Source organism: Uranotaenia lowii, chromosome 2 (assembly GCF_029784155.1).
Source record: "Uranotaenia lowii strain MFRU-FL chromosome 2, ASM2978415v1, whole genome shotgun sequence".
Classification (NCBI taxonomy): domain Eukaryota; kingdom Metazoa; phylum Arthropoda; class Insecta; order Diptera; family Culicidae; genus Uranotaenia; species Uranotaenia lowii.
The window spans coordinates 321,198,199-321,270,287 of record NC_073692.1 but is presented as its reverse complement, the minus strand read 5'-3'; the positions used below and the strand labels follow the sequence as shown (position 1 = coordinate 321,270,287).

At 35.1% G+C, this 72,089-nt stretch overlaps 1 protein-coding gene across 3 annotated transcripts; it reads right to left on the bottom strand.

The window, feature by feature from the left end:
- Positions 1 to 27,926: 27,926 nt before the first annotated feature.
- Positions 27,927 to 71,782, bottom strand: LOC129747970 (glutamate--cysteine ligase regulatory subunit). 3 transcript variants are annotated; one of them, XM_055742416.1, is made up of 4 exons: positions 71,093 to 71,782; positions 70,823 to 71,021; positions 34,836 to 35,418; positions 27,927 to 29,309 (listed from the first exon to the last, which is right to left on the bottom strand). In XM_055742416.1, the coding sequence occupies exons 2-4, from the start codon at positions 70,928 to 70,930 to the stop codon at positions 29,167 to 29,169; spliced, it is 834 nt and encodes a 277-aa protein (XP_055598391.1). In that variant the 5' UTR covers positions 70,931 to 71,021; positions 71,093 to 71,782; the 3' UTR covers positions 27,927 to 29,166. The 3 variants fall into 3 exon arrangements, with proteins under 3 accessions (XP_055598391.1, XP_055598390.1, XP_055598389.1); XM_055742415.1 differs by having other exon boundaries at positions 70,823 to 71,138; positions 71,242 to 71,781; XM_055742414.1 differs by having other exon boundaries at positions 70,823 to 71,781.
- Between the last annotated feature and the right edge of the window lie 307 nt (positions 71,783 to 72,089).

Sequence of the window (72,089 nt, the reverse complement as noted above, 5' to 3'; positions counted from 1 at the left end):
TTCTGAAGCATCTCAACACTGCACTCTTCTTCTTGACTACTTAGTATTTATTTTTGTCAAGTACAGGATAAGGAACATAATTTTAAATAAATTATTGATTACTTTCCTGAAAAAGGAATGATTCAAAACCTTTAAAATTGGAATTCTGAATTTTGAATTTTGAAAACCCCCAACCCCCCCCCCCCCCCCCCCCCTCTAAAATCTCAACACTGTATTTTCATAGATATTAACGTTTACATCAATGTATTGTTTTGTAATGTTTTGTAATCAATGATCATAAATTTGCTTTGTTACTTTTTTATCAAACAAATATATCTTTTCAATTTTTCCTTATTTTTCAATATCTTTAGAATGGAAGAGTTCTGAAATACGAGCTTTTTTTAAACAAAGTGCCTTCTTCCTAATAAAAATTAAATTGAAATTTTTTTCCAATTTTTGTCCACGTGAGTCCTTATAGCAAGGCCGTGCGAACGGGGGAGGTTTTAGGGGTTTAACCCCCCCCCCCCGCCCCCCCCCCTTTTTTTAAGACATTTCATTTTACGACTGTATATTGAGTTCACTAATCTAATCAATTGTAGATTTCGTTTCTCAATTCAGTTACCCTTTTGTATTGAAACTCAAATCTTGACTCACAAAAACCTTAACTCGTATTTGGAACAAGTTTTTACTAAGAAGTGCAACAAACATTTGAAACCAACCATTTGAACTTCAAAATTCATTCAAAGAATACAAATTCTAAGTATCACAAGTTGGTAACCATGTGACAGCTGTTGAGCACTCACGATAGTCAACAGAATTAGTAAAATAAAAACAAAAACCCAGTATCGATGAGTTTATAACACATCACTTTGATTCTTAAAAAAGGGAAAAAGTCATCTCAAATTTTATGCTGGTATGAAATATTTCTCAAGAAACCAATTTCAGCCTCAATTGTATTTCGTGTTTCTCATTCTTCTGAATCCTTCAATCCAAATTCAAAATAGTTTTGATTTTTTTTTAAATATATCTTTATTTGTACCAATTCATCATTACATTTATATTACATTATTACATTAAATTAGGTGTTCAGTTCAATGATGAACTGTCCAGAGCCCTATAGTTTATTAATCACTATAATTTATTTATTTGAATTAGTTTTGCTGAGTGCAATCAAGTATTTTTATGTAGGAGAACATCCTGTAATGTCAAAAAATATTTTAAACTTACTACTTAAAACTAAAACTATCCTAAATTAAAACTAATTATAGAGAGAACGAATCTCTGCGATGGAAGACTGCATCGATTTGCCTCTGAAGTTGGAGATGATTTTGTTGGCCATCTCTTCGATCGATTCAATGCCCACAATCCGATGAAGATCTTCGGTGCTGTGCCAAGGTGGAAGCCGCAAAATCATTTTCAGAACCTTGTTCTGAATCCTCTGGATGGCTTTCTTCCTCGTTGCGCAGCAGCTAGACCAAATCGGAACTGCATACATTATCGCTGGTCGGAATACCTGTTTGTAGATTAACATCTTATTTCGCAGACACACCCTGGATTTCCTGTTGATGAGAGAATAAAGAGATTTAGTATATGTATTACACTTAGATTGAATATCTTCAATGTGATTTTTAAAAGTAAGATTCCGATCAAGTGTAAGTCCCAGGTACTTCACGTGATCAGACCATTCTCATGAAACCCCATTAAAAGTTATGGAATGATTTTCATTAGGTTTTAAAAATTGAGCTCTTGGCTTATAAGGAAATAAAATAAGTTGAGTTTTGGAAGCGTTAGGAGAAATTTTCCACATTTTCAAGTAATTCAAAAAGGAATTTAAATTTTGTTGCAATCTACTGCGTACCACCCGTAAATTCCGACCTTTGGCTGAAAGCAAAGTGTCATCAGCAAATAATCTTCTACCTTTTCCTTCTGGTACATCAGGAAGATCAGAAGTAAAAATATTGTATAAGATTGGCCCAAGTATACTGCCCTGAGGGACACCAGCTCTAATGGGTGTCCTTTCAGAGCATGAATTCTGATAGCTTACTTGTAATGTTCGGCTAGTCAAATAATTTTGAATAATTTTGTTATAATATTTTAATGGTATTTCCGCGAGATGAACTCTAGTAGAATGAAATCGAAAGATAGGAAATGATAGGTGGATAGTTAAAGCTAGGTCGCTTTTGGAGAAGAAACATTGAAAGGTGGTTTTGAAAATGTAAGTCTAGAGCATGTGGGAGAAAGCTCAAACTAATCGGTTGAATCTTTGCTCGGCAACGGTTAATTCTTTATGCCCTAGACTTACATTTTCAAAACCACCTTTCAATGTTTCTTCTCCAAAAGCGCCCTAGCTTTAACTATCCACCTATCATTTCCTAAGGACGGCTGTTGACGGCTCAACGGTACAGATGGAAGTGAGGAAAATAGTTTTGATAAATTACTCAAGGCCAAGGTTGCCAATATCACAGAATAACCTGTATTATCAAAGAATTTTGAACAAATTTCGTCACAGAATCTTTGACACAGATCAAATTTTAAATTTTAATTGAATTCACAGATTTTTAAAATATTGTAGAGATTTCCAAAATTATTAATTTTTAAGTCACTTTCGACTTTTTATTTCTGACTCCTATTGCTTTTTTTTTTTTTTTTTTTAAATATGTCTTTATTTGTATCAAATCATCATTACACTTATATTACATTATTGCATTAAACTAGGTGTTCAGCTCAATAATGAACTGTTCATAGCCCTATAAGTAACTAGATTATAAAAATTTATTTATAAGATTTTAATTTGCTGAGCGCAATCAAGTTTTTAATGTAGGAGAACATCCTGTAATAGCAAAAATATTTTATACTTAAAACTAAACACTATCTTAAAATTAAACTAAACATAAAGAGAACGAATCTCTGCGATGGAAGACTGCATCGATTTGCCTCTGAAGTTGGAGATGATTTTGTTGGCCATCTCTTCGATCGATTCAATGCCCGCAATCCGATGAAGATCTTCGGTGCTGTGCCAAGGTGGAAGCCGCAAAATCATTTTCAGAACTTTGTTCTGAATCCTCTGGATGGCTTTCTTCCTCGTCGCGCAGCAGCTAGACCAAATCGGAACTGCATACATGATCGCTGGTCGGAAAACTTGTTTGTAGATGAGCATCTTATTTCGCAGACACAACCGGGATTTCCTGTTGATGAGAGAATAAAGAGATTTAGTGTATTTATTACATTTAGATTGAATATCTTCAATGTGATTTTTAAAAGTAAGATTCCGATCAAGTGTAAGTCCCAAGTACTTAACGTGATCAGACCATTCTAATGAAACCCCATTAAAAGTTATGGAATGATTTTCATTAGGTTTTAAAAAATTTGCTCTTGGCTTATGGGGAAATAAAATAAGTTGAGTTTTGGAAGCGTTAGGAGAAATTTTCCACATTTTCAAGTAATTCAAAAAGGAATTTAAATTTTGTTGCAATCTACTGCGTACCACCCGTAAATTTCGACCTTTGGCTGAAAGCAAAGTGTCATCAGCAAATAATCTTCTACCTTTTCCTTCTGGTACATCAGGAAGATCAGAAGTAAAAATATTATATAAAATTGGCCCAAGTATACTACCCTGAGGGACACCAGCTCTAATGGGTGTCCTTTCAGAGCATGAATTTTGATAGCTTACTTGTAAGGTTCGGCTAGTCAAATAATTTTGAATAATTTTGGTGAGATATACAGGAAAATCAAATCGAGCTAATTTAGCTACTAAACCTTTGTGCCAAACACTGTCAAAAGCTTTTTCAATATCAAGAAGAGCAACACCAGTTGAATATCCTTCAGATTTGCTAGCGTTAATCATATTAGTTACACTCAAAAGTTGATGTGTAGTAGAATGTCCATGACGAAAACCAAATTGTTCATCAGGGAAAATAGAATTCTGATTAATGTGAATCATCATTCTATTCAAAATAACTCTCTCAAATAGTTTACTTAAAGAAGGAAGCAAACTAATTGGTCGATAACTTGAAGGCTCTGAAGCACTTTTTCCAGGTTTCAAAATTGGAGTTATTTTGGCATTTTTCCATTTATTGGGAAAATAAGCCAAATGAAAACATTTGTTGAAGATTTTAACTAAAAAATTTAAAGTGCTTTCAGGCAACTTTTTAATAAGAATATAGAAAATCCCATCTTCCCCTGGAGCTTTCATATTTTTAAATTTTTTGAAAATCAATTTAAGTTCATCAATATTTGTCTCACAAGAACTTTCAAACACATTTTGCTTGGAAAGAATATCATCAAATTCTAGGGAAATTTGAGCATCAATTGGACTTACAACGTTTAAATTAAAATCATGAGCAGACTCAAATTGTTGGGCTAATTTTTGAGCCTTTTCTGAATTAGTTAAAAGAAGTTTATCCCCATCTTTCAAAGTAGGAATTGGCTTCTGGGGCTTTTTCAAAATTTTAGTTAATTTCCAAAATGGCTTTGAGTAGGGTTTTATATCCTCTACTGCTTTAGCAAAATTTTCATTACGAATGAAATTTAAACGACGTTTGATCTCTTTTTGAAGGTCGCAATAAATTAATTTCAAATAAGGATCCCTAGTACGTTGATATTGGCGTCGACGAATGTTTTTCAGTCGTATCAAAAACTGAAGATCATCATCAATTAAAGGTTGATTAAATTTATGTTTAACTTTAGGTATTGAAGCGGCTTTAGCATTGACTATTGAAGTTGTCAAATTTTCTACAGCCAAATCAATATCTTCTATTGAATTTAGTGGAACGTTGACATCTAAAATACGTTCAATAAAATTCATATATCGCTCCCAGTTAGCCTTTTGAAAATTAAAAGTTGATTTTAAAGGGTTTTCAATGGGACTTTGAGATAAAGAAAATGTTACTGGAAGGTGGTCTGAATCGAGGTCCGCATGAGTAACTAATTGACTACAATGCTCGCCTAAATCCGTTAGAACCAAATCAATTGTGGAGGGATTTCTAATTGAAGAAAAACAAGTATGCCCATTAGGATATTCAACAGTATAATAACCTGCAGAGCAGTCATTAAACAAAATATTCCCATTTGAATTTGATGAAATATTATTCCAAGATCGGTGTTTTGCATTAAAGTCACCAATAATAAAAAATTTAGATTTATTTCTAGTGAGTTTTTGTAAATCTCCCTTCAAAAAATTTTTCTGTTCACCGCTACATTGGAAAGGCAAATATGCGGCAACAATTATAATTTTCCCCATAGAAGTTTCTAATTCAATTCCAATTGTTTCTAAGACTTTTGTATTGAAAGAAGGAAGAAGTCTAAATTTGAGACGACTATTGATGACAATAGCTACACCCCCACCTTGTCGATCAAGTCGATCATTTCGTAAAATTTTAAAGAAAGCATTGCTTTTCAAGTTATTGTCTGGCTTTAAAAAAGTTTCAGTGATGGCAGCAATATGTATGTTTTGAGTTTTCAAAAATAAAAAGAATTCATCTTGGTTAGCCAGCAAAGATCTAGCATTCCAATTCATAATATTTAAACATCTATTTGGATCCATGAGGGAATCGTAAAGTCATAATAATTTTGTTAGCATAATTAAAAGAAGTTTGGAAAGCTTCAAACATTGAATTTGCTTTCAACATAAGTTGCATCATTTCCATTAAATTTTGATGCAAAAATTTTAATTTTTCCTCAGTAATCTCACCCAAATCAACAAAATTGTTAGGATCAGAACATGAAGGAGAAGAAAAAGTATTTGAAATTCGGGGATTTTCCCAAGCCTTCGCATGAACGTTGAGACTTGGTTTTTTCCCATTTTTATTAGTTAAACCTGAAGAGGGAAACCCATTTTCAACCACCTCTGAGAACGATAAACAACGAGTCTGGGGCGCAGATTCAGCCCAGGTAACATTAAAATCACTTCGGGTATTACCCAGCCGTGATTCCAATGTAGGCCGAGGCTGACTGCGAACAGGCAGGTTGTTTGCCGGTCTGACGTGTGTAGACGAAAAAGAGGAAGGAGGAGAAGAAACTTTTCTGGAAACTTTGGGGTTTTTCCTAGAAGCAACAATTTTTGCCCTGATGGGACAATCTAGCGAATTCGAGGAGTGATTACCTGCGCAATTCGCACACTTAAAAAATTCTGTTTTTGGCTTATCACCACCAAAAAGGCATTTAGATTTTTCATGATCGAATGAGCCGCAAAACATGCATCTGGCATTCATTCTACAATTTTTAGTGCCATGACAAAAAGCTTGACAACGACGACATTGCGTAATGTTTTGTAAAAAATTGGTAGAAGATTTACGAAAAGGTTCGAATTTGACTCGACAATGAAACATAAGACGAGCCTTTTCAAGAATTTGCAAATTATTAACCTGATCCTTTTTAAAATGGATCAAATAAAGTTCAGGAGCAAAACCAACACTACTGGTATTATTCGTGTTGGTTCTTTTCCTCATTTGAATTACTTGAATTGGAGAAAAACCTAACAAAGAATTTAATTCAGCTGTGATCTCATCCGGTGTCTGATCACCAGTGAGACCACGAAGTACAACTTTAAAAGGACGATCACTTCTAGCGTCGTACGTAAAAAATTGGTGTTTTTTATTATTCAAATAATTTAAAACCTTTTGAAAATCATTAAAAGATTCCGCCAATATACGAGCAGTTCCCCTTCGACCGATCTGAAAAGAAATCTTCACATCCTTGACGGAAGTGACGATTTCTTTTCGAAAGGCATTGAAGTCAGGAATCGTGACCGTTATTGGTGGAATCTTTTCGTTTTTAAGAGTATAAGAAGAAGAAGGTTTCTTAGTACTCTTATCAGAATTAAATATGAATATTTCCTCATCACCGATGTTATGAAGGACATCGAATGAATTGGAAATTTCAACTTTTTTGGCAGATGGCCCTGGATTAGGTTCAGCAATCCGTTTTCTTCCGGCCCTTGAGCCGGCCGAAGACTTCCCCATGCTGGAAAGAAAAGAGAAAATATGAATAAAAGAAAATGAAAATAATTTTAGCACTGAAAAGTGCTGATTGAAATACAGGTAAGGAAAAAATAAATAATTTAAAATGTTCCTGCAGGTACACAGCAACGATACGATGCTCCGGCGTACGTGTTGACGGCTCAACGGTACAGATGAAAGTGGTGACTCCTATTGCTGAAAATATGAAAACAAGGTAATGTGAATTGTTTTTTTTTTCTATTGAACTGTTAGAAGTTTCCAATTTGATGATGTTTTACATGATTGCCCAAAGAATTTGAAAAATATAGCGTCACAGAAAACCGTCACAGAATTTCAGGTTCAAATCATTTATCCACTTCTTTTTTTTTCTAGGTGCAAAGAATTTATAAGCTTGTTTTGATTAATTTGAGTGCCTCGAGTCCAAATCAGCAATTAGGTTTTTGACTAACAGCTTGAGTTTTTGAAATCACTTTTGAAAGTAATTGAAAATTATTTAAGAAATTTCTTTTTCGACAAAACTTCAAAAATTTAAAAAATAAAGGCTTCCAATCAATTATCCAGTTTCTCCAAGATCGCAAGTAATTTTCTTTTCGGCGGAAAAAGTTTAAGCAGTATTCTACTTGTTCACTTTGCTCCATTTATACTGCTTATTATATACTATACTAGTTTTATCTTAAAACCTGGTAAAATCCGGGCATTTTATTTCAAAATTGTCGTCCAAAATCCAAGCAATATCCGAGCAAATTTTATCAAAACTTACTTATCAAAAATCAAGAAAAAAAACTTTGAACTTTTTTTGTCTAAACTTGTTAGCAGATTTTGATTCGCATTTTAGGTTTTCATAAAACCTTTCATGAGTATATATATAATTGCTCAATTTTCTTCTTCTACTTAGTATTTATTTTTAAGCAAATGTCAAGTACAGGATAAGGAACATCATTTTAAATAAATTATTGATTACTTCCCCACCCCCCCCCCCCCCCCCCCATGAGCGGGTCCTGCGCACGGGCCTGTCTTATAGTACAACACAGTGCCATGTTTTGTTGATTTTTCTGTGTTTTCTCTGCTACTTTGATCATGAGGTTTGACAGCTCTGAGCACTATAGTGGCGACTCCACTCGGAAAATTAGCTTTTTCCAGTGATCCATTGCAGTAATTTTTGGCTTTGTTCGTATTAAATTTTATATTTTTTTAAATCAAAAATGTTTTCAAAGAAAAAGTATGAGGGTGCTGCAAACATTTAGGGGTGAAAAATACTGCAACAAATTCTACTAGTTGAAATCATAAAAATTCATGATTGGATGGATGAAAGTTATGAAGTTATACTTTCATTAACTACAAATTTCAAAGAATGAAATGTTTGATAAAAAATTTGGAAAATGTTTAGCATCTTGTTCAAGTTTTCAAACAATCAAAAAACGCACGGGCTCACAGCCACACTGGCTCTCTAAAATGATGATTTTACTCAATTGTCGGCTGGGTGGGTGCTGTAGTTTTTATCACAAAACATGTTTCAAAATATAAAAAAATAGGGTGAATGTACCCGATCTTGGCCCCTAAGGCATGGTTGACTAGTTTTCCCAAGATTGTAGACTTCCTGTAATGTGCAGCTATGAATATCCTTTGACAAACATGTTTGCTTACTGGTTTGGAATGCAGTAAAAATATGACTTGGCTTTGAAACTGTGGGTAATTGGAAAACAATCCTTTCAAACTTTTGATTGAAATGCTCCATATTGTGGCCTCCGCTCCTTATTGTGGCCCTTTCTGAGTTCCTTAAATTGGCCGTCACGCGCCTCACTAACACATTAACGGGCCACATGAAGTCGTTGATAATATGGTGGAATGAAGAACAGCGATGTATTGTATTGTTTTCAAAAAGTCTGAAGTCGAAAATTTCACATTATATATTATTATATATTTTCGAAAATTACACATTATATATCACTAGCTGACCCGGTGTGCTTTGCTACACCTTCCAGTATCTGACAAATGTTACTTAGTAAAGTTACTGAAATTTGTGGTACTTAGTTATTAACTTTTCATTAATTTCCTCAAAACTTTAAAATTCAATTTTATCATCATTAAAATGGTTTTTAAAATTGCATTTTTTTTTATTTTGAAATGTGTATTAATATTATTTCAAAAACGTGTTTTAATCCTTTTTATGACTCTGGATTACTTTGCTTCATAAGTTTATAGCTTATGCCAAAATATGTTTGTTCTATATGAATTCTTCGTTGTCCTTTCTTAATGTGCAAAAGGTTTCAAACTATCATAGAAACCTTTTTTGTAACAAAACAACGTCAAGGGGCACTAATTTTACCTATTCGTTCTCGAATTATTAAACAAATTATGAGAGTGACCACCTCCCCCATTCCTTAATCCCTAATGGAATGAAGAAGGGTCTTATAAATCCGAAAAACACTTCTTGTATACAAATACAATCCCATGTCATATACGGCTTCATTTTCGATAAGTTCTCGAGCTATTCAAAAAATGGGTGACCCTCTTCCTACTTTATATCTTCCCTTTGGCAAGAGAAGGGTGTCTCAAACCATCGAAGAAACATTTCCCGTACACAAATATGCTCCCATACTAATTTGATTTCAATTTTTCGATTAGTTATCAAAATATTGAAAATAAAGTGTATGAGTGACCCTCTTCCTACTTTTAGTCGTTCCACTGAATGGAGGGAAGAGTTGCTAAACCACGGGAAAAAACATTTCTTGTGCTCGAATACTCTCTTATGCCAAATTTGGTTTCGTTTGCTTAATTAGTTGTCGAGTTTTCCTATACAATTTTTATCGGAGCCCCTCTTCCTACGTAACCCTACCTGGAAGGAGGGGGTCAAGATTTAACATTCCGTGTATTAAAATACACTCTCATGCCCAATTCTGTTCCATTTGCTCGATGGTATGATTGTTCCCATGTAAAATTTCGTTCCATTTGTCAGATAAGTTTTTGGTTTATGCAAAACAATCGTATATGAGCTCGCGTCTTTCAAAGCTGTATCCCCAATTGAAGGAGAAAGAAGTCTGAAATAAGCAAATAACCATTTTACGTATCCAAATGCTTTCCTATGCCAAAATTATTTCCATTTGCTCTATAAGTTTTCGAATAATGCGAAAATTTGTGAAGGAGCCCCCCTTTCTCCTTCTAAATTTCGTTCCATTTGCTGGGTTATTTCCCGAGTGATGTAAAAAATTGTAAGAAAGCACCCTCCTCCATTAAGATTTTCCGGCTGGAAGAACGGAGGGTTCTCAAAATATCATAGAATCATTTCTGGTAGTCAAATACCCTTCAATGCCAAGTTTGGTTTAATTTGCTTGATTAGTTTTCCAGTAATTCTGAAAATTGTAAAGGAGCCCCTTCCTCACTTTCTATCACCACAATGGAAGGAGGGAGGGGTACCAAATATTCATAAAACTATTTATCGTTCCCAAATATCCTTCGAAACCAAATATGGTTCCATTTGCTCGAATAGTTTTAAAGTTATGAAATAAAAAAAGGGGTTAAAGGCCCCTCCCCTCCTTCCTGAATCTCCATTGGAAGAAGGGAGGGGTCTGAAATAATCATAGAACCATTTCTCGTATTCCACTACCCTCCCATGCCAAATTTGTTTCCATTTGCTTTATTAGTTCTCCAGTTATGTAGAAAATTGTAAAGTAGACCCCCTCCCCCCTTCCTATTTCCTCACTGGAAGGAGGGAGGGGTACCATAGAAACGTTCTTCGTACAAGAATACACTCCCATGCCAAATTTGGTTCCATTTGCATGATTAGTTCTCGAGTTATGATGACTTATCACTTTTATTTAAATGACCCCTCCCCCCTTACAGAAAGAGGGAGGGATCCCAAACTATTATAGGAACCTTCCCCGACCTTCAATACTCCCATCTGCCAAGTTTCACGCAAATCGGTTCAGTAGTTTTCGAGTCTATAGGGAACAGACAGACAAACAGACAGACAGACAGACAGACAGACAGACAGAAATTCATTTTTATATATATAGATTAAATTCCCTGGATTCTGCAGATAACTCCCTGTCACCAATATCACCTACAAGTCAAACCCTTTCGCTAGTGGGATCGAAAGTTAAACACTAGTAGCTTGTCTCAGGTCTCATGTCTCAGCCCTAATGTTTCATGGCTCTTGTCTTATGCATCAGGTCTCATGTCTTATGTCTCAGGTGGCATGTCTTAAGTCTCAAATTTCAGGTCTCAGGTCTCATGTCCCATGTCTCAGGTCTCAGGTTACGCAGTACGTATATCAGTGTAAAAAAACCTTACTGTAATTCATTTACCAGTCTGGGCTAAAATGCATCAAAATACGAACCAAAGATTCACCATTTAAATCTCGTTTCCATATGCTGGAATATGATAGTTTTGCACGTTTGTTAATTACTTATTTTCATCCATCCAAACATTTATTTTCATGATTCCAACTAGAAGAATTTTGTTGTAGTATTTTTTACTCCTAAATGTATGTAGCACTCTTATGGTTTTTCTTAAAAGACATGTTTGACAGAAAAATGTAAAATTTATTACGAACAGAACCACTACTGCAATTGGTGCCTCATGCGTTATAACAGCACAAATATATCAAATCTATAAATTTTCAAACGTTTTTTTCATTAAAAACTAAGTTTTTTTCAACTTTACCCTTTTTTTAGTAAATCACATGTTTATTAGACTAGATTAAACACTGAATTCTTCGATTGTTCAGGATCAATTTAAGCCAACTTACAAACAAAATTAGATCCCAACTGATGACCTCCCCGAACGTGTGCGCGGGTACAGAGTCGATTTGCTAGGCCGACTTTCTAAACCCGGTTAGTAGATCGCCCGAACGATCGGCTTGGCTTGTGCTGTGCTGATGATGGCAACGATAGTGACAACATTTGATGAATGAATACGACCGATGAATGAAACATATTTCATCGTTAGCTACCTTTTCGGTGTTTTGCCGAATGCCGCCTGCAACTTCCTACCCAAAAAGCACGAAAAATCGAGCAAGAAGCGCAGAATTTGCTTAATCTTGTCTCGATTCTGTCGCAGCGCGCGATCTTGAAACTTGCACCCTCGTTTTCGAACAGAAAAAAATGCCGAAAAAAATACGGATTGGACAGAAAAATTAAAGGTAATCGTTTCTCGGGACGGGAGAGGTCCTTTTGCTGGACCCTTCCTTAGGTGCGTTTGTGTTTGTTGTGACTTGTCCGCTGTTTGTGCAATCCAATAAATTATGCACTCGTTCACTTTTCCTAAAGGGTTCCCGATTTGTGGTTCCGCGCAGCATGGGTGAATGGGTCGGATTCGGATATTGAAAATTCGTGGAATTATTTCGGCACTTTGCTACGGTGATCTTCTGGTAAACCGGCAGTCCAAAAGATGGTCCTAACAGTCATCCCGTGCTGGGGTGACGGGCAGTTTAACGGGATCAGTGCCTAACCGAGCCAGACGCGACTTTTGGAATTCATTGATTGAAGAATTCGAAATTCAAATGTGAACATTCTGATCAATATCCTACCCATATCTTAACAAAGCGTCAATCAATCGGAGCATGTAATTTAGGAATATTTTAATGGAAAAAAATTCTTAGTCGGTACCGGATTTTTGTTCAAATTTTGTGTTCAATTTTCCGTATTCTTAATCTATATATATAAAAAGTAATTTCCGTTTGTTCGTTTGTATGTTTGTCTTCAATAGGCTCAGCTGCCTTAAGAACTAGAAAGCTGAAATTTGGCATGGGTGCTCATTAGGACCAGGAATGATGAAAAACGTTTTTAGATTTTCGGATGACCCCTTTTGAAGGCAGTCGTCCATACAACAACGGTTTTATTCCTCCGAACCAAAAGTCATGGCACCCATTTTTTGAACCGACTTTCGTTTCCGTTCGTTTCGTTGGCGGGATTATTTTCACCATCACCAAAGGCAGGCTATTAGAAACGACCATCCAGAGCTCACATGTACTGGATAGCAAATCGAAGCTTGCTGAGCATTAAAAATTTGAAAGTGAAAATTTTGGCGGGTGTTTTTTGTACCTTCTACTATTCAAAACACATGCTACCGGTACGAGATATTTGGATACAATTTTAAGCCTACATTTTGATTGAAAAATACAAATAGCCTGTTAGGAATATATTGACTAGAATAGTAGTGACTTTCAAAGTGCTCTTTACCGCCACTGGGGGCTTTGAGGGTCAACTATTTTTATATTTTTGTAATTCCTCATAGAGAAAGATTTTTTTTAGATTCAGAGTTATATGTTCAAGGCTGCGATTTAACGTTTCAATTGGAATTTTAATGGGGAATTAGAAAATTGATTAGATAATAAAATTTGAGGTTTTGAGTTTTATACAATTGGATTTCACTGGCCAATTTCTAACTTTTGAGTTAGCATTGATGACCAATGTGGTCGATTCTACCATCAATCGGATGTTTGTGCCCATGAAAAAAAAACTGAACTAAAAAAAATCTTTTTCATAATATAAAAATGGTGTTTGAGAGATGATTCGTTTTCGATAACTTCAAAAAGCTATTAGCAGAACTTACAACATTTAAGGTAAACTAATAATTAAACAGTGCAAAATCGAAAAGCGAAAAAATACAAACATGCAATTGAAAACATGCAAAGTGAGTTTTCAGCATGCTTCAACAAAGTTCGAAAGTTTTTTACATAAATTTCTAAGTAAATGAAACTTAAATATACCATTTTACAGGGAGATCATCCATATTGAAAAGTGGGATAGTCTTCAACAAAAATTTTCATTATTTTTTTTTTTTGTTTCGATTATAGTCGTTTTACCAGTTGGCAGTTGGCGGATCGTTATTGAAAAACTCATCCGGTACAACTGTGTTCGATATTTACTCTTGGGCTCGAACTCGCGGACATCGGCTCAGGAGACAACGGACTTGCCAACTGAGCTATAACACAAGCCCATAAAAAAAAAAAAAAAAAAAAAAAAAAAAAAAAAAAAAAAAAAAAAAAAAAAAAAATTTCATTAGATAGGGGATTGGGGATGAAGATAAAACTCTTAGGCCAAATCTTTCCAAGAAATGATGGTGTTAAAAATGTTTTTTCATGAAAGGATGAATAAGCAAACCAGGATTTTTTTTGAATTTCCTTTAACTAAAACCTTATAACTATAAATTTTTCGATAATATGAAAACGATGAACAGTGAATATTTTCAATAAAAAACTTTAAAAAGACTAACAAAACTAACATGGCCAAACTTGGGCCAAATTTCTTATATTGATGAATATAAAACTTCCAAAATTTCTAAAAGTCACACAATTCATTTTGATTTATATTTTATGTGAACCCGAGCGAGGCTGGGTAAAATCAGCTAGTCTAATATATAAAGATGAGTTGGGCTATATATGTTTGTATATATATATATGCACCTTATACAAATCCACACCGCTTAACCGATCAGCTTGAAATTTGGTACAATGATGTAAACGGACATGAGAAAGGTCGACGTAATAGTTTTGAGCTCCTCCCACCTAAGAAAAGGGACCCTCCCATACAACTTTCGTTTTTATTCCCACGAATCAAAAGTCATGGCACCATTTTGTCAACCGATTTTCGTTTCCTTTGGCGGGGTTATTTTCACCATCACCATGGGCCGGGCATTAGAAGCAACCATCCAGAGTTCACGTGTACTGGATAGCAAATTAAAGCTTGCTCAGCATTAAAAATTCGAGCGGAGAAAAATTGGCGGGTGTTTTTTCCTTCTACTATTCAAAGCACGTGGTACCGGTGCGAGGAATTTGATTGCAATAATGAGCCTGCATTTAGGATAAAAAAAAAACTATTCGCCTTATAGGAATAAGTGGTTAAAGATCGACTAGATTATGCAGTGTGTAAAGTATGGATACATTAATTCATGTTCATTATGAATTGACTTATTCAGTTGAATAACTATTTGGACTGAAAACTAAAGTTCTAGCTTTTTTCTAGCCATTTTCAAATTTTTGAAACTCCTCATAGGGAAAAAAAATAATAAAACTGAGGGTTGTAAGTTCAAGGCTGCGATCTAAAAACTTTGATTGCCGTGTAGGAATTAAATTTACAACAGGAATTGATCAATTAAACGTTCATTTTATGCAAAAAGTTAAAACCAAATTAAACGCACGAGAATGTTGGCAATTTAATCTGAAGTTTTTAGTTTTCTAGAATTTAATTTCATTTGTCAATTTTTAAATTTTAAGTTATTATTGATCAGCGATGTGTTCGATTCTACCATCCAATTATAAGAAAACTAAAAAAACACATTGAAAACATGCAGAGGAAGTCTTTTATAAGGTTTCAGCGGAGATCTATTTAGAAATAAAACTTAAATAGGTTTTCCATTCTACGGGGAGATCTTGAAAAGAGGTTGTTTACATTTGATTACAAGCTTAATACTTTGGATTTTCACTAGATAACACATAGAAAAGATTTAAATTTTTTTTTATCATTTGATGATAATAAAAAGGGCAATGCAATTCAAGCTTCCTAAAATGGTGGGTGGAAAATAAGGTTGCCAGATTTTTTTTTCCGAACGTATCGAAACCGGACATATCCAGCCAATTTTATCGAAAAACCTGGCAAAATCCAGCATTTGATTTCAAAATGTTCAAATATGCAGGAAAACTTGGTCAAACCGCGGAATTATTCAGTTAAAATAACGAGAAAAATACTTGCAATACTTTTTTTTCAACAAACCACATCAGCAGATTTTAAATTGTATATCAAGCTTCCAAACACAAGTCATGATTATTTCTAAAACTTGCCATTTAAAACTTCTATTTGAACGTAAAAATGAAAAATTTTAATAATTAAATCTCAGTTTAAGTTACGTTTTAAAAATATTGTGAATAAATCCTGGCAAAATCCGGGCTTTTTGCAACAAAATCCGGGAAACCGGGCCGGACCGGATAAATCCGGGCAACCTGGAAACCTTAGATTGAAATGTTTTTTTGTGATAGAAAGGATAAGCATTCAAGGGAAATTAGTTCAAATTTCTATCAGCAAACCTAAAAACTATTAGTTCGATAATATGAAAACGATAATTTTTTCTAATAATCCCAATTAAAACTTTAAGAAGACTAACAAAACTCACATAGCTTACATGGCCAAACATGGTCAAATTGGTAATGATGATGAACAAAAAGCTTTCAAAATTTCAAAAAGTCAAATGACTCATTTTGATTTATGTTTTATGTGAACCCGAGCAAGGCCGGGTAAAATCAGCTAGTTATTTTATAAAGATGATACCGTCAACTGGGGCATCATGCAACACTTTTCAACTTCAATGTTTTCTAAAAACTTAATGTTTACAGATAATCACAGTTTACGCTTTTACATCAAAAGTTTTAAGGTTGATGGAACATCAAATTGACGTAGTACAAAAAGTATTGGTTTCATCAGTTATTTTTAAATTTAGAAAACCAAGCGATTTTCATCCTACTGAGAAAAAGGGGTAAGTTGCAAAAAACTTTGTTTTTAATCTAAAATCAGATGAAAACGTTTGACAGTTTTTAGTTTTTGGTATATTTGTGATGTCATAACGCATAAAGCACCAACTGCAGTATTTTTGTTTTGTTTTTTTCGAATTCAATTTTGCATTTTTTCTGTCAAAACTTTTTCAAATATAAAGCATAAGGGTGCTGCATACATTTAGGAGTAATAAATATTAAAAAAAAAATACTAGCTGAAATCTTAAAAGTTAATGTTTGGATGGATGAAATTTTTAAATTGACAAAAGCGTGATGCAAAACAATCATGTTCCAGTATATGTGAACGAAATTTTAAAAGTGAATTTTTTTATTTAGATTTTGATGCATTTCAGCTCAGACTGGTATCTGAATACTAGATACAAAGATTTATTTAAAACAAATTAAGTGATTGTTCGAAAAATATGTTTATACCAACGGGATTGGTATAGGATTTTAAAAGCAATAGAAAGTTTTTGGGTGATCCTTCATTACGATGGCTTTCATAGTTTTTAGGCCAACGTAAAATGTCAAAAAATTGGACATTTATTGCTCGATTTTTTTTAATTTTCATTGAGAATCAAAAACTTAAAAAAAAAACTCTATCACGATGTAATAAACTAGGTCATCAACATTTTGTATCATTAAATCATCAAATGTAACTATTACATTATATTAAAATAAAAATTGAATAAGTGTTGTGGTATTCAAATGTTGCCGTTTGACGGTTCCCCTGAGTTATTATTTCAACAAACCTATCCCTCAACACAATACATGGAGCTTTTCGAGCTTTCTCCATATTCAACTTACGATCTTTGACAGTTCAGTTTGAGTCAAGATTCGCTCTATTGTTCAGTGGCCTGTGTTGTTTTCAGTTTTTTGCGTGTAAATTTTAATCTTGACGACGAAATTCGGATTTTGTTTTATCGTATTTAGTGTATTTGACGCTGTTTTCTCATTATGGCGAGTGTTTATCATGCCATAACTAAAGCAATAGTTAAGGTAAGTTCGAGATGTTGAAACAAACAATAATAAACGAATGTCGATCATCTGTGTGTAATTCAGAGATCGACTTTTCGAGAAGGACTATAAACAAAATGGTTTAAAGGGGTGAGAGAAAGTAAGAAACTATGGTCAATTTTGTTAGGCGTTATAAATTCTATCAAAATTATAAAAATAAAAACGTTAAGGTGGTTTTTGCTCTACAATTGAATTAAATTTTTAAAAAAATCCTAAATACTGATTATTTTGAGCATATAATGTTAATTTAGAATTTTAAAAAAATGTTTACCAAAAAATATAAAGTGTTCAAATAAGATGAAAATTTGCTTTCAGCATTTAGAGATCTTTTCAGATGGCCCTTTTTATCTTTAAAAAAGTTGTTTGCATTCCTTAAACTGTAGGATGATGAAGTATTTTCTTAGAATTTGTTTAGTTTCCAAATTCAAATCAATATTTCAGAAGCACCAGAAATGCGAACTGAAATTTCGAAAAAAAACAACAGAATTTAAAGCTTTGGACATTAGAATCAGTGCACAGAAATAAATCATACAAAATTTAACACAAGATTTAAAAAGTAATCAAAATCCAATTATAAAATTAATTTCATACCAGATTAGAAATAAACCATGATAAACAATTGTTCAGCAGAATAATTTTGGATATTAATAATCTTAATTAAAGTTTCTTTTCTTCATTTTCAATTGAAGGGATTATAAAACAACATGTTCAATTCATCATTTAAAGATTGAACTATCAATGTACAGATTGGGTAATAGGTGATTTCTTGAATGATCATTAAAGAACTGATAATGAACAGAAACTGATAGAAATAAAAAAAAGGAATTCAAAGTTTTGTTGAAAATATTAAAAGTACGAAGCATCTACTTATTTTAGTGAACATTGCCCATTAAAATTTAGCTTACTTCAAATCATTTTTCGAACTTTTCACAGAATTATGAAAAAAATGGGTGGAGCTTTTTTTTATTTTCGAGCACAGCTTTGTAGGTAATTTAAAATTCCATGCTCTGAATGTAACAAAAAGATTCGGGATTTTAAAAGAAAGACAAACAAAAAATATGACAAAAAATTTTAAAAGTTTCACTTAAAAATTCGGTAAATCTGAAAAAACGTTTTATACCATTTGGGAAATTTATTTGAAAATTAAACTAAAATATTAAGATGAAAAAGATTAAATTTTTGACAATTAAGAAGGAAATTTTTTCAATAAAAACATTTTCGCATTTTAAAAACTTATTTAATGAATTAAATTTATTACTCAACGAAACAGCTTTTTGAAACCTATGTTAAAAAAAAAGTAGATTCAGGCGTCCTGAACTCTTCTTTTGTCTGTCACCTCTAATTTTGGTGATGTGATGTTTAAGAATGTTAAAATGAAGTTGAGATGAGATTTAAGTGAAATCAATCATTGAAAACTAGTTTATCAGTTGATGAAATCAAATCTACATGAAATAAAAATGATTCTAAATTGGTTTCTTATACTTCATTCAATTGAGAAATAATATTTTGATAAAGATAATGAAAAATTATCTTAAAAGTTCAATTCTACAGGTTTTCAAATTTTGAAATCGTATCTTTACTAGTATTACTAACATTACAGAAGAAAGTTTAAAAAAGGTTTTATTTCATTAAACAAATTTTTAAAATCCTGCAAAACGATTTAATATTTGCTTTAAAAAAATCTATCTGAAATTCAATTTAGTTGAAATCTTTAAAAAAAATCGTTGAAATTCTCGCATTTTACAAAATGGGCTAAAGGAAACTAATAGAAATCTTTTAAAAATTTTTGCAGAAGTTGAATGTACGTACATACTTGCGGTCTGGAAGAAAGTTGATAATTGATTTAAAACCTTTATTTCAAAAATTTTAAGGTTTTGTCAACAAATGCAGAGAATTTTTAACTAATATTCACCTATTTTCAAAAGTTATTCAAAAAATAAAAGCTTATTGAAAAAAACCCAAATTAATCATAATAAGCTTTTAAATTCTGTGCATCTTGAAAAAATGTGCATTTTGTGGCCTTGTGTAATTTGTCAAAACCCTTTTGAATGTCAAGTTGAACAATGAGAAGAACAAGGAAAAAAAATCAACTTAGGTTAAAATTTGTTTCTTGATACTAGGTTTTAGATTTTTGCTAATTTGATTGACTTTTGTTAGTATTGAACACCTGGCACATGGCTTTCTACTTGTTGATGTATAAAATTAATCATCGATGCATGAACTTTTAAGTGGAAATAGTTGGTTTGAATTTTCGAACTTTAATAACAAGTTACACTTCTTATTAACAACACAATCTTGACACACAAAACCCCTACCTTGAGAATATGACCCCCCTCTCTAACTCAAACTCTCTCATTTAACTCAGTATTAAAAATGCTATCAAATCAAAAGATTGTGAGTTCAAAAAAATTGAGAAATTTTAAATTCAAATTAAAAAAAAACTCAGAATTTGAGCATTAAGACTTTGGGATTTAAAACTCGATAACGAAATTTAAGCTCAACATTCTAAACTTGAAATTCGGAACTTATGTTTATAAGCCAATGAACTTGAAGATCAAAATTTTGAAAAATCAATTGAAAATAACACATTAACATAATAATCAGAAATTTTAAATCGATAGTTTGAAATGCTAAATGGAATTTTGAAATTCTAAAAAAAGTTTAGTATTTGAGACTTTGGTTGATGAACTTCGTTAACTATTTACTGCACATGAACTCATGTATGGTCTTGAAGTTTTTTTTAAAACATTTTTTAGCTTAATCCAGTACTGTAAAACATTTCAGTAGGATGTTGAGAAATTTGTATCTAGAAATCCAAAACCTGGAATTTTGAATCGTGAATTAGGATTTGCACATTGGAATTCAGGATTCCTACTTATCGAAATTGGTAATTTGAAAATGAATTCTAGATATTTGAATTGGAGACTGTAATGAAAAATTTGATATTCTGAAAGCTGATTCCGAAATACGCAATAATGAATTCGGAATGCCCAGACTATGTTTTCGGTAAATAATCTAAAAAATTTGAAATTTTCCTATTGAAAAATTTTTTATTTGATTATTTCAATTTGTTAGAAAAAATCGAAATTTGGATCTCAAAAAAAATGCTCTCAAAATTGCAAATTTGATTTGAATATATGATTGGAAAAGTTCGAGATTGAAATTTTGAATCAGAAATCATGGGTATGAATGCAAAAACTTCTCAGATTTCGAAAACGAAATTCAAAATGAGATCCAATCGAGTTTGAAAACCCATACAAAAATAAAAACAAGGAATTGTAAATCAGGTATGAAAATTGGAAATAAAAATTTGAAATTAAAAAATCAACGTAAAACATTAAACCATATTTGCTTGAAAAGAATAAGTAGTAAAAAGCCCAAAATTTAAAAGGAGGATCTTGAAAAGAAAATTGTAAGTTTAACACTTGTTGAAAATCGATACAGACCCCGTTTGTTATTGGCAACATTCGATTTCGACACATCTTCCAAAATCAAACGTTTTTTTGAAACAACATTACCTTATTGTTTTCGCTATAACAGGACAAATACAATTTAGACAAACACTATAAATATGTTTTTAACAATGTGTAATAATGATAAAATACGACAAAAAAATCAAAAAAATATTATTAAGCATAGGAGAGTGGGGAATCATGGGCCATTTTATTTTTGTTTGTTCCATAACTTCTTTTTTATGTAATAAATTTACATTCTACATTATTAATTTATCATTAGACTTTTTTTTTTAATTTTGAATAATTTATTTTCCTCAAGTTCTGACTGTTCTAAAAAAAGCAATATTTTTTGGATTTTGAAAAATTTCGGGGAATCGTGGGCCACCAAATCCAAATTGACCAAAAAACAAGCAAAGTTTATGAGTATGACCCAAAACTGTAATTTCATAATTTATTTCGTTGTTTTGAAGCAGTTTCAGATGATGAAATAAAAAGAGGGTTGTGTATGATCGAATAGATTCAAAAACCTGACTCGCCAACGTTTTGGCAAAATTTCTTATATAGGATGGACAAAATATTGTTCATTACTCTTCATTTGGCAAAAGAAAACTTTACAGATAGGGAAAACGTATTTTAAGTTCTAAATGTGTATAAAAACATAAAAATATAGGTGATTCAAGATGTGTGGCCCACGATACCCCACAAGCTATAATTTCCAAATTGGTTGCGTTTGTGTGACTTATTGATGTTTCATCGAAAATTCCTTTTCCACGTGAAAGATCATGACAAAACTAAGATCATAAGCATATGAGCATATTTTTGTTATGCACTTTAGGTTCCCCATCGATGAAATTAGCGGGTGTTTTTTTAATTATGTAAGTAATTTTTTCTAACTTTTTTTCGCTTGATAAATAAAAGAAGCATATGATGCGTATTTCAGTCAACAACATATAGGAATATAAGCTCACGCAAAGCGACGACGATGACAGTTGGTTTGAGATTTTTATCTCAACACACAACTGAGATATTAAAAGTGGCCCACGTTTCCCCATGGCCCACGATACCCCACTCTCCCCTACATAATTAAACAAGCACCCGCCAATTGCATCTGTGGGAGACCCAAAGAACATAACCAAAATATTCTAATATGCTGATGGCTATAGTTTTGTCTTGCTCTTGCCTTGCTCACATGGAAAAGAAATTTTTGATGAAACGTCAATAAGCCACACAAACGCCATCACCATTTTGCAAATCATTGCTTGTGGGGAATCATGGGCCACATTTTGTTGGGTATAATACCTATAATACACATTAAGATCTTGAAATACATTGTTCATTTCTGTAAAGATTTCTTATGCCAAATGAAGAGTTATGAAAATATTCTGCCAATTTTATTGAATGCGATAAAGACGAACATAAATTCTTTATAAGGAATTTTGTCAAAACATTCACCAGCCATGGTTTTTGAAACTTTTCGATCATATACAACTCTCTTTTTTATTTTCTCACCTAAAATTGCTTTAAAATTCATTAATGAATTAGGAAATTACAGTTTTGAGTAAACCCATAAACTTTGCATATTATTTGATCATTTTGAATTTGATGGCCTACAATTCCCTACAATTTATAAAAATCCAAAACAAAAAACTTAATTTGAAACAGTCAGAACTTGGGCAAAACGATTACAAAAAAATAAACAAAACTGTCAAATGGTACGTTGAAAATGTAATAAACCATCATAATTGTTTTTTTCATTTTATCTTTTATAATAGGGAGTTATGGATCAAAGAAAAAAAGTGGCCCATGATTCCCCACTCCCCCCTATATTTTTAATGAATAAAGGAACTTCTTTCAAATGCCTAATTTTTCAACGATTGATAGATTAACTATTACCTACATACGTAGTTGAGATTTGCTCTTTTGCGTTTTTTTCACGATATGCAACTGTTTTTCCTTATATTTTTTTTGAAAAAAATTGTCTATTTTTTACTGAATGAAGTTTCAAGTTTGTATTATGTTATTAACAACTATCTTTTGCAACATTCTGTTGTTGTTTTTTTCAAAATATTTGAGTTTTTATGTAAATTATGCAAACTATGTAAAATCTTTGCTTTTCAAATAAAATGTTTGATATTTCAACTCATTGGTTTTCCTTTCATTACCAATTGGTAGTTTTCTAATCATATTTCTTATATTCCAACTGTGTTGGTGGTTAAAACATTATCATTCAAAACCAGTTTCAAAAGGTTCAGGAGCCAAATTTTCGATGTACCTATAGCTTAGTTCTTTTTGAAATGGGACACTTTTAATACAGTAGTTTTTCGATTTTAGTACTGTTCGGTTTTATCAATACTTGCCAAATTCACGCTCGATTATATCACGGTTATTGTTTCGATTTTATCACGCTTTTTTTTAAATTACTCAGAAACCAAAAGCAATATAGCCTCTTTGCCGCTCTAAAAACGTAAACTTTTTTTTTCAATGCAAAAAATATAAAAATGTGGATGAATTTCAGCGTTTTTGAAAAGAGATAAGTGTCTCTGATTAGTTTTTTTAGTTTGTTTATTTGAAAGGGTTGCGTGCGCAATCCCGATTGGGCAGCCTTTAGTATTGTCTGAATGGATAATTTTGGATTATCAAAATGAAATTCTGCTAGCTCTGCCTTGAAATATGTTGATAGGACTAAGATTTCTGCATATGAAAAAGAAAGGATTATCTGCCCATAAAGAAAAATTAGAGAAACAGAGAAATGATCTGAAGTTTTATTTTTGTAGTCGATTGCTCATAATAATTAGAAGCGATGCGTTATTTTTCTCCTAATGTTGCTTCCGGAAAATTCGAGTATCATTGATCAAGTGTGATTTTGGTGTTTTTGGTGATGATGGGTTGTGAAAGAGGGCTTATTTAGTGAAGTTTTTTTGTGTGGCTTGACGTAAGCTTCTCTGCGAAAGGGAAATTGCATGTACGGATGTGAAAAATCTGGCGTAGACAAGGCAGAAAATTGTTGTTGTCTCACTGGCAGCCATCAGAGTTGCCAAGTTTTCCAGGCGTGTATGTGAAGTTGGTGGGAGCAGTAATTTGGTGAGATCGTTTTAATTACTTGTTGTAAACTGACTCATCATTATTTCAATATATATCAGAATGTTCAATCAAGCGCCAGCTAGCCAGGTATATACACGGATGCCGGAATACCTGTAGTAAATATGCAACATTCCAAATGTTGCAAATTTTTAACTGGCTGTGTGGCTTATTGATTCATTCCTTCATAATACACTGTCATTGACACGAACCATTCACTACATAACAGTTCACACGAAGCCATGGTACCGGGTATGATGTTCGAAGCATTGGAGATTTGTCGTACTGTTATCTGAAAAATGCATGGGGACTCATATTTTGGCTCAACTGCGGTGAATCCGTGCACCCATGGTGGATTATCTACATACATACATACATACATAAAGAAAAATTAGAGAAACACACTTTAAAAGTCTGAGTTGAGCAAATTTCCAAACATTTTTCGAATAGGTTAACTTTCAGTTTATCAAAGGTGTAAAGGTTAAAATATTTAAATTTGCAGAAGATAATTTTTTGATGCAGTTTTCTTCAAATTCTTTTTCAAAATGGACATAAAAGAATGCGACTGTTAGATTTCCATAAAAAACTAAATATTTCACTTTAATAAAATGTACATAGGTACACTATCAAATTGATGTTCAACATGGTTTTATTTCAATGAAAAAATCTCAAAATTACTTTAGACATGGATAATTTGAACTGAAATTGATCCTTTGTGTTTAGTAAACTATGATAGGTAATTACATCTCATGATCAAAATTTATTGATACAAAACAGTATTCTTTGTTCTGAACATGTACGAAATGTTCATCTAGGCTCTATGTTGATGTTTCTACGCAAGAATGTCCCACTGATAAAAACTCTTCAAAAATCACTCGACTGTAACAGAATTCCTCAATAATCGCTTTAGTGGCACATTGTACTGTAATGTTGAACTTCAAATGTATTTTTTATGAATGAAGGTCACAGGGATGGACAAGGGAGAGGGGGTCGCTTCAGTTCCGGTTCAGATTCATATTTTTGTCTTATTTTTGGTTCCTCATAATGAGCATATTTTCGGATACTTATAGTATTTTTTTGCCTACGTTATCGGAGCCCCAGAATGTGTTATTCAAATGAGCTCGATCATCCCGGCTAATATGGTTATGGCAATGCTTCCGGCATCCGCAGGAAAACAATCAATCGATTGCGTGGTTCTAAAAAAAGTTAAAAAAAAAACTTGATTCGGATTCATTCGGGTCATCCTTAAACTTTGAAAAACATTATAAGAACCGTTCTGATCCAATTCTGATTTCGGTGTCATTGAATCCGAGGAAATCTTCATAACTGTCACTGTTCTTTAAACTTGCAACAATCAATGCACTCATCTTATCTATAGTTTTGAATGCTCAATTATATAATTTATTTCCGGAACACTTTAAAGTCCTTCCCGTTCCCGCACAATAACAAAGAAAAAAAGAGCTCGTGTGACAGTTTTTCCATAGAAACAAAAAAAAACACACGCTCATATTCTACGCAAAAGTGTCACACGAAGCGTTTTTGACGATTATATTCTGCTTTGAGGAAGAAAATCAAAAAATAAGTATATATTCCAATGTAAATTTACCAACTTCAAAAAACATCATGCATGAAAGTTGCGGAAGAGCCATAAATTTAACGAAAATCCGAAAAACAGATTAAAATTTCAATCACTTTTTCTCGCTTGCTCGTTTTACCACATGGGACAATCTTGCTTGGAAGGGCAGTGAAAACATTAAAATTATTGATTGAGGACAATAAAAATACATTTTTCCAGTTTAATTTTTAGTTTCGCCAAAATTTGTTTTTGAACGTGATAAAATCGAAAAACTACTGTAGCTCGTTTACTTGTATTTGGACATCAAAAATTTTGACAGCATTTTGCTTCCTGTAAAAAGTACTTTGAGACCTATTTTTGTCAAAATTAAAAATTTACGCGTTTTTGAGATATTAACGATATATAAAAAAAGGGAAAACAATTTTGCACAGTTTCCTTCAAAATCTGTCATTATCAAATTGATAGCTGAAAAACCCTTGATTATTCAAACAATTACTGTGTGTGAGTGGTGAAAAGTTTGCAAAATCTGCCAAAAATGTCCACAAAGTTCAAATCAAGCATTGCACACAAGAGTACGTAGAAGGAAAAGTTGGCCAAAACCAAAGTATTTTTTAGTTTTGAAATCAATAAAAAAAAGTTTATTTTGACTTATCAAACGTTTTTAAGATCCTTTAGTATATTTTTTTACCGTTTTCGTAATTTTTTATAATTTTCTATTAAAAATTTTCTAACATTTATATGCCATGATAGATAATCCAGGTTAGAAAAGTTTTAAAATTCAAAAAAATCTAGATTTTTTTATTTGTTTTTGAAAGTTAAAAAACATTTGAAAATATTCGAAAAAAAACATAAATTTTACTGAGCTTCAATTTAAAATAAACGAAGCCCTAGGTGACTTTTTTGTGGAAAATATCTATCAATATTTTTAAACTTTAAACATGAAAATATCAAAAATGCGCGAGTTTGCGCGAGTTTTTTCTTTTGCACATGATTATTGAAGTTATCAATTCTCAAATGATATCAAACATTTTGCCGGGACTTGCTGGGAACATAAACGTTTAAAACAAAAAATTAATAGAAGAATGTTCAAAGCACTGCGTACTGTCTCTAAAGTCATCGAATTTCGTCTATTATACTTAAAATTATTAAACATCCCTCCATTGAAGTTTTCCATTTCAAATTTTCATTTTTAGTCACTTAGGAAAGTTTTATTCATTGACATGACGTAGTCACGCTGATTCAACGATTTTTAGAAAAATTCTATCTCATAAAAGTACTAAAGTTTCGACAACTGCAACAGCTTATAAACAAATCAGATGTCGAAAAATTGACCGGTACATGGTGCTGAATTTATTCAATAATCAAATAAACATTGACATAAAAGTAACCAATGAAATTCAAATTTTGAGTTTTGGCCAGGTTTTTGGGTGAAATACTCCTGTGTGCATTGGAGCGAAGCTCATGATCAGCAATTACGGTTAAGGGTCATCAGGAAAGTTAAGTTTCATACCAACATTTTAAATTTTTACTAAGCCAAAAACTAAGTGTATATCACTGAAGTGTCAAAAGTAATTAAATATTATCAAATTAATTTCGAAATAACTGTATCCACTTAATTGCTTTCAGTTTCTTTTAAAAGAGTAGTATTGAGCCGAAAAGTAGCAGAAATTGAAGAAGGAGGATGTAGCCAGCTAAAATACAAATTAGACAAAGTATAAGTTTGAAAAACTAATCAATATTATATAATTTGCAATAATTTATATAATTTGCAGTATGAAATCCCAAAGTCTAAAAAGTGGATTTCAATTAGAAAATTGCAATTCGGAACTCTTTTTTAAGAATCCAAATATAAATTAAACTCTTGTTGAAAATCGATACTTTGAATTCGAAAATTATAAACTGGTTAATAAAAATCAAAGACCGGAAATTATAATGTATTTATAAGAAAGATAATGGATTGATAAGAAATAAAAAATAAAAAAAAATGCAAATTTGAAACCGGAGGTAATGTCAATTGCTAACCGAAAATAGGATAGCGAGAAATCGGAAAAATTAAATTGGAAATTGTAAGTGATGGAAAATGGGAAACGAATTGTTAGTTAGAAATTAGAAAGCTGAACTTACATTTGAAACCAAATTCAATATTGGATGTAAGAAAACTAGAAGTCGAAATTCCAATTTCTTATATAAAATTATAAATGAGAAATGTAAAAGTTTTAACCATAATTTAAAAACTTTCAAAAAAAAAAGGATCTCGAGATTTCATACTCCACGAAACAAGAAAATTTTAATTTAACAATAATTGCAGAATGTAGAAATAGCATCCTTTGAGAACTAGAATTTGAAGGTGTGATATTATAAGTAAAATAATACCAAAAACATTCTTCTAACCATTTATTTAAACACTCTAGCGCTCTGATTGGCCAAATTCTTTTCCACGAGAGCTTTTGGATAAACCGATTGCCGTCTGCATTGCGATTGGTTTTTTAAAGTCAAACCAACAAGTGGCATGGAACATATTTAGGTTAAGGAATTCGAAAATGTTTTCTTCTCGCAAATATTTTCTTGCTTTAAGCTCATAAAACTAACTAACGAAAATGCTCGACAACATGGCAAAAAATGTATCCCGATCAGTTGATTTTCGAAATGCTGTCTCTGATTTAGTTTGTTTTATTGAAACACAGTATACCTAGCTATAATATAAAGTCGTGTACAGCATCCAATTCATAAAATTGCCCTCGTCCAAAACCCTATACGGATTGTCTACCAGTTCTGTTTTGCGTGAAGCACATTTATTAAATACAGTTCTTAACATCCAACATAGATGTGCTGCTAACTTTTTGTCTCGTGAATAATTTTCTGTACTGTTCTAGATTGTTCTGTTATATTTTCTGTCTTTCTAAGACCATGCTTAAAACATTTGTGTTCTAATGTAAGTTATAAAATATAAAGTTTCTTGCAGTTTACTGCTACAATCACAATTTCCTATTATGTTTTTTCACTGAACGGTGTAGTTATTTCAAACAGTGCTTCCATCTAGTGTTCGTTAACATCGATACTTCTTGCATTTTGGAGGTATACAAGTTGTGTTATACTTAAGTTCCGGTAGTTGGTGGTCGCACGCAACCTGGCATTCAAGAACGTCAGCGCTCAGCTGATGAACAAACCATATTGAAGAAAGTCGAGTAAGGTGGCGATGATGAATAAGCTTGGACTCAAACCTTTTGTCGACTGTTATACACTGTGCTACGTGTTTTCGTTTTGAACCAATTTGAAAGCAACGCAGTCAACAAGCGTTTGGAACATTGAAAGCAGACTATGCTTAAACATTCTCGACTGTTTTTAACGTTATGAATATGTAGTAACAAAAAGTTATCACTGCTAAACACTAAATATCTTCATCATATTTTCGTTGGATAAAGTTTTAAGTTTGCTGCTGTCACTCCCTGGCGACGAGCGAGGCATTCAGATATTCTAAACATATTTGTTTTTCTGTTATCACAATCACACTGTTAAAAACCAAATGTGCTCTAGAGCTTCAGGGCTTCAGTTAACTTTTACGTGTCAATCACACACTTACAAACCACCACCACTTTTTGTGTTGCAGAGGGGAACTTTTTTTTATTGGCGCCGGGCAAGACCGACGATGAAGCCCTTGGCCGCAAGGACGCCTCGACATTTGATGTGAACCTGGTACCGGGTGGTCCACGTGGATTGGTAGGAATCCAGTTCCAGGTCGCTGAGAACCGATTGGGGCAGGAGTTCTGTAAACAAACAAGTAGAATGAAAATAGATTTCAATGTCTTGAGAAAAACTAAAAGAACAAATATTTAACTTTTCAATTACTTTCTCTTAAAATTTCAGATTCCAGACTCTGGTTTGAGATTCCGATTTCAGAATCAGATTCAGATTACAGATTCAGATATAAGTTTCTGATTTCAAATTCCAGATTTTGGATCTAGATTTCAGATTCAGATTTCCGATTCAGATTTCAGATTCAAATTTCAGATTCAGATTTCAGATTCAGATTTCAAATTCAGATATCAGATTCAGATTTCAGATTCAGATTTTAGACTCAGATTTCAGATTCAAATTTCAGATTCAGATTCAGATTTCAGATTCAGATTTCAGATTCAGATTCAGATTTCAGATTCAGATTTCAGATTGAGATTTCAGATTCAGATTTCAGATTCAGATTTCAGATTCAGATTTCAGATTCAGATTTCAGATTCCGGATTCAGATTCAGATTTCAGATTCAGATTCAGATTTCAGATTCAGATTTCAAATTCAGATTTCAGATTCAGATTTCAGATTCAGATTCAGATTCAGATTTCAGATTCAGACTCAGATTTCAGACTCAGATTTCAGATTCATATTTCAGATTCATGTTTCAGATTCAGATTTCAGATTTCAGATTCAGATTTACATATTTACGCTTAGTTTGATGAAGTAACAAATTTACAACAGTTGTATGGAAAAAGTGAGTAATAGTTTTTTTTTCGTTAATTGTTAAGCTCGAATTTTGTAGATTGGCTAAAAAAACTGACCTGAGCAAAAATTTAGCTCAATCGAACTTGATTCAAGGTGCCTCAAAGCGCTCAAAGTTTAAATTTTTTATCCTCAAAAATCTTCAAAGAGGGGACCAGAGGAAATAGGAAAAATCGAAATTTTAATTTTAATACCAAATAACTTGAAATGCATGAAACGTAGAGATCTGGCGTTATCCCGGAACAAATGTTTGGCCAAAAATAGCTTCCGAAGGCCAAATCCGGCACTGACTTGCAATACCTTATACATTCGACAAAAATTTGCTTTACCTTTTGCTCAAAAATGTCCACAACTATCAACAGAATTCATTTCGGAACTAGGGATGTCCACACGATTGGTTTGGGCCATGTAGATTAAAAGAATACTTCTGTTTTCTACGCTTTTTAGTATGGCTGATCGTTTTTCTGCCTTACTGTCCCGTTTTTAACATGGATTCTTCCAGTTTCTCGCTCAACAAAACATTTATTTTGTAATTAACATCAAATTACCTTTGGTTCGCATAAAACATTCACTAACACCTCACAGTGGTCCAACTTCCAAGAAAAAAAACCTGACAAAAAGTGTGTTTTCACTATGTTTGACTCTGAAACTAACTAAAATTATCCATTAGTCATAATTTCACAAAAAAATAACTTATTACTTCCATTTTTACTCATTTTTCTAAATTATTTTACCGAAAGATATAGAAAAATATTAATAGCTTAGTAAGTGGTTCCCATAGTTAAAATTTTCTAACAACTTGCTGAAAATGACTCATATCTTAGAAAGGTTCATTGGAACTAAAATCGCCTCAAATTTAACACAAATAAAATCAAATTAAATCAGTTACATAAATTCCAGATTTGGTGCTGAATAATTTTTCAATTTTTCGTTAACCGTATTCTTTTTTACCAATCAATATACATATATTATGTAAGATTACAGTTTTTTAACATTCGCAAATCAAAATTTCTCAATAATTTTAATTAGAGGTATTAAGGAGTTTTTTTTCTCTAATAGTTGAAGTGAAGTTAAAAACTTAAAAATATTATCTTTTTTTGTGAACAAGGAGTTATTCGAAAAAAAATGCAACATTTTGTTTCGTGAATAACTTTTGAATGCACGAATGGAAATTGATGAAATTTTTATTGAAGCTTCCTATGTAATATGTACGTGTACAAAAATTGATGACAAGCTGTCAAGTGGTTTTTGAAATGGCGTCCAATACTGAAGTTTATTGTCAATTTTTTTTAGGCAGGATCGAGAAAAATCGAGAAGAGTCCCAGTGGAAGACCCAAAAACAGCTGAAAATCACCCATTTGACCAAAATTCGCATGATCATTTGTTTAAAAAGTTCTAGAGGACCCAGTAGTAAGCTAAAATTTGGATAAAAGTTAAGATTATTGATTCCATGATGTGAGACAAATTAGGGAGATTTTTTCAAGTTCAATCCGAAAATATGAATAGAGGAAGTTAAAAAAAAGTCAAATGTTTTCTGACAGGTCCGTCTGTCTGACTTATAAACAGGCCTGACTTTATTTCTACAAGGTAGGAAAGCTACCCACCGGTAAAATAAACAAAATACGGTGGTCAAATCGTGCGCAAAATATTTGGACAGCTTGTGGGGAGATATTTTGAAAAATTTCATAATGAACAGCAAAACGAGCGTTCACTTGGCAGGTTTCCAACCAAACACTTTTCGTTGACAAGTCTCGCCTGTGTTTTCCAGAGATAAAAAAGAGGAAAAAAAGGAAAATTTTAATGTCCAGTACTTGAGGAGGCTAACGATCTGTGGAAACTACAAATGACTCAGCCATTCATAACGATTGAGACGATGCATGGCTAAAATTACAAAGAAGGCTGCCTCCGAATGCGACCGTTTTTCCTGCAAAACACTTCAATAGGTCTCACAAAGTTAATACTTTGTTTAAGTTGGATCTGGAATCGTGCTATTACGCAAAATCGATGGAAGAGTGATAAAAAGTCAAATATGTTGTTTTTGTGCCGAAGGAGGACAATCGGCTTAATTTGTTATAACTTCGACCACATTCAAAGTTTTGAGTTATTCAGGCTTCAGAAAACAGCAAACATAATAAAAAAAAAAGCCTTAATTTGAAAAAGATGGTTCATAGTACGCGTTATAGATGGCGCACATGTTTCCCAAAAATCATACTCGAAATATTTCTCCTTGAACGCTATACTAAAAACGACTTGACAGATTGTCACCAAATTTTGCATAAGTAAACATTACATCACCAGGTAACTTCGTTCAAAATTTCATCAATTTACAATCATGCATTCAAAAGTTATTCACAAAACATATTGTTGCATTTTTTTCATATACACTCCTCAATTTTATTCAATTAGATGTAAAGTATGCCTAGCAAAAATATGAATAAAATAAACAAATTTATTATTTATTTGAAATTATTTTATTATTTATTCGTTATTCAATGCAAGCAAATTTTTGTGAAATTTTTAAATAAAATTCAAACTTTTCCTACAATTTCTTTGGGAATTCTCAAATACGTAAACTTGTGACTACCATCTTCATGGTTTCGTTTTTTCCTGAAAGTGCCGGAACACGTTGAAATATATGGATAGATAATCTTGACCACTTCGACTTTCTGCCAGCTTTTCTGGGTTTTGGACCACTGTGCGCCCCCCTTAGACGCCTCATCATCATTTTCACCATGTTTTATGCAGATCAACGGTGATTTTATCATCAAGAAATTCTTTCGCCAAAAAACGCTCATGGCTCCTCAAACCTATCTACCTATGTATTTAAAGGGTGAACATGAAATTATTGCGACACATTCAACAGGGCATACATTTTTTACCATTGGATTAAAATAAACCAAATTTTGAACACTTTCTCATTGACGTGTATTGTTTACATGCTGTCAAACTCGAAGTCCTGTTTTTCAATTCAACGAAAATGGAGGTGAACCAACGCGAGTCGAGAGAACAAATTCTTTCCAAACACCTGGAATTTCCTGACCTGTCGCATCGGCAGTTGGGAAAAATGTTGAACATTCACCATTCAACCGTCTCCAGAGTGTTGAAGCGGTTCCAGGAGCGGTTGATGTTGGACCACTGCAAAGGAGCTGGAAGAAAACTGGGACCGGAATACAAAAAGACGGAGGGAAAGGTGAAGCGGATGATTAAAGCCAGTTCCAACGTCTCAAGCCGTGATTTGGCTAAACAGATCGGCATGTCGCAAAGCCACTTCCAGAATGCAAAGAAGGGAGCTGGACTATATACATACAAGGTACAGATCTTCCCAAATCGCGATGAGAACTCGGGCATGGAAGTTCTACGAGAAGATGCTGACAAAATATGGCTGCTGTGTGATGGACGATCAAACGTATTTCAAGCCGATTTTTAACAAATTCCGGGGTTGGAGTTTTCCACCGGCAAAAGCAAGTTCGATGTGGACGACAAATTTAAGAAGAAAAATATGTCAAAGTTCGCCTCTAAATATCTCGTTTGACAGGCCATCTGCTCTTGCGGACTGAGTATTGAGCCTTTTGTGACAAAGGGCACAGTAAATGGCGAGATCTACAAATCTGAGTGCCTCGAGAAGCGCCTTTTGCCGATCTTGCAGCAGCACGATGAAGCTCTGCCATTTTGGCCAGATTCGACATCATGCCACTATTATAAAAGTGTCCTGGAGTGGTGGGAGACCAATTCTGTCCATTTTGTTCCAAAGAACATGAACCCGTAAAACTGTCCGGAACTGTAACCGTTGTAGCAGTACTGAGCAATAATGAAGCGGGAACTTAGGAAGAGCAAGAAGACAGTCAAAGACGAGAAAGGCATGTTAAGAAAATTAAAAAAAAAAAAGAAACTGGTACCGGATGACACTGTAAAGACTTTGATGGAGGGCATCAAGCGGAAATGCGTTCAATTTACACTCAAGGCTCCTTCGATTAACTTTTCTTTTGATTTTTGAATTAAATATATGCAGAGCTGCAAATTATCAGTGTCAGACAGCCAATATCAGCCGACTTTGATACTGCTTGTCATGTCTATGTCATGCGATACTGACTTTTGATCAGCGAAATAAGCTTACTATGTCATGACCAAGTTGAATGAACGACATCATGCTTGCTGTGACTTTTTCCTTCTTACAGCCAACAACTACATTTTTTCAACTGTTGCGCAACTTAGAACGTAAAATCCATCCCAACTCAGTCAAAAAATGAAATAGAAAGTCGATCGTATGTGTGAGTCGAGTGGAGTGCAAAAATATCATTCAACATTCACATTGCTGCCTGACTAACATTGTAGTTTGGTCTTTCATTTGGTAGACGACTTTGATATTTTTTCGATAACATAGACTACTAGACGTTGGTCAGATGGAACGACATTGACTGAAATTTATCAGCCTTGAATATATGTTTAAAACTACCCTAAAATTTTGGTTTGATTCTAAACATAATAAGATAATTGACCTGGCATTTTCGGTGTTGCAATAATTTCGTTTTCGCCCTTTAGTAACTTTCATTACCGAAAGTGTTCAATTTCGGATTTCCATTTTTCCATATTTAATCTATAACATTTGAATTATGCTCCTAAGTGTAACATACTTGCGGTAAGCAAAAAACGAGATATCTCGTATTCGATCCGCAATATTTTAAGTAGGCATTTTCAGATTCTGAATGCATTCTTTTTTTTTAATTTGAGATTAAAGATGAAGCAAACTTTAATTGAGGAACAAAATTATACGAAAAAGAGTGATAACATTGTTGAAAGTTACCTTGTGGGTCACTGTGGGTCAGCAGCTGAATATAGTTTTGGCTGCAGTACTCCTGCAGGGCCGGAGGAACCACACAACACGCCGCCAAGTTGATCTGTGCTATCGTCGGATGAACAGTCGAAGCTTCCAACAGATTCTTCAAAGTGTCCACATCCAAATCTGCGATTCCCAGCTGCCCGATTTTCTTATCGGTTGCGTACTTCTCGAGAGTGCTCCAAAGTTTCTTCAAGTTAGCCACCGCATTGTCACTTCCGACGGCCCACTCGATGATACCTTCCTTGACTTCCCCGTTCTGATCTCCGCCAGCGGAACTTTCCCCGGCCCGAGGATGGAAGGCAAGAATCAGATTGTCCAGATAGGAAACGTTCAACGTTTCGAATAACCTCTCGATGGCCTCTGTGAGCCCCGTTTCGGAATAGTTGTTCAGGAAGATTTTGGCTCCGATTTTTATGTCCGGCCGTTGATGCTCTTTGACCTTCTCCAGCAGGTCGTCATTCTTGCGGGTTACCAACTGAACCGGATTCTGGGCGCCCGATGCGATGACCTCTGCCTCGGCAAATGTGGACCGTAAGCAATCTGTCAGCTGAGCGCGCGAAACAAAAACGAGAAAAAAAGAGACATGGCACACATTAATATTGAATTAGTTCCTCCAACAGAAAAGTGCGGGTGAAATTTCGCAGAGTTTCCGTCCGTCCATCCGTCTGTCAGTCAAATCAGTCAGCGTCGAGCTGTCGTTAAAATTACGAAATGCACTTTGGCATCTCGTCAAAAGTAACCCTAACGGAAAACCGGCCTATTAATAGGCCCGAACCGTGCATCCCATCGTCATCGTAGGTCATTCTCCGTATAATATGCACTTTTTTGCATTTCTCCAAATCTATGACCATCACGGCAAGTTGGGTGTGTTAGGATGGGTAGGGTTTCGAAAATTTATTTTATTTGATAAAATAAAAAATTCATCAGTGTACATCCATGCATACAAAAGTTATTCACCAAACAAAGTTTTACATTTTTTTCGAATACACTCTTTAGTTGTGTCCAGACTTGATAAAGTTGTAAAATTTTAAGTGTTGCCGGAAAAAATACTTTTTTTTTACAAATGTTTATTTTTCACATATTTTTAAGTTCAAGTTGTGAGAGGGTCGCCTAATAATAGTTAAAATTATGTGAGAATGTATACAAACTGTCATCCAGATAAATGAATCACTATAAGGTAAAGGGTGATACAGTCAAAATTTGGCCAAGGGAAAACGCGTGTAAATCGTTGAAATCGTTTATTTAAAAAATCAAATTAAATTTCCTTTTCAATTTTAATTAGTATAAAATTCAGGAAAAATATTCAGTTAGGCTTCAGCTTTTCCAAATCCGAATTGCCGGGCCTTACGCTTAACCCCTGGCATCAGATTTGGTACAGTCACCTTGTCCACCTTCTTCGCCACAGAAAGCCAGTTTGCCTTGAACTGCTGCTCGTCCTTAGCAGTTTTTTGGTCTTCTTTAGGTTCCGCTTGACAATAGCCCAGTTTTTCTTAATTGGGCGGAGCTCTGGCATGTTGGGAGGGTTTCTTGTTCTTGGGAACCACCTGCATGTTGTTGGCGGCGTACCACTCCATGGCCTTTTTACCGTAATGGCAAGATGCCAAATCTTGCCAAAACAGTACGGAACAATCGTGTTTTTTCAGGAAAGGCATCAGACGTTTATTCAAACACTCTTTCACGTAACTTTCTTGGTTGACAGTCCCGGAAGCTATGAAAATGCTGCTTTTCAAGCCACAGGTACAGATGGCTTGCCAAACCAGATATTTCTTCGCGAACTTTGACAGTTTCATGTGCTTGAAAATATCTGCTACCTTTCCCCTTCCTTTTGCCTTATGCTTTTTGCCTCCTTTCCCGGAAGCTGCTTGTAGTCGTCTTTGACGTAGGTTTCGTCGTTCAATACCACGCAGTCAAACATCGTCAGCATCGTCGTGTACAGCCTCCGGGATCGCGCTTTGGCAGTCGTATTTTGTTTATCATCGCGATTCGGAGTCACTACCTTCTTGTAAGTCGATATTCCGGCTCGTTTTTTGGCTCGATGCACGCTTGTAGACGATACACCCAGCTTATTTGCGGCATCTCGGAGAGAGAGGTTAGGGTTTCGCTTGAAACTACCGGCAACTCTCTTTGTCGTCTCAGCGGCTTCCGGTTTTCGATTTCCCCCCGATCCAGACTTCCTGGCTGTCGACAAACGTTCTCCAAACACTTTAATTACATTTAGAACGGTTGATTTGGCAACTTTTAGCGATTTTGCCAGCTTTGCGTGCGAGTAGCTCGGATTTTCGCAATGCGCGAGCAAAATTTTGATACGCTGCTCTTCTTCCTTGGACGGCATTTTGACAACTGAAGAGTGAATTCCTAAATCAAAATAGGAGCAACATTCTGAACATACACACCTTCAAAATGAGGGGTGTTCGGGTTTTTTAAATGCACGCTAACTTTTGGCTACCCCTTAAAGGCGTAAAATTGACCCGTTATTGAGAACCTCCACGATCTGTCAAATAACGGGTCATTTTTGCGGGTCAATATTACCCCTTATTTCGAAAAGCTCGAGTCCGCTTCAAAGGGGTAGTTTCAGATGTTGTTACATTCATAACGTTGTTATTTGTCCGGTAAAATGGCAGCGATTAGAAAGATTGTAAGTATTTGATTGAATAAATATTTGTATTGCTTTCTTTCTGAAATTATAATGCCGTCATCTTATTATTTCAGCGCTGCGCAGTTCCCGATGATGAAAATAAGCCGTTGATTGGAGCCGATGTTTAAAGGTCGATTCGCGATGGAGGGTAAATTAAAATTTTGAAATAATAAAAAATATTTTAATATTATTTTCATTTAAATAAACTACATGAAACATATGATATTTTGTTGTGATTTATTTCCCAGCAAACATTTCCCATAATAAGCTCCTAAAAATTCTCGACAAAAGCCTTTCAAATAAGGGGTAATTTTGATCCGTTACAAGCATTTGGAATAAGGGGTAATTTTCATCCGCTGAAGCGTTATCAGGCTGAGTACCCCTTAAAGGGTAAAGCGACTTTATCCGTAAAAAGGAGTTCTCCCAGTCTTATCGAATAACGGGTCAAAAGTATTCGTTAAGGGGTAGCCAAAAGTTAGCGTGTGCAAAATCAAGTTGATATTGACCAAATTTTGACCGTATCACCCTTTATAGGAAGCTGAACATTTTTGGCTTTTTGCAACCTGCAAACGTCAGTTATTGTGTGGCCAGATTTAGGAATTATTATTAAGGTAAACCATCCCGGTTAAAACTTGCTAATAATTTGGCAATCGACTCAGCCTAGTACCGATTCGGTACCAAACCGAGATCGATTTTCAACGATTGATGACCAACAATCCTCGGGAGTTGGCTGGCAGAAAATGCAACAAGTTCACTCGCCATTGGCGATGAATGATGCACTTTGATGTTTGATTTTCCACTCCCACATAGCGGGGCTAAAATGTTCTCGAAACAACAGAGAAGTTAAAAAAATTGAAATGCTTCATGCCACTGAACGTAGGTACTCTAATAAGTTCGAACTTCAATCATCGATCGATATCTGATCCTGGTAACTGTTCGATGATAGTTGTGTAAAAATTATATCAAGCTACATCATTATCTTGTTTATTAGTTGGTGGCAAGCTCATTCAATTATTTTATCGTTTTCTCACAAAGTGCCAGAAAATATTTTAATACCTCTTTCACCCGAACGATGAAGCATAAAATGAATTGGCGGAATAATTTTTCTCCGGATGGTACCGTTAAATACAGTGGTAATTATGAGATTTCGACACTGCACGGCCAATTAGGAGGTATTATTAGTTCGCCATTTCCGATGGAGTGATTCGAAAGGTCACATGCATCCGAAAATAAATAACGCCGGGTGCACTTGCTGGAATTGATTTGCAATGTGGGACAAGTATTACAAAAAAATCTAGCTCGAACCAGGAAAAGCATAACAAATTCAACAAATATTTATATTGATATTCACAGAATAAATTCTTGGGCGTTCAATGATCAGTTAGAGACAACTACCAGGACCCGTTCCCATGTCGATTGTAAATATTTACTATGCAGCGCCTGCACGTGTATAGGAAGTTTGTTTAGTTTTAAGCGTTCTCTTGGGGGCAAGCGAAATCATGCAAACGTAGAAAGGTTAAGGCCATACTGTAGCTCACATTTGCGATCATAGCCAAACAGACTGAAAATAGTCATTCCGAATTTCATGTAAATAATTTAACAATCAAAGTGATGGTGTCTCCAATCAGACAAGTATCATTTTACTTAAATATGTATTTTTTTTTATTTCTATATTTTTTATCATTTTACTTAAATATGTATTTTTTTTATTTCTATATTTTTTTTTCAACGTTTCACTTTACTCTCCCAAGCGCGGTATGTGTTTGATCTGCACTAGAGGCACAGACTTATGCATACAGGGCACTCTTTTTCAGTTTTTTGCAAATTTATGGGAAATGTCGACCAGAGACACGTAGATCAAGAAAAAAATAACTCACCATCGAAGCTGGTGATTTTATTTTGGTGAAATATTTAAGTTCAAATTTACGTTACCATAACACCGTTACCTAATTGTTTATTACATAGTTTTATCGGCCTTAAGATTATGAAATTTTAAAGATGGATGGAAAGTTAGAAGAAATGAAAGTTGGTGTAAATGAGCGGGTAGAATTTATTAGAAGCATTATCATCACATACCAATTTTTTGTTCGGCACGGGCCAACTATTATGCAGTGGTAGATACAGAAAGATGGTATGGGATTGCTCAGATAAGCTCCCGTCAACTCAGAAACGGATCTATCAATGTGTAGCCTTCTCAGTTTATTTTCATCGCGTTCGTTACAACCGGGGTTTGGTTGCGAAACGGTACGGTCGATATTAAATATAAGCGATGGCAAAAACCAGTGAAACCGTGAAAGAACTTATCCCCGCAAGACGGAATGCCTCCAAATCTTCCAAATGAACCGATTAGAACAGTTAAGAAGATAAGTTGTTTTGACCCTGGTGGTGACTGTTTCCGATTCCTTGAAGCTGTCTCCGTAACCAGCCGATGGTTTTGAAGGAGGTGACGCTGCTCCTGTTACTCGACGAGGGGAGGATTGATGATTTCGGAAAGGACCCCCAAGAATATTGAGAACTATGGCCCGACATTGGAGAAGGGTCCTCAATATTATAGTGTGTAAAGTGTAAAAATAAATTCAAAAAATGAAAAAAAAATGTTGATAACTTAAACCAGTTTCCTACTTTTGACCTTCACATAAACTCGGATAAATGATAAATTCCACTGTTACGATTCAAAATGAATCAGAATCCAAGTTTCAAATCAATGCTTTTTCCGGCAAGTCATTAATAAATTATTCAAAATAATATTCCTTATTCTGAATTAGAAATTTTCACCAAAATAAATTTGGAGCGGTCCAATTTTCGAATTTGAAATCAATATTCTCAAAAAACCGAAACGAAAAAGAATTGAAATTTCGAATAGAACCAGAACTAAATAAAATTTATTCAAAACACAGTTGATGATTTAATTTAATTTAATTAAAGCAAAAAATATTTCATCCTGTTTCAAGAGTGCCAGTGATCGAAATCAGAGATTAATACATTTTCTAGTTCTTCCAGTTATTTAAAAATTATTTCAATTTTGAAGTTCACAAAAATAACTATAAATTTATAATAGGTACAACATGTCGAATTTATCATTAAAGGCTAAGTATTGGTTGGGAAAATAGGTTGAATAATCAATGAGAAACTGATAAAAATAAAAATTATGTTGTTAATATTGAAAGCACAGAGCAAATACAATAAGTTCAATTGAAAAAAGAAGATTTCAAGTTTTTAAATTTTCAAATGCAAGTTTTATGGTTCAAAATTTCAAGCTCGGAATATTTTCTTCACCATCAATTGTAAGTATTGGATTTTGCGTACCAATACGTCACGGTAAAACTAAACCGAAAAATAGCCCTTGGTTTAATTCAAGTATAGAACGAGCAACCGTAGATGGAAACTTGGCGTATAAACAATGGAAAATCACACGTGAAATAGATCATCTTGCCTATTATAGAAGACTTCGGAATCGTGTCAATCTTCTCGTTTACAATTGTTGCGAAAAGTTCACAAAACTCGATCGTCACTGTAGTGAGCGTTAAGACGTCAAAATTTGATGGGATGACGCAGACTGAAACCGGAACCAGTTCGGCATAAAGTTAGGCTGTTAGTGGCGGTGATCGCAGCAGATCTTTTATACAAAAGTAATTAGCAATAATGTGGCCGAGATTTACTTTAATTTTTAATATTTCATATTATTTAGGTTGTAGACGCGAAGTGAGTTGAGTGAGGCTTAGCAAAATACGGAATCGTTAGTGCTATTTTATTCGGCGATACTTATTCGCCGGTACGTAGTTTAGTGCGCATTCGCAAAACCATAACCTAAATCCAAAACTTACCATCATTTTAGGGCACTGCGTTGTCAGTCTAGATTTGGAGCTTAGCTTGTTACTTCCGTGTCGGTCAATTGAGACCTAAAGTAAATATTACCAAAATCTGGTAAAATTATACAATTTACTCCAACATTTGTTTAATAACCTACAGGAACCGCAATAACGCGAAGATAACAGTCGGTACAGAATTTAAATCCTAGAAGGTCACTGAATAGTGAGTGGAATATTAACCATCATGAATTCCAAGTTTATAATCGATTTGTTAAATTCTAGTTTTGAAGCATCTATAAATAAACGGCTATTGAAATTCAGCCCCTGCCTTCGTTCTGTGCTGACAACAATGCTAAAAGAAATTACTTCACTAGTTATTTTGATCTTAAACTACTATCAAAAGCGTTATGGAAAAAATGGTCAAAGTATTCACTCGCAATAACATGCAAAATACAAATATTTTCTTATCAACCTGGTGTTCCTTTTCTTTTCATGAAGTTCAAGAGTATGAAGTAATGAACTACATTTTCGATATCCAATCTGATGCAATCGGGTTAGATAAAATTCCTCTTAGATTCATCAAACGACTTCTTCCAGACGTTTTGAAACCTATCTATATATATAAAAATGAATTTCTGTCTGTCTGTCTGTCTGTCTGTCTGTCTGTCTGTCTGTCTGTCTGTCTGTCTGTTCCCTATAGACTCGGAAACTACTGAACCGATTTGCTTGAAACTTGGCAGGTGGGGGTATTGGAGGCCGGGAAAGGTTCCTATAATGGTTTCAGACCCCTCCCTCTCTCAATAAGGGAGGAAGGGGCCTCCCAAACAAAAGACAATTTTTTTCATAACTCGAGCACGCATGAAGCAAATGGTATCAAAATTGGCATGGGGTGGTATTTGGGTACGAAGAATATTCCTATGGATATTAGGTACCTCTCCCTCCTCTCAGTGGGGTGATAGGAAGGGGGAGGGGGGCTACCTTACAATTTTGAACATAACTCGAAAACTAATCAAGATATTGGAACCAAATTTGGCACGGGAGGGTATTGGAATACGAAAAATCTTTCAATGATTATTTGAGACCCCTCCTCCTTTTTTGTAGAAATGGGGAGGGGGCCTCTTTCATATTTTTTTACATAACTAAAAAACTAATAAAGCAAAAGGAACCAAATTTGGCATGGGAGTGTATTTGGATACGAAAAATATGTATATGATTATTTGAAACCCATTCCTCTTTTCAGTAGAGAGAAATAAAGGGGGGAGGGGCCTCTTTTATAATCTTTTACACAACTCAAAAACTAATTAAGCGAACAGAACCAAATTTGGCATGGGCGGGTATTTGGGAACGTAACATGTTCTAATGATTGTTTGAGAACCCTTCCTTCTTCCAGTGGGGAGAAAGGAAAGAGGGAGGGGAGTTTCATACAATTTTTACATCATAACTCAAAAACTACAACAGCAAATGGAACCAAATTTGGCATGGAACGATATTTGGGGACGAGAAATGCTTCTATGAATATTTGGTATCCTTCACTCCTTCAAAGAGGTGGGTGAAAAGGGGGGGGGGGAAAGGTCTCCCTTACAATTTTCAGTATAACTAGAGAGTTGATCGAGCAAATTGTATCATATTTGGCATATGAGGGTATTTGGATTTGAGAAATGTTTTTATCATAAACTGAAGCCCCACCATTTTTACAGCGGAAAGATATTAAGAGGGAAAGGGCTTCCATACAATTTTTTTGCATAACTCGAGCAAATCGAGCAAATGAAACCAAATTTGGCATCAAAAGGTATTTGAGTACGAAAAATACTTTTCTATGTGAAACAATTCCTTTCTTGCAGTAGACTGATAGAATTGGGAATATAGGAAGGGAAGAGGAGGCTTACATTTAACTTTTTTTTTTCCAAAATCCGAGAAATGGACAAAACTTAACATGGAAAATCATTTTGGTATGATTTTATGATTATCTGACACACCATCCTCCTTTCAGTGAAAAGGTACATAGGAGGAGGGAGGTGAGCCCAATACAATAGTGTTAGCATAAGTTCTCAATTTATGCTAACGAAGCCAACAAATGGAAACAAATATGGCATGGAAAGGTACTTGGTTACGAAATATCTTTCTAGGATTGTAATAGATCCTTGCGCTTTACAGTGTAGATAGGGGAAGAAAGGAGGAGGGTCCATATAAATTTTGTTGTAAAGCTTGAAAAATTATCAACCAATGGAACTATATTTGATATAAGAGGATTTTTGGAAACGAAAAAATTAGGTATGATTATTAAAAATCACGACCTCCATTCAGCAGGGGGTGAAGGTAAGGACAGGGGAGGGGCTCTCTTATCAGCTTTTCAGCATAAATCCAGAACATATCAAGCAAAACAACCATATTTTATAAGTTAGATTGTTTGGGTACGATTAATTTGAGACCCTCCTTTTTTAAGGTCGCGAAGCTTAAAGAAACATTAAAATTATCAGATCCTTAACACAAATTTATAGATCAAGATTCAGAATATTAGTTAAAGTTATTTTTGTGTTGCAATTTGAAACTCCAGCTGCAGCTCTCATTTGATAACAGTTGCTTATGAATTATGTTATAATTTGATTTAAAATAATGCCAACAAAACAATAAAAATTTGATTTAATTCTGAAAATATCATTCGATTTTGAAAGGTGTAGCAAAGCTCACCGGGTCAGCTAGTTACTTATATTTTTAATAAAATTATAAGCTCTGGAAAATACCCTCAAATATGGAAACACTCTAAAATAATCCCAATCGAAAAGAAACCCAATTTAAGCTCGTTGGACAATCTTCGTCCTATAAGTATTCTTTGTGCTTTATCAAAAGTTTTCTAAAAAATCTTAAAAGCCCAAATTTGTGATTATGTTTCACAAAACGAATTAATTACTACCAACCAATCTGGTTATCGACAAAAACACAGCACAAAAGCAGCTAACAGTGTGGGAAACTATACTATTCCTTAAGAACCCTTCGTCATCACAAAATCTTTATGAACACTGACTTGAAGATAAAACTTTTCAAGACATTGATATTTCCCCATTTTATCGCCTACGATTTTTACTGATTCAGGTTTCTCAAGCGGTTTTTAACAAGATATAGAATAAAGAATTTATAATAATAATAATAAAAAAAAATGATTTTCTCAAATTTAGATTTAGATTGATAAATTTCCAAGAAGATTAAGTTTTCGAAACAGAAATTCAGAATTGAAAAACCAAAGAAAACTTTTTTTTTTTTTAAATAAAAAAAACTATTAGACTATAAAATTCAGAAAATTTTTATAAAAAATTATACAAAATATGAAGCTGAAAACGATTAGTATTTCAACATTTAGAAGGAAATCTAAAAAAGTAGCACGCATCTATAGAATTGGCTTAGCAATAGAACAGCACATGTGAGCGCTGCTTGGGTGATTTTTTTGCCCGGTCGGAAACAATCTCATGTGTTCGACCCGTCCGTGTTTCAATGTGGGTAGGAATGCGATGGGTTTCTTCATCGCTTCCTATCAACATTGAAACGGCGAGCGGCAAAGAATCACGCAAGTAGTTCAAAAGCTGTTCACAAAACAAAAGCCCTGCTCACATTTTCACCAACTATTCAATTTCTTCTACCCAAAGCGCTCTAGCTTTGATCTTTCCACCTATAATACTTTCATGTTCTTTCTAAATATTCTACCTTGAATTTTCACAACTCGCCGAAATGCCAAAAATTAAATAAGAATTTAGAAGGACAGGAAACAGCATTTTTTCGTCATGAATTCGAATCTTTTGCCAGATTTTGTCTATCCCCTCTGGTATTGATGATATAACATTTATAAGTTTTGAAAGGAATCATATTTGAGTGAAAAAGTGGTTCATCCTATTCGCGATTTCGAGAAAATAATCTAGGTGTCCCACAAGGAAGTGTTCTGGGTCCCTTGTTATTCATATTGCATATTAATGATATGAAGAACTGCCTACGATATGATCGTCTTAAACTATTTGCTGATGAAAGTTACTGGAACGGAAAGGACTTAGAGCTCGTCATTCAAGAGGAAAATGCCGATTTGGAAAATATCGCAGAGTTTCTGAAACGTAGAAAAATTGTGTGTAAATATAAACAAAACCAACTGGATGGTTATTGGTAATCGAAAAATTGGAGTTTGTCCTTATTTGATCATTGATGGATGTACCTACCATCGACAGAGTGCCCCAAGTCAAATATTGGGAATACAAGTCGATGAAAAGCTTAATTTTATAGCCCATATCGATTATACAATTAAGAAAATCGCCGTGAAATATGGTATACTCTGCCGAATTAGCCGATACATGACTAATCTGGTCAAAAATGATTTATGTTAAATCTGTTATAATGCCACACTTAGACTATTGTGCTACATACTGCTCAATGCATCTGATACACAAACAAATCGACTGCAAAGAATACAAAATAAAATAATGCGAGTAGTTTTACGTTGCAATCGATACACTCCTATACCGTATTTGTTTATGCCGAGTGTTGCACTAGTGTTGCACTGGTGCACCACTAGGTGCTGTCAAACTGTTTGTTTATTCGGACGGTGTTGCACTGGTTTTGACCTGGTGTCGCACTGCCATCGGGCGGTGTTGCCCCGAAAATTTTGTCAGTGTTGCGAGAGAGCGTGTGAGTGAGCGAGGTAGCAATACACTGGCGACGATTTGTGTTTGTTTTTATCGGGTACGGTGGAACACTCCACGAGTGGAGAAAACAAATACAGTACTAGTGTTTTAATGCTGGATATTCTGCAATGGTTGTCAGTAAAACAGAGGATTGCATACAACAGCTTAATGTTTATATACAAAATGAAAAACGGAATGTTACCATCTTATTTGATGGAAGACCTACAGTACAGAATCGATATAAACAGATACAATACGAGAAGAGCACAAGACTTCAGACTGCCCAGTACTAAAAAAAGAGATTAGCAAACGCTCTCTTTTCTACAACGGTTTGAAAATGTTCAACAACTTACCGTCGAGCATCAAAGACAGTGTGAATATAAGCACCTTTAAGAAACTGACAATTCAACACATAAAACCAGACTATTTGATAAACAGAATAATCTTAAAAAGGATCATACGAAAGTAATGGAGATCTGACAAAAAATCAGATATGAAATTCTACGGTGATGGACATATGCGGGAGTAAGACGAAAAAGTCGTACAAAATAAGAAAATAAATGTAAATTTTAAACATCCAAAGGATAAAATGTCCCTACCACTTCTAAAGAAGCGTATGGGGTGGAGGAAGGACCCAAATGGGCCTAAGGGACCATCATAAAAAAATTATTATTTTTAACTTATGAACTAACAAACCGACAAAAAAATATGTTTCTGAATTTGTTTATCAATATTAGTTAATAGTTTTCCTAGATATTCTAATTTCAGAGATCAATGCTTACTAAAAAAAGTTTAAAAAAAATTTTAATTTCATTTAAGGAATTTTAAGAAAACTGCACAACGATTAAACTTGGAAAAACATCCTAAATTCGAATTGGTTTCAAACTTTTTTTAAAATTCGTTAAAATCCCCCTTTTACAAGGGCGAAAAGTAAACAAAGAAAAATTCTATAGCTTTTTTCACAGATGTCAAAATTGGTTGCGGTACAACTTTCCAACGCTGATTTCAGTGTCGATAAATACTACTGTTTTTATAAGGAAAAGTAGACCTTAAAGGGTGATACGGTCAAAGTTTGTCGACAGCCAGGAAGTCTGGATCGGGGGGAAATCGAAAACCGGAAGCCGCTGAGACGACAAAGAGAGTTGCCGGTAGTTTCAAGCGAAACCCTAACCTCTCTCTCCGAGATGCCGCAAATAACCGTACACCGTACATCGAGCCAAAAAACGCGCCGGACTATCGACTTACAAAAAGGTAGTGACTCCAAATCGCGATGATAAACAAAATACGACGGCCAAAGCGCGAACCCGGAGGCTGTACACGACGATGCTGACGAAGTTTGTCTGCGTGGTAATGGACGACGAAACCTACGTCAAAGCCGAGCTTCCGAGACAGGAGTTTTATACGGCAAAAGGAAGGGGAAAGGTAGAAGATATTTTCAAGCACATGAAACTGTCAAAGTTCGCGAAGAAATATCTGGTTTGGCAAGCCATCTGTACCTGTGGCTTGAAAAGCAGCATTTTCATAGCTTCCGGGACTGTCAACCAAGAAATTTACGTGAAAGAGTGTTTGAATAAACGTCTGATGCCTTTCCTGAAGAAACACGGTTGTTCCGTACTGTTTTGGCCGAATTTGGCATCTTCCCATTACGGTAAAAAGGCCATGGAGTGGTACGTCGCCAACAACGTGCAGGTGGTTCCCAAGGACAAGAACTAATACTAAGCTATTGTCAAGCGGAACCTAAAGAAGACCAAAAAACTGCTAAGGACGAGCAGCAGTTCAAGGCAAACTGGCATTCGGCGGCGAAGAAGGTGGACAAGGTGGCTGTACAAAATGAGATGGCAGGGGTTAAGCGTAAGACCCGGCAATTCGGATTAGGAAAAGCGGAATCCTAACAGAATATTTTTCCTGAATTTTATACTAATTAAACTTGAAAAAGAAATTTAATTTGATTTTTTAAATAAACGATTTCACCGATTTACACGCGTTTTCCCTTAACTAAATTTTAAAACCAAATGTAAAACTTTTTTTTTGAAAATCAGGAATTTTAGAGCGTAATGCACAAAAGTTATTTAAGGATAAAGTTGCAATAAGATGATTTTTACAGCACTAGTCGGAAATTCAACTTACAAGACGAGGAAAATTATGGCAAGAGACGAAAATTCTAATATTCAAGGTTGCATACTAGATTTCGTTATTTTTGATAGGCTTTGTTGAAAACACTGGTTTCAGTGGTGGAATAGAGTCATTAATTCGTATTCTGAGCAAGATTTTTACATAACTGTACTCTACAATAGCGATTGACAGTTCCACCAGCGATCGTCAATGCGCGAGAATGTTAAATACCATCATCGACTGTCGAGCATCCCGCACCACGAACGAGCCATCGAAAATCAACAAACGCATGCTAACCGTAGCTGAATATTGTAAGATAAGTTCTAGGAGCAAGCTTCTTCTTCGAATCAACGGCAGTAATCGTCCATCTTGGCGCTGAAGTCGGCGACACGGTTTGGTAGGAGTTGATGGCAAATAACCGTCGCACATAAAACCTTCCCCACAGCACTAAAATGCCTTTCCAGCAGCTGCAAGAGAGCTTACGCTGCTAACCGCAGCGTAGCACCACAGCATGAGAGTAGCCCTCTCGTTAATCAATTTCATCAAAGCTTTTCTTTTCTCTGCAAGCCCAGTTGGATAAATTTACGACTTATGCTGAAAAAATCTACTTTTTGCATACACAACTATTTTAAGCCTTTTTTTTCATAAGCATTGAGCAAATTTCACTGATTTCAGCGATTTCAGACTTTGATGATAGTTACACAAAAAAATGGAATAAAATTTTTGTTAAAAAATCAGCACTGTTGCGTTTGGCGAGTTTGACTTTCCAAAATGTCCGGATTTTTTACTCTTTTGCTGTAATTTTTGGTAAAAAATACTAAATCCGTCTCTGGCAACATGTTTTAGAGTAAAAAAACATGAAAATTCAATAAGTATTTTGATCCATTCATTGAAACCTTAATATTTTTCAAAATTAATATATTTGTAAGTTTTGTGATTTCTGTGTACAAAATAAATCATTTCCAGACGCAGGAGAAAAGTCCTAGTTATTGGTGAAATTGCTTCACATAACGCATGGATATTTCATCAAGGAGCATTTGGTCCACGTTTCTTCTGTTCCTGTGTTCCAGATGTCTCTGCGTTCTCTGCTCCATGGTAGGCCCAACCATTTTATGTTTTTGCTCATTTTAATATTTTTATGTTAAAATGATGAAAAGCATAAACAAAGACAAGCATTCCATCCCAATCGTTCGGCCTGTTCGGGTGTGTTTTTTTACCTGTGCGGCGTCGAAGTTTCTTTGTTGACCAAATCGGAGTGTGACTAAAAAAGAACAAAGGTGCAGTTTTCCCACAAGGAGTGGGGTTTTCTTGCAAAAAGTGTGGTGTTTTCGGTCGCCAACTGTCGAATACCGTTGCTGGAAGACAATTGTTGGATACGTGCTGTCGCTCCATTACCGATTGTTTTTGCCATCGTCATCTACTTCAAGACCGTCATCGTCATCATAATCAACGCAGTGCTTCTTGTCGGCCCTCGAAATCGGAGTGTTTATCGACTGGGCTGAATCTGGACAGATTCGGGTTTGATCGCCGTGACCGGATTGCAAGAGGACGAATTGAAGACGAGTAGGGTGCCTGTTGATGCCGCCATCTTTGATGAACTTAATACCACGTGTTTTTTTATTCATCATAAGACACTGGACAAAGTCTGCAGAATACACAGTGATAAATTGTAAGTTCTTATCTTTTCTTTTCTCTTTTCTCTTTTCTATTTTTTCCCTTTTTTGATAATTGTGTGCTTCGGTCATATTTTCAACACGGAGGGCATTCGTGCTCCCGTTAGAGAATATGAACGAAGGCGGGGGGTTACGCCCGCCAACTGTGAATGATGAGAGAATCGTCTACGAAGATGAGGAGCATCTGGAGGATCCGGTTCACCCTGGTCCTTCAGATGCAAATGAATCTCCTATGGATGATAACTCTGCATCATCTACATTTGACAGCAGAACAACCCGACTCCGAACCTACGCGGACAGTACAAATTTCTCTGGTCCTTGGGTGGTTTTCATCCGGCCCAAAAGAAATGGTAAAAACCTCAATGTAGTTCAGATCACAAAAGATCTGGCGAGGTGGACCTCCGTAACTAGTGTGAGTAAGGTGCGACCGAATAAGTTGCGAGTTGTGGTGGCCAACCGGAAAGCTGCCAATGAGATTGTAGCTAGTAAGTTCTTAACTTTAGAGTATCAAGTTTACATTCCGTCACGGGACGTAGAAATTGATGGCGTGATAACAGAAATGAGCCTGGAGGCAGAGTACGTTAAATCCAACGGCATTGGTAAGTTTAAGAACCTTGATTCGACTTCGGTCGAAATCTTGGAATGCCGCCAACTTAATACTGCCAACGTCGTGGATGGGGTTAAAAAGTACTCGCCTTCAGCCTCATTTCGTGTGACCTTTGCGGGTACCGCCCTCCCTCACTACGTCTTGATTGACGGAGTTTTAAGGTTACCCGTGCGACTCTTTGTGCCTCGTCCAATGGATTGCAAAAATTGCATTAAGTTGGGGCACACTGCGTCGCACTGTTGCAACAAGCCCAGGTGTCCCAAATGCGGGGAGAATCATGGAGATGGAGCGTGCTCAGCAATAGAACAGAAATGTGTCTATTGCGGGGGCTTACCCCATGATATCTCCTCGTGCGAGGCATACAAGAGTCGCTGGGATTGTCAAAAGCGCTCTTTAAAGGAACGGTCGAAGCGGTCTTATGCCGCCATTTTGAAGGGCGCGGCGCCTCCGATCCAATTCAACCCGAGTAACATTTTTTCTGTGCTCGCAGTTGAAAATGTAGACACGGACACAACAGACGAAGAACCACCAGTCGTTTTTTCAGCTAACTCGCGGAAACGTCCAAAACCAGTACCAAAGAACACCAGAATCCCCAACAAAGTACCCACGTTTAGCCCTCCAGTCGTCGTTAGGCCAAAACCACTTACTGTAGAAAAAGAAAAAAAAATCCCGCCTGGATTCCGTATGACTATGACACCTCAAAATAAACCAGAAGTACCGGGAACTTCTAAGAGCTCCAACCCCAACGCAGAATTACCTGAATCCAATTCCCAACCGGGATTGTTCAAGTTGTCGGATATCTTGGATGGAGTTTTCACGGTTTTCAACATATCGGAATCAATCCGAAGCATTGTAATTTCAATGCTTCCTGTAGTGAAGACATTTTTAAAGCAATTGATGCAAACTTGGCCCCTCCTTTCAGTGTTTATCTCTCTCGATGGCTAATTTAAGCCGAGAGGTCGGAGATATCACTGTTTTACAGTGGAATTGTCGTAGTATTATCCCTAAACTGGATCCGTTCAAATTTCTTCTCTATGAAGCAAATTGTGATATTTTTGCGTTGTCCGAAACTTGGCTTTCTTCTCAGTCTAACATCTTATTCCACGATTTTAATGTTGTCCGTCTGGATCGCGACGATTCTTATGGAGGGGTGCTTTTGGGGATCAATAAGCGCCACTCTTTTTACAGAATCCACCTTCCTTTATCAGGCGGAATTGAAGCGGTTGCTTGTCATATAACTATAAGAGGTAAGGACTTATGTGTTGTCAGTTTGTACTGGCCTCAGAGAGTTGCAGTGAATCGAAATCACCTAGAGGACCTGTGCTCAGTGCTCCCTGAGCCAAGGTTGATCCTGGGTGACTTCAATTCTCATGGAACCGTCTGGGGAGAACAAATTGACGATAGTCGTTCTACTCTTATTTATGACATTTGTGACAGTTTCAATTTAACAATTTTGAACACGGGTGAAAAAACACGGGTACCTAAACCTCCTGCAAGACAAAGTGCAATTGACCTCTCACTCTGCTCTAATTCACTATCATTGGATTGCCAGTGGAAGGTAATCCCTGATCCCAATGGTAGTGACCACTTGCCAATCAAAATTACAATCACCAATGGGGCCAGCTCTTCAAATCAAACAAATATGGTATATGACCTTACAAGACACATCGACTGGAAAAAGTACTCGGACGAAATAACAAAAGCCATCGATTCTATGAATGTTTTACCTCCTTTGGAGGAGTATAACTTTCTTTCAAGTATGATACATGAAAGTGCACTTTGCGCTCAAACAAAACCCATCCCAAATTCATCTATTCCTAGAAAGCCGCCTAATCCATGGTGGGACCAGCAGTGTTCCAAGCTTTATAAGGACAAATCGAAAGCATTTAAAGATTTTCGAAAACATGGAACTCTCGTTCTTTTTGAAGCTTATGTTTCCCTCGAAAATCAATTTAAAAAATTGATCAAAGGGAAAAAGAAGGCGTATTGGCGGAATTTTGTAGGCGGTTTATCACGGGAAACATCCTTGAGTACCTTGTGGAAAGTTGCACGAAGCATGCGTAATCGATCCTCTACAAATGAAAATGAGGAACATTCACATAGATGGATATTCAACTTCGCACGGAAAGTCTGTCCAGATTCCACACCTGTGCAAAAAATAATCCGGAACGTGCCTCCTGATAGGTGTGGTCTCGATTCCAGCTTTTCGATGGTCGAATTCTCACTTGCCCTCCTCTCTTGCAACAATTCAGCTCCGGGGATAGATAAAATCAAATTTAACTTGTTGAAAAACCTTCCGGACGCCGCCAAATTTCGCTTGTTAAATTTATTTAATCAATTCTTGGAGAACAACATTGTTCCCCAAGAATGGAGACAAGTGAGAGTTATCGCTATCCAAAAGCCCGGAAAACCAGCCTCCGATGCGAATTCGTACCGTTCAATAGCGATGTTGTCTTGTATACGCAAGTTGATGGAGAAAATGATTTTGTTTCGTTTGGATAAATGGGTAGAAGCAAATGGTCTCCTTTCAGATACTCAATTTGGGTTTCGAAGGGGCAAAGGGACAAACGATTGTCTTGCTTTGCTGTCTTCAGAGATACAAATGGCGTACGCAAAACGTGAGCAAATGGCTTCAGTGTTTCTAGACATAAAGGGAGCTTTTGATGCAGTCTCAATAGAGGTGTTGTCAGACAAGTTGCACTCCCGGGGTCTGCCTCCACTATTGAACAACATCTTATACAGCTTGCTTTGTGAGAAACATCTGAACTTTGCTCACGGAGATATTGCAGTTAGAAGAACCTCTTACATGAACCTCCCTCAGGGTTCATGTTTGAGTCCACTTTTGTACAATTTTTACGTAAGTGACATCGACAATTGTCTCTCTGAAGGCTGCACTCTAAGACAACTTGCAGATGACGGCGTGGTGTCTGTCACAGGATCTACTGAGTCTCATCTGCACAGACCTTTACAAGATACTTTAGACAGATTGTCTTCCTGGGCTTTGGGGCTTGGGATTGAGTTTTCCCCCCAGAAAACGGAGATGGTTGTTTTTTCTAAGAAACATAGACCTGCTCAACCTAAGCTTCAACTCCTAGGCAGACCGATCACTCAATCGAGGTGCTTTAAGTATCTTGGGGTTTGGTTTGATTCCAAGTGTACCTGGAGAGCCCACATTGAGTATCTGAAAGGAAAATGCCAACAAAGAATCAATTTTCTCCGATCAATAACTGGCACCTGGTGGGGAGCCCATCCAGAAGATCTTATAAAATTATACCGAACAACTATTCTCTCAGTGATGGAGTATGGAAGTGTCTGTTTCCAATCGGCTGCCAAAATACACCTCATTAAACTCGAACGTATTCAATATCGTTGCCTCCGCATCGCTTTGGGCTGTATGCCCTCAACGCATAATATGAGTCTTGAAGTTTTGACAGGCATACTCCCACTGAGGGACCGATTCAGTCTACTATCTCTCCGGTTCCTCATCAGGTGTGAGGTCATGAACCCATTGGTGATTGTGAATTTTGAAAGGTTACTTGAGCAAAATCTTCAAACCAGGTTTATGTCTATATACCATGTCTTCATGTCGATGCAGGTGAATCCTTCTACGTACTCTCCAACTCGTGTTTGTAACCCAGACTACGACCATTCTTCTGTCCAGTTTGATTTGTCTATGAAGCAGGAAATTCGAGGAATCCCGGACCAACATCGCTCACTTTTGGTACCAAGAATTTTCGAAGCTAAATTTAGACACGTCGATGCTGAAAAAATGTACTTTACCGACGGGTCTCTAATAGAAGAATCAACGGGATTTAAGGTGTTCAACGAAATAAATAGCGCCTCCTATAATCTCCAATCACCATGCTCTGTATATATAGCGGAGTTAGCAGCTATTCACTGGGCTTTGGACAGCGTTGCGTCACGACCTGCTGGACATTACTATATCGTAACGGATAGTCTCAGCTCTATTGAAGCAATGCGCTCAATAAGACCGGGAAAGCACTCGCCGTACTTCCTCGAGAAGATACGGAATATTTTGAGTGCTTTAACAAGACGTCGCTTTTCAATCACCTTTGTTTGGGTTCCCTCCCATTGCTCAATAGTGGGTAATGAGAAGGCAGACTCTCTGGCAAAGGTGGGGGCGATGGAAGGCGACACGTACCAGCGTGAAATCATCTTCAACGAATTTTACTTTTTCGTTCGAAGAAACTCCATTACCAACTGGCAGCGCAGATGGGACGAGGATGAGTTGGGTCGGTGGCTCCACTCGATTATCCCAAAGGTTAGCCTTAAAACCTGGTTTAATAGGTTGGACCTGAGTCGGGATTTTATTCGTATATTTTCCCGTCTCATGTCCAATCATTATTCCTTAGACGCGGTACTCTATCGTTTTGATCTTGCTGGCAGCAACTTATGTGGTTGTGGCCAAGGTTTCCACGACATCGAGCATATTGTTTGGTCGTGTGAGGTCCATCTTGTCGCCAGAACGAATTTAATAGACTCCCTTCGGGCCCGAGGTAAACCACCCAACGTTCCAGTGAGAGATGTACTAGCTGTGTTAGATTTGGACTACATGTTCGAAATTTACCTTTTCCTCAAAGCTATTGATCTTCGTCTATAATTCTTCTCAATTCCATGTTTCCCTTTCTATCCTCCTTTTTCTTTAAAATTACAAAATCAAAGTGTTAAGTTAAGCAGAACATTGTAAAGACAAAAAAGACTTTGGCTCCTTAATGCCTAAAGGTATGAGCCGTTTCAAATAAAGATATTTAAAAAAAAAAAAAATAAACAAAGACAAGAAGAATAATTACGTACTCTTTTTATTCTTTGGGACTCAGACATAAGTTCTGGCTGTGGGAGTACGATTAGTGATTAGTGATGAAAATTCAATAAGGATTTTGATATTCACCATTTCTCTTACCATCTCTCAAATTTCTCGTGTAAAATAGTCTGAGGACAATGCTGAGGTAAAATATTAAAACCCCGAAACGTTTGTTCCTGTTGACATTGATGCCCCTTCTTAACGTATCGGAATAACATTTGTTTTGTTTTTCCTCGCTATAGCTCATCAGCAGCATCAGCAGAAAGACAAAGTTCAAGAATAATCAATCAAATCCGGTTGAGGGTCTAATGACTTCCAATGAACAAGAATTTCTGTTATCTAAACTCACTTCTTATCATTACATGGTAGATAGTACTATGGCTTAGTAATGATGATAGTCTGTTGACGCCCTGATTGTATAATCAAATGTAGAACGGTTTCTCAGGCATAGCGTGTATTTCAGGTTTTTCTAAATCTTTAAATCTTTAAACAAAATTTCCCGGCACAAAAATGAAAAAATGTCTTGCGATTGATGTTTTCGTAAACAATTCTAAAGATATTCGGCAAAACACACCGCCCCGATACAGATCAAATTTTCTTCTCTTTGCTGAAACGGACGATCAAACGATCAAATTACCATCAGCAGAGCGAACACAAATGCTTCAACCTCAGTCAGTTGCCTGACCACCCGCACCATAATTGCGGGCAAGAAGGCAATAACGAAAAGTACTTGAACCAAATGGCGCTATCTGTTTTTCTGCCTAATCATCCTGACTTAGTGGTTCCGCCGTGATGGTGTATCTATACATTCTATACTCGTTGTTGGTACATTGCATACATACCTAATGGATAAATATAGCACTCATTGAACACAACAATGTTGTTGCTTTCGTGACGTCATCACAGAAAGAGTGGTTCCGAAGCTGAATTTCGTCATCACAGAATTTGACATGTCATACTTTGACAGTGCAACAGTTTTGTTATCAGTGCGACTGTGAAACGAAAAAACTGCTGACGATGATTGATGAGGTTAATATGACATCATGTTGCTCGCTGAAAGCAGCAAGTTTGGAGGAATTTCGAAATCGGGTTGGAACATTGTTTGTTTTCAGTGTAGGGGAGATGGGGGCATAATGGCCACCTTAGGGAAAACGGTTATTTATCCATAGAAAATAGCTATAATATGGAGGTTACATTATTGTTTCGTGTTCAGACACTTGAAAAGCCTATTCCCTAACGGGCTGAAACGTGAAAAACTAGATAAAAACGTTAAAAAATGCATTTTAAAAAATTTTACCAAAAGCTGAAAACCAGCCACTGTGGAGGCATAATGAGAAATCCCCCTGAGGCAGTATGAGCACCATTAATCAGAGCAAGATGTACGTTTTTGCCGGGGAATCTAGCAGCGAATTCAATTCGATGAAGTCAGGTGAGTCGTAGATTCATCAAACAAAGCAATAACAAAATAATCTAGGTCTGTTTGAAGAATAAAATTCACTTAATTCACGCACGCTCATACATTAAGTGCTTTGTTCGGAGGATGATGCTACTAGCCGTATAATGTAACAATAAAAAAAGTGATCATGAATTGTGAATGGAAAAAAATCACCTCGAACAGAAATCTAACTCTAGTCTTTTGATTACCTCTCCGACACCTTACCAATAGGCTAAATTGTCGGATGAAAACTAGTCAAGGTGTGGCGCAATAAATCAATTTTAATTCGCTGCTAGATTCTACGGCAGAAAATGCTCATTATGCCTCGATAATATGGTGCTCTATATGCCCCTAGTCAACAAATTTAAGGAAAAACGTGTTTTAAAATTGATAAAAGTGAAAAACCAAAAATTTTATGATGGTAAAAATTGAGAAACAATGTGTACATCATGTTGCAGTGCGTTCATTATAGATCAAGGTTATTTTAAGATCATAAGAGCTTATTTCGTGGTGCTCAAAAATTATAATATTTTCGTAACTTGAGAATTAAGCTAGTTTTTTTTAACATCTCTGTAAAGATAATAAGGAGATTCCTTTTTTTGTAATAAATTAATACTATAGGAAGTACGAAACACATCCTCATGAAAATTTATTTAAGAAAATTCGCACTTTCGTAGAAAAGCGTAGTTCTCATTATGCCTCGGGTGCTCGTTATGCCCTCATCTCCCCTACCGTAAACTGGGGGAATTTATATCACTTTTTTCATTAATTTTTAAAAGTTTTGGAATGGTATGCCTTTTCGTTACACTTAAAACTTTTAAAACACTTACTGAGGAAAGGAGTATAAACCATGATCATTGATTGCAGAATATTCAAACGAAATTCATGGCAACAATTAAATGTTTATCACAAAACCAGACTTCAAGTTGGGGAGTAACTTAGATCAGGACTGTTTTTAAGTGTCCTTATATCTTAAAAAAATTGTTTGTAATTTTTTAATTTTTGCCGATGTATGTTTTCGATGTTTGGTCATGTAAATTTTCAATGGATTTTTTTTTTCGGGAATTTACATTGCGCCATAAGTCATGTGAATCTAGTATAAAAGACTTATTCCAATTATTTGTAGGTTAAAAGAAGTAAAAGTACAAGATTGTTTAATACTGTGTAGAGCAATTGTAACTACTCGACATCTATTCAAGAAGGACCAATCAATTTCAATAAATTTTACTTTACACAAAGCAGAAATTTAAACATTTTTTTCTTAGCATTGTCCTAAGTGATGATTTTTGACGGGTACACCTGTAGCAAGTGCTGATGAACCTACTTGAACTGCCTCTAGCTATGAAGAGCACTCTTTTACGACCCCCGTACGACAATGAGACATTCGTCACACAATTATGTACAAGAATGGTTTCAGGTCGGCTGCTAAACCGAACAGAAGGTACAGATGGCATCTTCCCTGAAAGTCTCTGTCTCTTTATTTTTATCACAACAGAACCGCTTCAACAAAGCGAGTGGTTTCGCGGTTGTTATTCTTTTCCTGTAGGATACAACAGAAGACGAACAACAACAACAAAAAAAAAAGATTTTTACCCCGGCGGCTTCAGCATCTCAAGTTCCACAAACAAAACGCCAGAAAGAGTCTATGTCATTATAATACCTAAGTTATGCTTCCCCTTATTATTTTGTAGCCCATAGGAAGTGTTCAGGAGTTAAATAGTAGACTGTCATATATTCTGTTCACAGTTGTTGGAACTCGAATCACGTATTACAAATACACTATAATTTATAAAAAAGAAAATTGAGTTTTTGAAAACTTTTATTAACTTTAAACCTTTTATTAACTTTAATTTACCGAATAAAGAATTTGTTCTGGATTGATATGTCATACCCATCTGTTGAATACTTAATTTCCAAAAATTTATTCAATTAATTTAATTTAGTTGCCATGAAGCAAAATGGACAGGTTCTAACGCAAATCTCTACCGTATTCAGGTTATCGGATTTCGGCTTAGTCATGAAATTGCGGACATTCTACATACTTTTATTGCCATAAACAGTTCAGGGACATAAAAGTAAAAGTCTAGTTCGGATAATCTCGACTTGTCAAGATAGTTAGGGAAGAATGTTTTTTTTTCCTTTTCCCGTCGGACGACAAACTAAGGATTTTTAATGAGCCATAATGAAGATAACTAATAAATACACTACTTTAAAATTTAGAAGTGATGATATGGCGGTATCTTCGTATCCTCATCATTAATTCTATAACAGATTTGAATATGTATACCTAATACTTGTAAATAATTTATATTCACTTTATTTAACACTACCGTCGTGCGGGTTGACTATGGGCCAAAATGGAAAATGTTTGCTTTTGGAATATCTTCATAAGAATCAGAGATATCGTTTTCAAATTTTTACACATAATACATATCATATTCTTCTTTTGCTTTAAAAATTTTGTCTCATGAATATTCTGTTTTAATTCTGAAAATCGTCTGTACCAAAGTACTTCGGACTTATAAAGAAAAAAGAAGCATGTCTTCAGCGACAACTCTAAAGAAGCCACATTGTTAAGCACTGTTAAAGACCTTGATGAAAAGTCTATAAAGGAAAATTAGAAAGAACACTTTATTCCGGGTTTTAAAAAAGTGGTTTCTTCGAACAAGTCTGGAACCACTGCTAAGATAAATTCGATATGCGATATGATAATTTTTTTCAACCAAACTTTGTGCAGTTGTATGTATACCTACTATTCAAGAATAAATCTGCTTTCATATATTTTCTAAATAAGCTAAATTTCAATAGTTATTCAGAAAACAACTCAAACACCACAATTCTTGGCCCATTGTTACCCGCACGATGTACGGTACTCCAGCTTAAACTAAAAATTTTCGCTGTTTTTCAACGTTTTTTAAGTCTAACAATTGAACGGTTAATTTTTAAAATTCAAAAGAATTCAATTTTTTTAAATTAAAAAATGAAATCTTTATTAAAGTTTAGTTTAAGCTAGGGTTACCATATTTCGCAGTGCTTAAAACAGTACAATGAAATTTTTTTTCAAAAGTGTAAGGAAAACTCTATAAAAACATAGTTATTAAAAGTCATTCAAATACTGCCAATTTGTTGGGAACAATAGGTATGACTAAGCATCCCAGATTGCCTGCTTTTTCAAGAAAAAAAAATGAGAAAAATCCCGGTCCGGACATTTCTGGAAAGCTTAGGAATGACGTATATGATAATTATAAATTTTATCATAATTTTTTTTAAATAATAAAAAGAAAAAAGTCAGTGACTGAAAATTCCTATTTAGATTCTTCGAAGGAAAAGAAGTATTTGATGCTTTGCTGACTAACTCCATCAAACCCGATATAATTCATACTTGATTTCAAGAAGAGATTTTAGACGCGTATATTTCCTTTGAACAAATAACATGTTACATTTGTCCGCTACGAAGCATTTGAGCCATTTGCTTTTGTGCTCTTTGTTAACTGATCGAAGGTGCAAGGTTTCTTGTGCAAAATGTGGTTAACACACTTCATATACTGAAACAAACAAGTTTTTTTTCTGATTAAATGGCTCTCAAAAAAAAGTGTACATTTCGTAAAATTTCACAAAAAGAAGAGTTCGCCCATTTTTCGATCGAAAAAGAGTACATATATTCTTAAAAGAATACGTATAGTAACCCTAGTTTAAGCCTGTTATTCGAATAGAGGCTGTGCGTGAGACCCTTGTTCATTAGTCTGGGTAGATTTTTGTTCATTTTCGAATTTCTCAAACTCTGGGCCTCGTTTTGTATGTTGGTTATCCACCATGGGACAAATCTCCCATGCAGCTTACACTCACTATACCCGGACCCCATGGCATGGGTGAATGTATTGCGTGTGTTGTAATGTAAGTATGTAAGTACCTAGGTTTTTTTTTACACGGTTTTTTTTTACGCGGTTTTTTACACGGCTTTTTTTACACGGTTTTCGCGAATTAACACGGTTTTTGAGAAAAAAAAATATTTCAAAGGAAAACACTTAGAATAAGCTTGCCAGATTGCCCGGTTTTATCAGGGTTTGCCCGGATATTTGCCGGATGCCCGGATATTTGCCGGATGCCCGGAAAAAGTCCGGATATTGCCCGGATTTTTTAACAATTTTCACAAAGAAACCAAAAAAAATCAAAGTTTTTGAGTACGTTTCAGCAAAATCGATTATCGGTATGGAAATTTTGAACGGATGTTTCAAATAATTTCGCTGATTTACTTTTATAAACCTTTAAATATTTAAGTGTTCCAAAAAGTTGTTGGAAGTCTGCAATTGCATTAATAAAATATTAATTTTGATTTTTTTTGGCATTTTTTCTTTGCTTCTATATATAATAACACCTAAATTTTGCCCGGTTTTTGGATTTGGAAAATTGAAATCCATGCCCGGATTTTGCCAGGTTTTTTTTGAAAAAATGCCCGGAATTGCTAGGCTCGGATGGTAGTGAAAAAAATTCTGGCAACCTTAACTTAGAATCTTTTTGTAGTTGGGAAAATCTTATCTCTTAGACTAAGAACATGATACATGAGACCTAAGACCTGGGACCTGAGACCTGAGACCTAAGACTTGAGATCTGAGACCTGAGACCTGAGACCTGAGACCTGAGACATGAGACATGAGACATGAGGCATGAGACATGAGACCTGAGACATGAAACATTAGAAATTAGACATGAGACCTGAGACCTGGAAGCTGAGACAAGGGATATTAGACTTGAGACCTCAGCATGAGACATGAGACCTGAGACCTGAGACCTGAGGCCTGAGACAAGAGCCATGAAACATGAGACTTTAGACCTGAGACATGGGACATGAGGCATGAGGCATGAGACATAAGACATGAGACCTGAGGCAAGAGACAAGAGCCATGAAACATGAGACCTGAGACCTGAGACATGAGACTTTGGACCTGAGACCGGAGACAAGCTACTAGAATTAGTACCGCGAGAAACAAGTTTAGCTCCGATTTCTACATGCGACCCCTCTAATAAAAGGTTTTGACTTGTAGTTGACGAAAAATAGTGTCGTGACTTCGCTAGTACAAGCTACTAGGATTAGTACCGCGAGAAATTAGTTAAGCTCCGATTTCAACTTGCGACCCCTCTAGTAAAAGGGTTTGACTTGTAGATGACGAAAAATAGTGTCGCGACTTCGCTAGTACAAGCTACTAGTGTTAGTACCACTAGAAATTAGTTTAGCTCCGATTTCAACTTTCGACCGGTCAAATGAAAGGGTTTGACTTGTAGATGACGAAAAATAGTGTCGCGACTTCGCTAGTACAAGCTACTAGTGTTAGTACCACGAGAAATTAGTTTAGCTCCGATTTCTACATGCGACCCCTCTAATAAAAGGTTTTGACTTGTAGTTGACGAAAAATAGTGTCGTGACTTCGCTAGTACAAGCTACTAGGATTAGTACCGCGAGAAATTAGTTTAGCTCCGATTTAGACTTGCGACCCCTCTAGTGAAAGGGTTTGACTTGTAGATGATGAAAAATAGAGTTGCGATTTCGCTAGTACAAGCTACTAGTGTTAGTACCGCGAGAAATTAGTTAAGCTCCGATTTCAACTTTCGACCCGTCAAGTGAAAGGGATTGACTTCTTGGTGATATTGGTTACAGGGGGTAATCTTGAGAATCCGGGGAATTGAATAGTATTTAAAGTGTTTTTTTTTTTTTTTTTTTTGTTTCGATTATAGTCGTTTTACCATCATTATGGCATTCGCGACTCTATCAACGTTACAGTTGGCGGATCGTTATTGAAAAACTTATCCGGTACAACTGTGTTCGATGTTTACTCTTGGGCTCGAACTCGCGGACATCTGCTCAGGAGGCAACAGACTTGCCAACTGAGCTATATCACAAGCCACATATTTAAAGTGTGTTTTTTATATTTTGTATCACGTTTTGTTTTAATAACTGGCAAAATAAATCAAAACGCGCAAGCAGAAGCTGCAGCACCCAGCTGAAAATTGATTAAAATCATCATTCTAGAGAGCTCTGAGAGCTGTGAGCCCGTGCGTTTTTTGATTGTTTGAAAACTTGAACAACATGCTAAAAAATTTCGAAAATTTTTATCAAACATCGCATTCTTTGAAAAATTTGCAGTTAATGAAAATATAACTTCAAAATTTTTATCCACCTACATTATTCGTCACCTACAAGTCAAACCCTTTCACTAGAGGGGTCGCAAGTCTAAATCGGAGCTAAACTAATTTCTCGCGGTACTAACACTAGTAGCTTGGACTAGCAATTTCGCGACACTGTTTTTCGTCACCTACAAGTCAAACCTTTTCACTCGAGGGGTCGCAGGTTGTAATCGAAGCTTATATAATTTTTCGCGGTAATAACACTAGTAGCTTGTCTCAGGTCTAAAGTCTCATGTCTCAGGTCTAATCTCTCATGGCTCTTGTCTCATAACTCAGGTCTCATGTCTTATGTCTCTTGTCTCATGTCTCAGGTCTCAGGTCTCATATCTCATGTCTCATGCCTCTTGTCTCATGTCTCATGTCTCAGGTCTTAGGTGTCGTGTCTTAAGTCTCAAGTCTCATGTCTCAGGTCTCATGTTCCATGTCTCAGGTCTAAGGTCTCTTGTTTTATGTCTTAGGTTTCTAGTCTCAGGTCTCAGGTCTAATGTCCCATGTCTTTGGTCTCATTCTTCAAGTCTCAGGTTTCATGTCTCAGATCTCAGGTCCCTGGACTTAGGTCTCAAGTGTCATGTCTAAAGTCTCAGGTCTCATGTCTCTAGTCTACATTTTCAAGTCCAGGTCTTATGTCTCAAGTCTCAGGTCTCAGGTTCAGGTCTTAAGTGTCAGAACTTCAAAGCTGCAGAATTCAAATGGTCTTTTTTTACACGGTTTTCGGGAATTAACACGATTTTTTTTACACGGTTTTTTTTACGCGGTACGTATATCAGTGTAAAAAAAAACCTTACTGTATTTTGGAAGAACGAGTCAATCAGGTGGGCTAGTTTACTTACAGGTACTCCGGCATCCGTTTATATAACCCTGGCTAGCTGGCAACTGACTAAACATTCTTATTATATAGTCAGTTAAAGGAGGAAACCACATGTTACACTTTGTGGATTTTGGTTAGAAAATCTAATACGAATATGTTACGAAGAGGTTGGAGCGGTTGGAAATGATTGAAAATTGCGTAACGTAATTGTCAATGGAAGGTAAATATGAGTTAACTTGGAAAAATATTAAATACCCTTCCAAGCCTAGGTCAGGCAAATAGAAATTCGCTTCAGCATTTTTTTTACTCTTCGACAAAAAACTGAGCACTTTATGAAAAGAGTTGTTATTGTTTAAGTAAAAACTCGTTCCGAAAAAAAAAAACAAATTGAAAAAAAACTACTGTTTTATAATTAAGGCATGCTCAGTTTGATGAAATTTATAAACCTGTTCATCAGGTTATGTCGTGAGACGGAACACTAAATAAATAAAATAAATGTTCTGTTCAATGCTAAATTTTCTTAAAGACTTAGTTTTAAAAATGATCATTCTAAAGAATCAAAATTTGTTACCTGCTCACTACACAATTTGACATTTGAGCGCTATCTGTGCCAATCCGTCTTTCTACCAGGAGGCCGCATCAGAAACATTTTTCTTCGTAGCAGCAGCCTTAAAAATCTGCGCTCCCTGAGCCAATCCTTCTTTCTACCAAAGGCCGAATTATGAAACAAATTTTCCGTAGCACCATCCTTAAGAATCTTCGCTCTCTGTACTTATTCTACCAACTACGCTATTGTCTTGCTTCCACGATTATTACGAATCTCAAATCAAAATTTCACTCAGACGGGTCTGTCGCTCACGAGAATCGATCAATGACTGTCTTTGTTTCGCTTGTTTTGCCCCCCATAACAAACGTTGCCAAAAAAAAATTCTTTTATTTTATTTAACTTCAGTTTTACCGTATACAACTATGAATTTATTTTATTTTTATTAAATTTTAATTATTTGCTGAATATCCTTCATCCCATCTCTTCAGGTTTGACTGAAATCTGTTTTCGAAAACACAGAAACAACAATTCTCTTAACAAAACATTATCTGAACTAGATATAAATATCTAGCTGAGATAGGTTCGAGTAACAATTTTGATATGTACTCTTCTTATCGGGAAACCAGCATATGAATACGAAATTTATGATGGTTTTTGTTGCATTTTACCCCAGACAGGTAGCTAAACTATAAAAAAAATATTTTTTTTTAAAAAAATTGGAGACTGTCCGAGAAACATTTTTTCGGAACATTTTTTTTACGAAAAAGTAGTTCTTAGATAGCTTCTGTATTTGACCCTCATGAAGCTTTATATTTTGAGCACTTGCAATCGTTTTTTTTTGTTCTCTTTGAAAAGTATTCAGTTAAAGTGTCCAAAATCGTATTTGAATAAATCAACCGTTTCGAAAAAATATTTACAACTTTTACGCGTAACAACATAAAAATATTAGAAAAGCGACCTCAATCCTATGCAATTTATTTGAATTGAAACCGATAGTTTTAATGTATCTGAGTATATGTGTACCTCATAAGCATTCCAGATTGCTCCGTTCTTACCGGGCTTTCCGGATTTTCAAAGAAAAATTGGGAAATGCCCGGTCCGGTCCCGTTGCCTGGATATCGAGGAAAAGCCTTGTTTTCTCCCGGATTGTTCATATTTTTTGATTCAAAATTCTAAACTTATTTCAGTTAAATAAATTCAAATGCATTTGTTTGGAATTTTTAGATGAGTTTTGAACGCCGTTGATGTGCCTTGGTAAAAATTTCTTTTTCATGTGTTTGTTTTTCAGCTTTTCTCTTACCTATTTATGGCAAATACCTAGATCGTTTGCTGGATTTGCCCGGTTATTATCCCGCTACTCGGTTATGAGCTTAAAATTTAGAAACCCAATGCCCGGATTAGCCCGGCCTGGATACCAAAAAAAAACTGGAAAGCTTACACATGATAAAGATTAAAACAGTGAATTGATAGTTACATGAAATTCAAATTCAGATTCAAAAACTAAGAATGGAGAATTTCAAATAAAAGTTTGACACGAATCAGCATTGAGATTGAATGGAAATTCCAATTCTGCAAATCAATTTGAAAACTTAATCAAAGGCTAAATACCTACTTGTGATAAATTACTAAATTGATGTTTACCTCCCAATACGGTTTTTTTAATAATTAAATTGTATTTTTTTTAAATGATCCTTTTAGTCTTTGAACACCAGGGCCGTAGGAAGAACCGACTCATGGGGGGGGGGGGGTTTTGGTGAATGATTTTTACCTATGACTTTTTTCCACTTTTTTGACTTCACAATAACAAAAATAAATTCAAACTAATTATGTTTTTAACTATATGATTAATCATTTTTAAGTACTTTGACATTTAAAATTTTCGTATTAAATCGTTACTTTTGAAAACTGTTCCTAAACCTAAAAGGTGAGATAATTTCACTTTCATCGATAGTTAATATCTTTGTATTTTTTTTTTAAAGTCTGGTAGATCAAACTTAGTTGATTTGGGCATATAAGCGAGTCTTTCTTTTCTTGAAAAAAACTTATTTTACACTCAAATCAAATAATATTCCAAACTTTTACAAATTCAAAGATTTTAACCTTTGATGAAAATAAATCATTATTTTTTTTAAGAAATCAACAAAAATCAAATTTTCGGATAATTTTTTTTATACAAACTTCAAACGAGATTTAGGTATGAAATTGAGCTTGGATAAAAATCAAATTTTTGGATATATTTTTATACAAACTTGAACCGAGATTTAGGTATGAAATTTGGCTTTATAAAAACTGCAATATTTACACATTGCGGACCAAATACGAGAAACCTAATTTTTTTGCTTGCCGCTTGTATGCTCTATTAAAAGCATAATTCAAACGTTATAAATCTAATAATGAAACCTCGTTCTACAAAATTAAACACAACACTTTCTATTACTCAAATATCTATATTAAAATAGCAGAATTTTGTTAATTGATTTCTGAAACATAAACTGCCGAATTTCGGCGTCTTTAATGTTTTTTAAATGTTGAACAATACATTGGGAAAATATATAGAATTTTGTGCAGATTTTTTAGGTGAACATTTTCCATTCACAGCAAGTATTCTTCATAAAGAATCAATTCCATAATAAAAATCCTGTGGATGATTTTGTTTCATGGATAACTCAACTGGAGAACTCATGATCAAACTCTACCTTTTATTTGTGATTTTCAATTGAATTGACAAGCAATCTTAACACATTAAGGAACGTGAAGATGACAAGAAACACCGAAAGTTGGCATTCTATATCTCAGAAACCCCTATACTAAATATAACAAATTTAGAATTTTAAGTTACCGCATAAAGCTTAGTTCTTTTAGAAATGGGACACTTTCATTTGCTAATAGCTCGTTAACTAGTTATTGGATATTGAAAATTTTGACAGCATTTTGTTGCCTGTAAAAAGTACTATTCGACCTATTTTTTTCAAAATTTAAAATTTACGCGTTTTTGAGATATGAACGATGCAAGAGAAAAAGAAAAAAATAATTTTGCACAGTTTCCTTGGAAATGCGTCATTTTCAAATTGATAGCTGACAAAACCGTTGATTATTCAAAGAATTACTGAGTTTTTGTGGTGGATAAGTATGCAAACACTGTCAATAATGTCCACAAAGTTCAAATCAAGCAATGGAGAGAAGCACATGATCGGCAACAACGGTTAAGGATCATCAAGGAAGTCAAGTCTCATACCAGCATTTTTAATTTTCAATAAACGAAAAACTAAGGGTAGATCGCTGAAATGTCCAAAACAATTTTCTCCGATAAGCTGAAAGTGTTGCCTAGTGATGACTCATTGAAATCCAACCTCAAACAACCATTTTTTGATAGTTCCAAAGCTCTTAAGCTGTAAAACCGGTACCGAAAAAAAACGTTCAAAAATGTGGTCAAAAATAATCAAATTTGTTCATTTCGAAACAACTGTATCCACTAAAACGCTTCCAGTTTCCAGTTTCCAGAGAAGTATTGGACCAAAAAGTATCAGAAATTGAAGAAGGAGGGTGAAGCCACCTAAAATATAGATTTTACGAAGTATAAGTTGGAGAAACTGATCAATACCATGACTGAAAAAAGTGTGCGCCAGCCAATGGGAGATACCAAGAATAAAGTAGAAATTTCTTTAACAAAAAACGGTAAATATTTTTTTTCAAATTTTTTCATAAAAGATCATAACATTACCTTCTTTTTCTTCATAGAAAGTATTTCGTTCAAACGAATGGTTTTTTAGATACAGGCATTCGTAACTGTCCCATTTCTAAAAGAACTAAGCTTTATGTTGTATTCAATTTTGTAGAATAATGTTTGACACTCAAATTCAGTCCATTCGAGTTATACATGTAGCACACTGTTGGCAAGCGAAAAAAACAGTATTTCATCCGTAATATGTTAAGGTCACGATCTGTTGAATTCCTCAACAATTTATGTTGATTGTAAAATTTATTTACAAGTTCAACCTTTTTCTGAATTTTGAATCTGCATTCTAAATCTGAACTCTGAACCTGAATAAAAAATTGCGCTTTGAATCTGTATAAAAATTTCTTTACGATTTCTGAAATGTACATAAAAACGATTTTCGAATCTTATTTCAGATAAGAGTTTTATAAGCCAAGTTTTAGAGCACTCATTCATGAATCTATTATTTAAGTTCTGAAGTTCAGGTTTTTTCAAAATTCCCTATTATAATTCACTAATTCAGAGTTTAAATATGAATGTACAAAGAATTAATCAGAATTTTCAATGTTGGTTGGCATTTCGAAGCTTTAAATTTTGGAATATTGTGTAAGAATTAGGTTTAAGAACTTCGAATTTTAATATAATACAAAATTTCTCTTTTCAGCATTTCAAAGCAGCTTTTAATTCCAAATCTAACTGAAAATCAAGAATCTTGAACTGGATACAGAGTCCGAATACGAAAATAGGAATACAATTTTGGTTTTTGGGAATTATGGAATCAGAACCTCCGAATTGGGTTTAATTTAATTCAAAATTGAATATTCAGAATTTCGATGAAGTGAGAAAAGTTAGAAAATTTAGTAGATAACAGAATTTTGGACTTGCGATGGATTTTTTGAGGTTTTGGCGTTAGTTTTATGTCTAGATAGTTACTCTTGATTAACCTTTTTCTATGATCATAATTTGGTTCTGAATTTAAAATTTTGAGTGTAGAGTAGAATACCTCGCTTGCTGTTTTGGATCCTCATGGGTGGGTGGTTAACCCCCAAAACCCCCTCTCAATTTGAAATGACATATGAAGCCAGTGAAAGTTAAAATTTTCGGCTACATAGTTATAATTCTAAGAAAATTTATTTCCTTTTACTATGTTATTCGAAAAGCTTTTCTTTGAGGACGAAGTTATAAATATCCCGCTTGAGTTAACATGTTCAAATCATTCACTCTAACTAACAGAAGGTTGCCAGATTTTTTTTCAGAATGTATCCTGGGAAAATCCGGGAAATTTTATATAAAAACCTGGCATTATCCTGGTATGTGGTTTCAAAATTGGCGACCAAAAATCCAGGCAATATCCGCGCAAATTTTGTCAAAACCCAGAATTTAGCAATCTGTCATCTGGTTGTCAGAGCAATCTGTCATCTGGATTTTTTTCCGAGAAGTTTTTTGACATTCTCTTAGAAGCTAAATAGCATTCATTCTCTCCAGTCACTTAAACGAACTTCAAAGTAGCTTGAAGAACTTAAATTTTGGACTGATTAGCATTCTCTTCAGACAGAAACGAGAGCTAATTAAGCTCCTATGAAACCTTTTCAAGGGAATTCTGATGACTTGGGTTATGACCTTTAAGGCAGCACAAATTTCTCAAAAAGTATAAATGTTCATATTTTTCATTAAAAACTAGGTTTGTTGCAAGTAACCCCTATCACTTAAGTTTTTTTTATGATAACGTCAACGTGATGTCCCATCAACATTAAAACTTTTGATACAAAAGCCGTTTAATTATCTGTTGACATAATTATTTTAGAAACCATTGAAGTTGAAAAATGTTGCATGATGCTCCAGTTGATTACATATAACGTGTATTTGAAATAAGGTTTTTTTTACGGAAAAAACCAACCTCAAATATCCCGGTAATTTTTTTTAAATCTGCAAGAACAAACCGGTTGCATACCGGTTAGATATTAAAGAAAATCCCCATACCTAAAATGAAGTGTATTTAAAAAAAAAAATGAACACTTTATTTTGTGAATAATTTTTGAATGCGTGGATGGAAATTGATGAGGCTATTTTTGATAACATTCTCTATTTTATGAAGCTTGTTCTTTAAAATTACACGAAATTTATTAATCTTGTCGAAGTTAGTTATGACAAATTTAACCGGTTGTCCTCTTTCGACTTTTACCCTATGCCTGCCTTCTTAAGTACTAGACATAATTTTTTTTCAGTTTTTCTCCGTGATTAACTCCGGAAAATACAGGCCAGACTTGTAAATAGAAACCTGCCAGGTGCCCGCTTAATAGTGCGTAATTTGTTTTCAAAATATCTTCCCACTAGCTGTCCAAATGTTTTGCGTACGATTTGACCACCGTATTTTGTTTATTATCGGTGGGCAACTTTTTTTCCTTCTAGAAATGAAGTCAGGACTGTTTATTAGTCAGCAAATTTTAAGCTGACTGTCAGAACCTCTAGGACTCCATATACGATTTACCATATGAACTTTGTTTGAATAAATAGTTGATTTCCAGCTGTTTTTGGGTCTTCCACTCAGCTTTTATGATTTTTTAGCATCTATGTATTGAACGCTTTCTCAAACACTATACTAGGTAGCTTCAATGAAAATTTCATCAATTTCCATCCATGCATTCAAAAGTTATTTACAATTCAAAGTGTTGCATTTTTTTCGAATACACTCCTTACTTAGGTACTCAGATTCTTTCAAAGATTCTGAATAAACTTTCTATATTGAATCGCAATGCAGTTTTTTTCTGGGATTTTCATAAATCCCAAATCACAGTCATAAATATTAAAATGACAATTTGAAAAGTAAACAATCTCGAAATGTGTTAACGCCCAATTTGATCTGACAAAAAAGTGGTCTTCTGAAGTTCCTCTGCAATGTTCTACCTACTTAGTTCTAATTTACTGCGTTGTCAATTCAATCGATTCTTACCTCATCGGTCGGTTTTTGGCCGGCTTTCTTCCGAAGGTCGCTTACATTCAGCACGTTTCCGGTGCTTACAATAACGTTGACGTTTTCCTTCAGCAGATGGGACAGCATTTTCGATTGTGTATACAGCAACTATCAATGCCCGTCGTATCTTTGGTTGTAGTAGTTGGTTGTAATTCGAGTAACTGCTGGATAACCACAACTGGAACCGTGCGAATCAATCAATTTTGCTCAGACAAAATATGCGGCTCGAGGTGATGAGCTAATACCTACACGACACCGACAACGATTTCTCTACGCAACACAGACACCGTGTAACCTTGAAAGATAAGATTGATTCTATCAATCTTGTTCGTAGCACTTCAGAAGCCTTCGAACGTAACACGCACACTTAACTTGCCCAGTTACTACTCACTAACTACCTTTTTGGCAAGGACGATGATCAATAAAAAAAAGCGAGGACGATGTTTCCCTAAATATTACACCTGCGATTAATGTTAGCACAGAAATAAGTCACCTCATAAAGTAGTGGAGGTTCTCAGGCAATGCTCCAGTAAAAGTTGAATTGCTGACCAGGCGTATTGATGGATGCAATTGCAATTTGAGGCAGACGCGAACCAAATTGTGTATATCTATTTTTATATAATGCCAGAAGTGTGGAATGATCGAACGAAACAAACCGGTTCACTGAACAGCGTCTTAAATACTAATTCTGTTCTCAGTTGACCAGCGATCAGCAGGGCTACTAATTCAATCTGGTACGACCACAACACAACTACTAGCTAGCCACGGAGCAAAAACGGAACGACGGACGTTCTCAGAGCGCGCGATGGTTTCTACAGAGGAAAAAAACCTTAACTTTTCTTAGCTATATCAGCTCCAACAATCCAACAGAAGTGTAAACACACCCTGGAGACGAACGGACAGACTTCTCAGATGATACACCGCTGCTCCCTGGTCTAGCTGGCTGAAAACATGACAAATCGTGGCACGGTTGTGTTCGTTTTGTATTTTTCAAGTGCATCAATATTTACACACCAAAACGCTCATTCACGGATTTCTGGAAAACTACTTACGCTACATCAGCAGCGGCGCATTTCCACAAATACGTTCGCAGTCTGGCTGGGCAAACATGATAATTGATAAGAACGTAACAACCGAGGGGTCCACCGAAGGAACCGTCAACCGTGTGAACTGCATGGCTGGACAACAGTAGGTAACATGTCATCAAAACATCAAAACAACGGTTTGCGCGTGAGCGAAGTTTCAT

Excerpts from the sequence above, each read along its gene's own strand:
- LOC129747970 (XM_055742416.1), bottom strand. The coding sequence starts at position 70,930 with ATGCTGTCCCATCTGCTGAAGGAAAACGTCAACGTTATTGTAAGCACC. Across the intron at positions 35,419-70,822 it reads GCCAAAAACCGACCGATGAG|CTGACAGATTGCTTACGGTC; the intron begins GTAAGAATCGAT and ends TCGCGCGCTCAG. Across the intron at positions 29,310-34,835 it reads GACCCACAGTGACCCACAAG|AACTCCTGCCCCAATCGGTT; the intron begins GTAACTTTCAAC and ends GTTTGTTTACAG.